Genomic DNA, 72089 nt, shown 5'->3' on the forward strand with positions numbered 1-72089 from the left:
TTGATATATGTTCTATCTTGAATGACACAAGTAGAATATACATTAGGAAAACTTAACCTTCAAAGTTGTATGTGTAATTTTAAAGGTATGATTTTGTTTTTGCTAAAGTTAGGTTTACCACCTTCTGGTTTGGGAATTTCATTTGTTTTCCTTGTGAGAATACACACCTCCACCAATGTCTATATATAGTGTGCAGTTGCAGAAAGATGAGTGTGCGGGTGCAAAGCCAAGAGCTTGTGCCTACCAACATAGCACCAAAGAATGCATGACATGCAGAGAGAAGCTCTCCTATCCGATCAAGCCATGACCAACACACACACAGTTGTCAAATAAGTAAGGATATTCCTAAGAGAAGTCACCTATCTTTACATTTCTTAAAAAAATTATGCATCCTCAACATGGTGTTTGGATGTGCTTTGTTAAGATCCTTCGATTTACAAAATTTTCAAAGAAAAAGAAATATTGGCAAATTTGTTACAGGGTGAATCATTCGGAAGTACAAAAAATCAGAGAGAAATTTTTCGTAGTTCTGGTTTCATACTTCTGAGGGATTCACCTTATAAAAGTCATAGGAAAAAAATTTGTTGCTTTAAATATTCTTTACACTATGATCTTGGCAAATTCAATCCAAACATTATCTTGAGGATGCATAGTTTTTAGAAAATATAATGATACAAGTCTTTGATTCCTCAATTGCTTTTAGAAGCTTTGACGGTGATCTCTCTGCTCTTTTTGGAAGCTCATTATCATCTATAAAGGTTTTAATCCCCTTCCGAACCAAATTGCTATACAAATGGTATGTAAAGTTGTACTGTGTATCTTCACCTTAAAGCTCAAAAATGCATTATATCGCCATGGATAGGTAACATACTCCATATTCTTTGGTGTTGTGGTGATAACATACTGCAGGCTGAAAGAGTTGGGAATGGCATGCGTACTCAACTCATCAACGACTCTCTTCTTGTACGAACATGTTGAGGCTCTTCCTTAACTGGAGTCCAATATTCCTGCTACCTTTGACGGGAATGCAAACTCAAAGGACATGGTGAAAAAACAATTGCTAGTTCAGTGTCAGTTCGAAGGAACGAAAGGTGATTTTGCCTTACCTTGTAATAAAGTTGAAAAGAGTTGAAGGGTGGATTGGTTGTTCCCTTACTTTTTCTTCTGTGGACTTACCTTCATGTATAAGCTGTATGTTCATTGATACGCACATTTATAATTGTAATCTATTTGTTCACATGTTTAGACCTGGTTTGGTACTGAGGTGATTCTGAAAAAAGCTGCTATAAAAAAAAGCTGGGAGCTGTTTTTGTGTTCGGTAAACACTCAGCTTTAGTTTTTTTTCACAGTTTTAGGTGAAAAAAAGCTAAAAACAAGAAGCTGCAAAACTCAGCTTTGAAAAATTGGTTTTTTTTCACATCTGTTTTACATAAAAGTTTACCAAACATTAATACTGTTTTTTTTTTTTTCAAAAGCATTTTAAAAAAAAAGTTTACCAAACACTCTGCTGCTTTATTTCATAGCTGCTTATTTTCACAGCACAGCAGAAGCAGCTATTTTTTAAAAGCACAATAATACCAAACCAGCCCTTAGTTCGAGCATCGAAAACAGGATTTGAAAACATGTATGGCTCAGGTATGTTACATTCTTGACATTCAAGTTACAGATGAAAATAAGAGGGTTGTCCCTTACATGTGTGTGCCGTGCTAGTTTTGAGCGTATTAGCAAGATTTTGCATTTAGTTTTGTTTTATTTCCAGGTGTGATGCTTGAAGCTTGCTGTTTGGTTCTGCTTTTGTGTCTCTGTGTTGGTTAGCGCTTTGTGTGTTGCCTCATGTAGAAGAGAAGGAAAGAGTACAATAACAATCTTACACATGAATGGGAAAGTTGTAATTGAGTTGCATTTGTTTGTTGTTTTGGTGGAAAATATGAGTTTCTTTGCTAAAAAAACTTTCGGTATTTCATTAGACGAGATTAGCTCCTCAATAATGGCAAAAAGATACGCGGTTACATTATCCATAAACAAATATACTTTCAACAAGCGAGAAAGATGAACTGCGTCTTCAACAAGGTTTCAGGTCACATTTTCATGATTACAAACAATACGACATGCACGCAAAATACAACGAAAGCACGAATTACATGAAATAACGACACAAAAAGGAACTCGAGAAAATGTAGAAACTCAAAAACACTCCAAATGAATCATGATGGTAAAGCATGGCAGTGAAAGTTTCTACAAGATATAAAGAACAATCGCCCAAACAGGGTAGACGAACAGAATGATTATGCCAATAGTGTTCGATATTCCACCAGCTTTGGTGAAAGCGTCTCTGAACCCACCAGCTGCCCGGATGTGTTCTTGCAGCAAATAACCGGCGATGAGAAGACATATTACCACACCAATCCAGTCGCCTCTCACGGTGTCCGCCAATAAACTAGGAGCAACCACTATAAGAAGAATTAACGCTGCGGGCAACTCCAGCCAGTCTGGAGGTTATAATCATAGTTAGTGACCACAAGCAGTAAACAGAACGTGATTAGGTTAAAGCAAGCAACAAATTCTAGGTCATAGACCAATCTTATTTAGTGACCACAAGAATTACCACCATATCAACTGCCGTTGGATGAGTTTAATTTTCTAGACTTGTGTAGAAGACTGATTCATTCAAAGTCATCCGACAGCGATTAATGCTCGCTGCCATTTGCATGGCATAAACTTGGAAGCATAGACATGTTCGATCAGCAGTGGGAATAAATACTATATTTTACCTGGGAAACGTTTAGGGAAGAAAAGCCGTAAGACAACAGCAACGAGAGCAATCCATTTTCCAATCTCTCCCCTGGAAAAATAAAGATTTTTAGGGAATACAACGAACCAAAAACACCGACAACACGAAATATATAACTTGTACGGTACGTATGTGTAGAAAATAACCTGAAGATGTTGAACAATATTGAAGGAAGGGTAAAGAAAATGTAGGGGATCAATAGCCCTGTAAGAATGTTCGATTTCCAGTTTGTTCGATCCAAGATCAACAGATAGCTACAGTAAACACAGAAACAAATAGGTGAGGTTCGTATATTTTCTCAAATCAGTACAAGTGAAATTAATACGTCACACAAAGCACAACTAAGAACATAAAAACTAAACAAAACTAATATAATTTACATTAAAAACTTGAAAATTTGAATCATAAAATAACAAAAAACAGTGATCTAAACCATTGAAAACCAACGAAAAAAGTCCAATACAGGATCTGAAAAACTGCATCTCCAAAAAATAACAATAACCCAGAAAAATATCAGTTACCATGGATTTAATACCTCCAAGATCATCCAAAAATCTTAACATTCAATCCAAAACAAGGAGAGAGAAGACATACATTGCAGCAAACGAAGCAACCCATTTGAGAAAAGCAGTTCCGAATCCCAAGCTGCCGAGGCGGACGGCGTGGCCGGCGAGCTTCTTAGCAGCAGCGCCGAGCTCTTTGAAATCGCTGCTGATCAAATCGGCGGCATCCGATTCAGTCATCATCTTCAAGTAGCTCTGTTTTTTTGCCATCTGGAGGAACAGAGACAAGGGAAGACAGGAACGGAGTTTACTAGAAAGTGCAGAGACAGTGGGAGGGATAATTGGATTTGACCTTCAATTGCTGTATTTGTAAGGATCTACATAAAAGATATAAAATTATTGCCGCCGCGTGGCAGAGCAGCTGCACCACTAATTTAAAGCAAGTGGTGAATTTGTATTTAATTTGGGAAAATATTCTCGTCGGATTTTTTTCTATGGATTTTAGAAATCTTGTGATCATAATTGTTTATTTTGTATCCTACGGTCAGAAATCGTTAGATATTATTTATATTTAATTTTAAATTTTAAATTTTAAAATAATTTCTGATCGTATGATATATGATGAACGGTCACGATCATTAAAAAAAGAATATGACGATGATCCTTTTCCCTTAATTTGTACTTGCACCAGGTCGGTCGATATGACACCATGTGGTTTGTCGCATAGTTGGGACCTACATACTCCTTATCTCCTTCTGATTTATTTAAATTACCTATTAATAATTTTTTTTGTCAATAAAAAAATTAAATTAATCCTGACTACAAAATTAAAATAAAATAGCTAAAATAAAAGTTATGGATAATAAAGTAAACAAAGTACAAAATAATTTTACTTTTTTTCCAAAGCATAAATCATATCATTTGCCTTTATTTTTATTTTTGTATTTTTTCTCAAATAAAGTAAATTTTTAGTGATAAAATAATTATTTAAAAAAGTCCTTAAAGAACTATCTCTTCAACGAAGAAAAATTGTTTAGAAGGTCGTCACTAAATTTTTTAAAGAGTATTTTTTATTCTCTCTTTACAAATTTTATGTTTAACTTTTTAATATATACACGCATTATATGTATACATTTCTGGTTACATTTGATTGTTTTGTGCTTTCTGTAAGTTATTGAGGCTGACTAAACATATTTATACGGTGTCCATTGAGAAGAGGGCTTTTCTCTCCTTCCGTGAGAGAGCTTCTCTCCCTGCATGAGGGTTCTTCCCTTGTGATCTACTTTGAATTTAATTATATATTTGGAAAAATTGTATACGTTGACACCTTTATCATGAATGGTATTTGAAAATGACCGTTTCAATTTAGTTTTTATTTGTAAGTGAGAAATCTTAAGTTAATGAGTTTGAGACTAATTATTATTAAGAGTTAAATTCGGATAACTGCCTAACCTTTAAGGGTGATTCCAAATTAGTTCTAACCTTTCAAAAACATTCCAAATAACTACTTTAAGGTCTTAAAGTTTCAAAAATGAACATTTATTAGGTTCATTCAGTGATGACATGGATAAACATTAAGTGTGTTTAAACTCTCAAGTTATTTATTAAGAGAATATCCAAATTGGCCTCATTTAGCCAACCAAATGTATGGTTTAACTTAGTTAAAATGAGTCAAATTGGGAGATTAGAATCCCAAAGACGTCGATTAGTGAAAACCAACTTTAGTGTTTATCCACCTCATTATTTAATGCTAGCAAAGTCATCACTTCATGCTGCTAAAATCTATGGTGACCTACCAAATGCCTAATTTTTATTTTATTTTAAATTTAGGTAGTTATTTAGAATGTTTTAAAAAGTTGATACTAATTTAGGAGGGTGTATTCAATTAGGAATCTGAGAGAGTTTAATGTATTTATTAACTCCCATGAATTTCATGAATTTTAATTGATTCACATAGAATACGGGGAATTATAAAAGGATTTGATATGAAATTTGTTATGAAGTTCAATAGAGTTTTATGAAGTCTAATAGATTCAGTGGGCAATTTTTTTTTGGTAAGAGTAAATCTTTATTTAACTCATTAGAATGCAAGCCACAAATTCAATTCTTGCACATATTATATGGTTAGCTAAACTTTTGCCTCTCAAATTATTCATTTTTTTTGCCACTTAGTACTACGATCTAGTGGTATTTCTCCTTACTTGTAAGTGAGAAGTCTTAGGTTCGATTTTCACCAAAGACGAATTTAAATCATATTATTGCTAACCAATCATTTGTTAAAAAAAAAAAAAAAAAAAAAAAAAATCTTTTTGATCTTTATCCAATCCAGGCAAAAAAAAAGCACAATATACCTTGAGACTTTATCATCTGGGTTTGCTAAAAACCAATAACTATAAGCAATACACAAGAAGTCTAGGTTCGCCAACAACCAAAACCAATAAACTTTATAGAATAAGAAGTGATGAAGAATATGTAGTTTGCAATATATCACAGTAGATAAATCATCATCATTTCTCATCTTGGACTCCCGTTATTCATAGCATCTATCCACATATTTGAAGCTATATCAAGTCTCCATGCATTAGCGTTTTCTCATGCCTGCTCTTAGGTTTCAAAAAGTTCATCTTCTGGCAGCGATGACGAGGATGAGGGTTCTTCATCTTCAACAGGAAACTCATCGGAACGACACTCTTTACAAGAAAGTTGTGTAATCATGCACAAGCTAACACTACTTGCTTGTGTCTTGTATGGAAACGAAGGTGTAGACTTAAAAATTGTGAATCGTGATTTGAATATATATACAAAATATTTTCTCGACCACATTTCTTGAAGAAGCATGGCGAAGATTGAACAATTCTAGTGAATTTTCGGGGCCACGACCTTGACCGGAAAAATCTTGGAGGTGATAGCGAACACTTCAAAATTGAGCTAAAAACTGACAACGATTTGCAAATCCACAATCGACCAAGAAAAGTTTACCTAGATGAACACGGAACCTATCAATAAAATCTAATAGTATAACAATAGAGGCTTAAGAAATAAAAATATGTACCTTGCGGCACTTTAAGTCCGTTCCTCCTTGATAAAGCATCAAACGACACTTTTGAATCATGTGTCGAACCTTCCCATCTACTAAAAATGTATATGCATTCCAAATCAAGGTTACACGCAGCCAATACATTTTGTGATATTATCTATGACGATCACGATGGCTACTAACTTTAAATCCTTTTACCATTGTTGGTATATATGAGTTTATATGGTGTATCTTTTTACAATGATAACAACAAAATTAACAATAACAATACATATACATATATATATGTATACACACACATATATATATATATATATATATATGGGATAGGATCAAGGGACAAATATTTTTACATTTCTTTATATCCTTTAGATTTTATAACATCCAAGGGTTCTTATTAATTCATTTAATACTATGAATGCTTTCGTGGATTTTAACTAATATTAAAGTTAAAAAGAAAAGAAAAAGAAATCTTAGCTGTAATCGTGAAAATGAGGAATGTGGTCTGCAACCTCCCTCTCCCCCAGGTCTACAACTTCCATACTCGAAATATTCATTAGGCAAGCAAAACAAAATACTAATTCTATATTATTGTTCATATAAGTAGGGTGATCAAATTAGGTTTTGGAATTTTTTTTTAGTTTTGTCAATTCATGTATTTGATGAGTTCTTTTCAAATCTAACAAACAAAAATCTCAATACGCTATCCATGTGTTTCGATTGAAAAATTGTTGAAACATGGAAACGAAGCGAGGGAAGAAAATCAATATCTAACTAATCTAGAACCAAAAGTATACATACTCATAGGTACCGACATCAAAATCCCTACAGAAACATTACATAAGCCACCCTTTCGAGTTTAATTGAGATTCGAAACATATGACAGCGTATTGAGATAGTTGTTTGTTTGATTTGAAAAACTAAAAGGGTAGAAAAATCTTCAAATACATGAACATAGGGCTGGGTTCGGTTCTCAGCGGTTCGATTTTTTCCCAAAACCGAAACCGAACCGAAATTTCGTTTCGGTTTGGTTTGGTTCAATTTTTTTCGGGTTTTTCTCGGTTCGGTTTTTTTTCGGTTCGGTTTTTCTGGTTTGGTTTCGGTTTGGTTTCAATTTTTTTTTCTTCCTCCAAAAAAAAAAAAAAAAAATTGGAAATATGAAAGTTCACATTCAAAGTCACTTCAGAGTCATCCACATGAAAACCTACAAGTATGAAATCAATTTTACACATCTACATTTGACATAAAAGGAAATATATGCCATTTGAGAAGTGATACTACTATCATAACCTTAGACCATATTCAACAACAAAACCATGATGAGAATCCAAAGTTTAAGTCTTCCAAGTTCCAACTAGAATCATCAATCAAGTCTTCCAATTTCAAAAGTCCAAACTTAAATAAACATCAAAGTTTAAGTCTTCAAAAAATCCAAATTTAAAATAAACATCACACAAGTCAAATAAACCTTCAAGGTTTCATCATTTCATGTCTTGCACAAATAAAATCTTCCAAGTCCTCAAGCTCAAGCTCAATGCTTAGGCGGCCTAGGAGGCAACATAACACCTTTGTTTGAGTTTCCACTTGCCATTTCTACATACAAATAAAAAATGAAACAATATGATGTAAAGCAAGCATGCAACTTAGCATGTAATTAAAATAGTCTAACAAAACCAAATGCAATAAGTAAAATTACATTTCTCAACTTCTTCACAAAATTCAATCTCCCTAATGGTTGGCTCATGATGTAATGCTACATGAATTGACCTAAGCCAATTTTGTGTACATATCAAAGCTTCCACCATTTTTGGACTCAAAGAACTACGATATGGATCAATTATTTGTCCACTTGTACTAAAGGAGGATTCCGAAGCAATGGTTGATACGGGAATAGCTAAAATCTCTTTTGCAACTCGTGCCAAAATAGGATACTTAGAAAGTCCATTCACCCTCCACCAATTCAAGATATCAAAGTTTGCCTCTTCTTCCCCTTCATTAGGATCCGAAAGATACCTATCCAAATCATTGTGCACAATAAGGGCTCTCTTTGCTTTTCTTATTTCACTTTTCTCTTTCAACTTTCTTTCAATCTCTGTCATGCTTGATAAAGGATCTCCACTTGTAGTTGCTGATTGAGAACTACCACCACTACTTGTGCTTTGTTGTGTATCAAAAGACAACTCTTCATTAATCTTGTAAAGATCAAACAACAAATCTTTCACCGCATTGGTTGCAATTTCAACTTTTTCCTCGTCCTCGCCATATAGTATCTCATAATAATCAACCACTTTCTCCAATTTATGGCGAGGATCAAGCACAAGTGCAAGAAAAACATATTGATTCATATCATCATTTGAACCCCAATATTTGTCATATTTTTCTTGCATCAGCATGAAGATCATAGACAAGAATTCATTACCTTTGTTTTCTAGGAGGAGACTTTTGATCTTAAACAAATCACCAAAAGTAGTATGAATTGTTGGAGTATTAGAACAACACACTTTTAAAGTGACTTCAAAGAAAGGTCTCAAAAAGGATGCAAATATTCCCGCCTCACTCCAATCATGAGTCGAAGGTGGCCCTTCCCTTATATTATCATGATTTTCTTTAGTAAAGTAAGGAAGGTAATGACCATCATCTACTTTCAACCTATCAAAAGCCATCTTGAACTTCAAAGCCGATTCCAACATTAAAAATGTGGAATTCCACCTAGTAGGGACATCTAAAATCACAAACCCCTTGCTTTCTATTCTCACTTTCTCAACACACCTTTTAAAGCTCTCCAACCTTTGAGGGGAAGATCTTACATACCTAACCACATTACGAATGCTTTGTATGGCGGTATTCAACATCTTTATCCTATCATTCACCACCAAATTGAGGATATGAGCAACACACCTCATGTGCAAATATTTTCCATCATGCAAAAGTGCATTAGGAATCCCCGACCCACTTTTTCGGTGTACAAAATCCCTTAAGCTGGAATCATTTGCTAAAGCATTGTCAACCGTAATAGTTAACACCTTCTTTATGTCCCACTCCACCAAACACTCCTCCAAAAGTTGAGGAATGGATTCTCCTTTATGATTTGGAATGACACAAAAGTTCAAATCTTTTTATGTAACATCCAATCATCATCAATAAAATGAGCGGTGAGAACCATGTAATTTATTTGTTGAATAGAAGTCCATGTATCCGTTGTTAGACACGCCCTAAATGTCTTCAACTGACTTTTCAATTTCTCATTTTCGGAGTAAAACAAGCCAAGTACATCTTTAGCTATTGTCTTACGACTAGGTACTCTCCACAAAGGACATGCATGCATGCAAAAATGACGAAAACCATTTCCCTCGACGAAAGAAAAAGGTAACTTGTCTATAATTATCATCTCAACACAAGCCTTAGTAACTTCTACTTGAGAAAAACCAATAGCTTCCAACTTATCTTTTGTGCCAGCAAAGGTTAATATCTTTTGCCTATTTGTGGCAAATATTTCCTTATTAGGACCATAGCTTCTACATCTAGCTAAGTGATTTCTTATGCTAGTTGTACCATTTTTATCCGTGTCGGCCCTATACGATTTGTTGCAATACTTGCACACCCCTTTAACTCTACCTCCCTCAATTATCTTATCAAAATGCTCCCAAATTGTAGATCTTGAATGACTTTTTATTGAATCCAAGAGAGTGTCTTCTTTATTTACTTGATCACTTGAGCCACCTTGTTTTGGAGTTGGATCGGATAAATTTGTAGATCCACCAAGAGTAAGAGGAGTTTGTTGAGTTGCCACTATGGAGGGTTGAGGTGGAGTTGATTCACCAACAATGTCCTTAAAAAAGAAGAGTAAGAATCATTACAATTAATTATTAAATAAATTGAGACATAAGAACCATAGGGAAAGTATAGAGATGACAACTTGCGATGGAGCAGAAGTAGATGAGTTTATTTTTTTCACAGGAGCTATTTGATGATCTCATTGAGTTTGAGCTTGAGCTCGAGGCCTTTGATGCACTTGACTTCATCTAATTAAGATACAAAAAATATAATAAGCAAAGGTACGATGCACATGCAAAAGCTACGAATGCACATAATAAACCGAACCCAAAAAACAGCTTTACAATATTGAGTATATATGAACTTTGGTAAAGATATCAGCATCAAAATATAAGGATTACAGATAGCATATAACAGATAAAAGACTACGGATACAAAAGATATATATATTGTCATGAAACTATTAGCTACCAACCATAAGGACTCCATATGGTCCTCACAATATTATAAGAACATATTTATAATTAAGTTTTCTGATGCCATTAACATGAATTATAAAACAATCTGTGTCCATGATGCCATCAACAATAGACGACTGACTATAGCATAAAGACATCAGATCATCAGGCATCAACAAACCGAGGCACAAAGACATTGCAATGCAAAACCAATATCAGATCATCAGGCATATTAACAGAAATATCAGATACTGGCACCTGGCGGGATTTTTCTTTCTTATTAACAAAAATATCAGATCATCAGGCATCAACAAATCGAGGCACAAAGCCATTGCAGTGCAGAACCAATGAATACCGGAAACAAATTGCAGTGCAAAACCAAAATTGTAGTGTAGAACCAATGAATACCTCAACGAATAGTCTAATAGTGTTGTTTAGAAATGAAATTACCCAATGTTTGTAGCATACCCAATAGAAATGTCTAAAAAATGTCTACAGATCAGAACCAATGTTTATAACCAAAATTAGAAATGTCTGAATAAGGTTACACAATGTCTATTGTAGTGCATGCATACCCAATGTTTATAAACTAAAATTAAAACAATGGTTATAGCAATATAGCATAGCCAATAGAAATGTCTACAGATTAGAACCAATGAAATCGAAAAAAAAAAAAAATCTGCACAACGCATCACAGTTCACAACAGGGTGATTGGGTGAGAGACTAACCTTGCAAAGGAGGGAATTTGTGGGTTGAGACTGGAGACTCGAAATGGCGAGAGGAAGTCGTGGGTCGCACGTGGGTCATGGGGGTGAGAGACTGAGAGTAAAACGGTGTCGCGTTGACGAGATGTGTGAGACAGGTTGCAGGTCACAGGTCGCTGGGAAGGAAGAAGACGAAGCGGAAGAGTGGCGGAGCTAGGAAAGAGATGGTCCAGAGTGAGGGTGCAGAGGAGAGAGATAAGGGAAAGGGAAGGCCGGAAGGGAATGAATCGATCGATCTGTTTAGTGTTTAGGGTTTCAGACTGAAGACTGAAGACGAGAGTGACTAGAGGACGCCATTCAAGATAAAAAAAATTATTAATTTATAATTAAATATAAAACGACGTCGTTTTGCCTTACTTCGGTTCGGTTTGGTTCGGTCCGGTTTCTGAACCCCAAAAACTGAATCGAACTGAACCAGATTCGGTTCGGTTCAATTTTACACTTTCAGTTTATTTTTCAGTACAATTTTTTTCGGTTTTCGGTTTTTCGAGCCCACCCCTACATGCACATACAACTAAATTTTTTTTCCAAATCCGAATTTGATCATCATACATATACGAATATCGAATTTAGGTTTTTGTTTTGCTTACCTAATGAGATTCAAGCATGGAAGTTGTAGACCTGGGGGAGATAGGAGGTTACAGATCGGGGGATGGAGGTTGTAGAGGACCTCCTTTAGGGTTTCTTCCTTTTTATTTTATTTTTAATTTTCTTTCCAAATTTTTTTTTTTTAAGTTTTATTTTTAAGTTTTATTTTTATCTTTAATATTAGTTAAAATCTACATAAGTATTCATGACATTTAATGAATAAATAAGAACCCTTTGGATGTTATAAAATCTAAAGGCTACAAAAAAGTGTAAAAATGTTTGTAAAAATATTTGTGCTTTGATCCTATCCCTATATCCAGTAGCGGAGCCAAGGTGGGTGCAATGAGATTCATTCACCCCAATAAGTTTGTTGGGCCACTCTTTTTCTTTCGGTGCAAAGAAGAGAAAAAATGGGAAGAGGCATTGCTTTGGTTTTTTGAAGAATAAAGAAAAAGAAAGGTTGATGACTTTGGTTTTATAATAGGAGAGAAGACAGAGCCTTTTGTTTTGGCAGTAACTAATATATATTAAGGCATTTGTTATGCATTTTGGTTTTGAGCAGTAGCAGAAAAGAGAAGGAATGTCTGTCGACAGCTCCAATTTGTGACCAGAGGAGAGAGATGAAAGCCACACTAGGGAGAGCATTCGGCTCTCCCATTTGAAAAAGAGCGTAGTTGGGTCTACCATTTTGAGAGAGAAGCAGATGCAGTGAGTGAGAAAAACATGGGGCAATATTTAGAGAAGGTAGTAGTTGCTGCTTTAGTGTTCTCGTTGGATTGCTTCATTTTTTGCTCTCATTTGAGTAATCACTCATATTAATGCTAGAGAAATTTGTTATGTATTTTCCTTTTCTCTACTTGTTCTTTGTTTGAGTGAGAGATATGGGTGTATGTGGGATTTGAGATTTGAGTTTGAAATATATTTTTAAATGAAAGTACGATCGATTTTTTAAAGCTATTTTTTGACCCCATTGCTGTAAATTCCTGGCTCCGTCACTGCCTATACCTATATGTAGGGATATGATTAATGACAAAGATTTTGACAAATATTTTTATATTCCTTTTAAGCCGTTGGATTACATATATAACATCAAAGGGTCTTTAATGAATCATTCAATAATTTGGATGCTTACATGGATTATAATTAACATTGAAAATGAATAAAAAGTTGATAAAGAATAAAAACTAGAAAAATAATTAAAAATTGAAAAGAGGAAGAAAATTTTGCGCACAAAGGCCTCCATTGATTTGTGCAAAAAACCTTCAAGTCTTTTGAGTCTTCGTTCTCATTTTTCGGTAAGAACCCCAAAAACCTCTTTGATTCTACTTCAAATCCACACTCAGATTTAATTGTATTAAAATTTTTTTTGAGGGAGGTAGTGAGAGTTGTTGATTTAGAGTTTAGTTTTGTCAAATTATTGAAAGAGTGAGGAACGAATACTTGAAGCAAATTGATACTTGATATGCTTTTATATCGTAATTTTGTATCGATCAATTGAAGGAATGATACTAAGTTTGGCAGTGTGAGTGATAGGAATTCGAGGTGTTGGAGTTGGATGAAGCAATTCGGATCATGCTTTTACATTTTCATCCAAGACGGCCATTTTTGCTTTTTCCTTATGTTTGCAGGATTATTCCCTTAGCTTTTATTCTTTTCTTAGTTTTAACTTATATTAATTTCTTAATTATAAATTTATACCTCATTTAATGTTTTAAATCCTCTGCATAACTCTTAATCAAGACTGTTGAATGTTACAAGATCTAAAGGTTGTACAGGACTGTAAAAATGTTTGTCAAAATCTTTATCCCTTGACCATATCTCATATATATACCACTTACCTTAAAGTAAGGATAAAACCTTGTACTTTATCTTGTTTTGGCTGGCATTGTAGGTGCTGCTTTGACCATCATATCAAGTGTTATTGTGTTCCAAGGCTTTTCAAACCTTGTGAAAATTTTTGCTTGTTACAAAATGTGATATCACAAATGTCTCGCGAGTTAGAGGATATCGAGCATTTTGACCGACGATGATTAAGAACTTTGCAAGCATTTCTTCAACACAAATGAATCTAGTATCTTGCAATTGCGTCTTCACTCTTATAATACTACATAGCTTTAGAAAAAACATTTGGATATATTCTATATAACATTCGAAATTCCTCATGATCCTTATTTAGTACCTTATGTATGTAATTGTATTCGCTTTTATAAATTGGTGGAAATTCCTTAGGATCCTTATTTAGTACCTTATGTATGCAATTGTATCTGCTTCTATTAATTGGTTGTTGAGTTACTGGGCGTTCAACATTTTACCATTTATGAGAAATGAGAACCGATAATGTATTTAGCACTTGAAGTACAGCTTGGATTGCCATAAACATTAACTTAATGGTCTCGTAGTATTCTTGCACTATTTCATCACCTTCCATTTCACTTTCTTGTTCATCTTCCTCAATTTCTTTATCCCCTATTTTTCATCAATGTCTTCCTCCTCCAACATGTCTTCCTAAACTATGTCATTACCCTAGCTCATTCATATTTTGGGACACTGTATGTAGAGAATCACCTAAGAAAAGTACATGAATAGAATTCTAGTTGGTAACAATCAACATGTCTTCAAATTAAAGCCATGCATTGATTCAAAATTACAATACTCATAAAATGTTCAAGCCTAACATTCTAAAAAATATTGAACGTATTAACAAATAAGCCTAAATCATGTTGTACTGTATCCACTCAAGGTGCTCTTCTGGTGACATTTTTAAGAATGAATTTTTTACACCCAACTTACGAATCGAAATGACCGCTTTGTAAAGAGCAGAACTATCCAAGTTTGAAGTCTCCTTGATTGCATCCCACACATTGTTTTTCTTTTCTATCTCCCTCTCTCTTTCTCTTTTCTCCATTAGGCTATGCATTCCTCGAGCTCCATTAGCAATTGCCTTAATTGAGTTCATACCAACATAAAACTTTTTCAAGTAGAGTTGCTGGAGTGATGGTCTCACCCGAGGAACTATTTTCTTCATTGTCTATTCTAATTTTCCTTCTTTGAGGGAGTTTTGTGTTAGCATGCTCCAAATTGTGTACAAGAAAAGGGAAGTGTAGTCATCTTTCTCAGCTTGACTCTGCACATCTGTGTCATTATTGCCATCACTAACATCGTCTTCTATTTTGGCACTTGTATTTTCTCCCCCTCGATATGTTCTAGCATCAGTGTCTTCATCCAATTCAACCGAGTTGTTCTCAACAACAATTCCATTGCCAAATACAATTATCAAATCATAGTAGTTTAGAAATGTATCGGTCCAAAGGTACCTCTGGTTTGTGTGGGACTGGGAAAACATATAGTATGTTAGTAGCACAAAAAGTAGGAAAATGAAACTTTTCCAATATCCATTACTTCATTGCTAGCCGAAAATCTTTTTGAGACAGGATCCCACCCAAATCCAAAACTTTGACGCAAAAATTTAGAAATATGTTGATATCGTTGCTTCATCCATCTCAGCCAACTAGTACATTGACTATAATTTTTGCTGCACCCGAGTTTTTCATTAAGAACAGAAAGTATCCTCATTTCTACTAATTGCTTGCTAAACGAACCATTAGCATGGCGCCATCCTTGCTTGGGAACATCAACTATTAGTTCTAAGAGCAACTCCATCGGGACCAATAGCCCGATGGACCGGCGAGAAAATTGACCCAATAGCCCCAGCTCCTTGCTCTAGCCCATGTGGGCGATTGGGCAGGGGGGCCGAGTGAGAGGCCCGGCTCGAATTGATGGCTCGAGAGCCTGAGGCATGTGTGATGCATGGCTGACATCAGGGTAACGTAAGCCATGTTTAAAAAAAATTGCGTCAGGCGCGTGTCGTTCACGTGCTCGTGGGGGCGCATCATTGACAACTTTTCAGTAGGTGGGGCCCACGGTGCAGACGGCTAAAATGTTACCGTTGGTGGGCCACGTGGTACGACGTCATCCGTTGGATTTCAAACGTTAATTTTTCTGGATCGTTGGATTTCTAGCAGTAAAAAAAAATTCAAACCTTACCCAATATTAGCCGTTGGATTTGAGATTAACGGTTCACATTATTCACCTTTATAAATTAAAAAACAAAAGAATTCACATTAAAAAATTCTGAATGTTATCGTTGTGCCACGTGGCACAATCTGGAGGATTTCAAAATTTTTTTAATTCAACGGCAAAAATTAATTAAGTTAATAAAAAATGTTAAAAATTAATAAAAAAATCCGAATTTTTTTTTTAAAATTAAAAAAAAAAGATTTTACTTTTCTGTAAATACCTTCTCATTATCTTCCACCTTACACCACAATTTCATATTTTCTCAGATACTTTCAACCACATTCCAATCTTTCTCTGAAAGTTTCAATCCAATTGGTTTCCAACAAAATGACTAATAATGCAGGTACGAATTGGACGCGAAGATGTTACATTGTGTTCTTGCAGGGTTGAAATTACTCATGATCCGATTACGGGTAATGAGATGCAGTTCCGATAAATGTGGAGTCTTATTCACCATTTTCTTGAGAAAATTGGTGGGAAAAGAACCAAAGAATCGATGTCCAGTCATTGGAGAATATTCAGCCAATCGTTTAGTCTTCGGAGAGACGCCTTGGCACAAGTTTGTAGTAATCTTCAAAGTGGGGAAAATTTAGCAGATCAAGTAACAATATATTATTTATTTGTTTGTACTATACCCAAATGTACATTAGCTACTTTGATTATAATTATTTCTTTTCCCGCATTGTGTAGACACTTCAAGCACAAGCTTGGTATAATGCCAAAACCAAAAACAAAAACAAATCATTCACCTGGTGGGATTGTTGGAATATTGTCAAAGATTGTCCTAAATTCAAAGTTGTGCCTATTGGTCCAGAGGTTGTGATGAACAACACCCCTCTACACTTTACGCCTGATCATGCCTCGCATGTTCATGAAACCAACACATAAGAAGTGGCGGAAATGCCCCTTGAACAAGCGTCGGGGTCGACCTGTTATCCAATTCGGCCTTAAGGTAAGAAGGTTTCAAAGAGAAAAGGGAGTGCTTCCAAGAATGATTATGCAAAATATATGGAAGAACTTGCTCGCTAAGGTGAATCGACTTTGGCATGGGAAATGTCTAAATTTGAGGCTGATAAGGCTAGAGATGAGGCAAAAGCTGCAGCTGTTGAAAGATTATTTCAAGCTAATGAGAGAGAAAGAGAGCTACTTAGGCAAGAAAGGGAAGAACTTAAGGAAGAAAGAAGGGCTCAACAAGATCGTGACATTATGAAGGAGTCTGTAGAGGCTATGTCTCCGAATTCTATATATTTTTGGAATTCGGAGAAATCAGACGTGGTGCGAATGAGGCGTGCAAAAGAAGCGAGAGCAAGAGGAGATGGTCCTAGCACCACAAGAGGACATGATCCTAGTACCACAAATTGGTTAGGTGATGATTTTCCATTCACGAGGGACTAGGGAATTTGTTTTTAATCCGAGCCCATAATATTCCAATCACCTTGGGTTGTAATTTCTTATTTATTGAATAGAGTACTTTATACTGTTTCCAATTTATTGAATTTAGTACTTTATTTAAACTAAGAGTATATTTATTTAATTTGGTAATTTATTTAAACTAAGAGAATCTTTATTCAAAGGACATAAACACACCAAATAAAATTACAAAAACATACCAAATAAAATTTCAAACACACCAAATAAAAAAAAAAACTCACCAAATGAACTTAAAAAACACACCAAATTAAATTAAATAAACACACCAAATAAAAACAAACACACTAAATGAACTTAAGTTTCTTGAGTTTGTTTCAATTCCCACTAGTGCTCTATCAAGTCAATTTGCCGGGCATTGTGCATATATGGGTCTTAAAGTGAAGTATATCGTTGAATGAGCCTTTCATTGTAACGTTCATCCCTTTGTAATGGCTCGTGTTGCATGGGTTCTTCGGTGGTGTCATGAGCACAATAGATTTGTGTTCTGGAATTGTTCATCGTGTCTAGCTCATATTCATCAACGACATCATAATCGTACTCATCTTCCACAATCATGTTGTGAAGAATGATGCACATCATCATGATGGATCGAAGCAACTCTAAATCAAACATTTTGGCAGCACCCCTTACAATTGCCTAATGAGCTTGGAGGATACCAAAACAACGCTCCACATCCTTCCTATACCCCTCTTGACAGCTTGCAAAGTGTTTTGACAAATGATGACCACCTTGGGTAAATGCCATCTGCTAGGTAGTATGGCCTGTGGTACTTATGTCTGTTGACCCAATATGTGACTCTTAGTACTTTTCCTTGCAGGACATCGTTGAACACTGGGGATTGGGTAAGGACATTGAGGTCATTTTATGCTCATAGAACAATGAAAAAGCGTGTCAAATTCATGTATCAAATGATGCCACTGTCTCCAAAATGATACTTTTTGCTCATTTTCTGTGCCATAAGCTCTTTGCCATGCAGTTGGACATTTTTTCCAGGTCCATTGCATACAATCGATGTTTCCAATCATCCTAGGAAAACCTCGCATCTCGCCCTTCTTTAGAAGTCTTTGTAAGTCCATCTCATTAGGTACTCTGTGGTGTAGATAGATTTGATTACAGAGCAAAACCTCATCAGGAACTCAAAAATGGTTGATTTCCCCATCTTTGCTATCTCACCCACTTCGTCTGCAGATGCTCCATGTGCAAGCATTCGTAAGGCAACAATAATTTTTTGCTTAGGAAGGAGACCCATAACACCAAAAGCATCATTCTTTTGTACAAAGTAAGAATCATGGTTGCACATAGAAATCATGATTTTGTTGAACAAATGTTGTTCCATTCTAAAATGATGTCTAAAGTACGTATCAATGTTTACGGAATGGCTATGCCTGGAGATTTGAGCCACAACTTGGATGACTCGATGGGAATGTGAGGCTCTTTGGCTTCTTGCTTCGTCATCTCTCATTCTACGCTCCTCATCCTCATCCTCTTCCATCTCATTTTGCCCACCTAGAGATTGAACATTCCTTCCCCTTACTTAAACAATTCTTTCTCTTACTCATTGATTTCCCACAACATCCTTGAAGAAGACATTGTAAGAAGGAAGCATAAACTATGAATAATGATAGAGATTTTGATTTTGGTGTGTGATTTCGTAGGATGGATGGTGGGTTATATGAAGGAAAAAGAAAGGATTAGGTTGTAGATAATGCCACATGACATGCCGTCATTCGTTAAAAATCTGATTGAAATCTATCCTCAAAGATTGTAAACAGATTGTGACACATGGCGTGACGTGATTGGTTAAAACTCTTATCGGAAATCTATCCTTAAAGATTCTGAAAAGGTAACGACACATGGCACGACGGCATTGGATAAAAATTTTATCGAAATCTGTCACCAAAAATTGTCTTTTCGGATAATGACATGTGGCACAACGACAACGATTAAAAATCTTATCCGAAATTACAAATAAAATTATTTTATATTATTTTATAAAATAAAAAATACTAATATTTTATTACTTATTGCCATGGCTCTTTAGTTAGAGGTGGAGATATAAAAGATAGTTACTGTTCATTAAAGGCAGTTATTGTTCACTGGGGGAGATTCAATAGTAAGTTGCCCTATGGGGCCTTCCTCACGTTGGAGTTGCTCTAAGGAAGTATTGCTTTCTATGGAGGATCATTGGTTATACTGTTTACCTATTCTTTGAGGTAAATCTCCCCTTTCGAAATTAGAGGAAGCTAGCACTAACTTTAATTTTTTTAGCAAACACATATTATTCCAAAAGGGTTATGAATCATTTTTACCATATAACAAACTAGATGAAAAATCACGTAAAACCTGTATTCCGAGACATGGTTGATAAAATCGATGAGTCCTTGTCTTGCAAACTATAAAATCGCAGAATAAAAAGAAAAATTATGTAATCAAACTTTTCATTCATAATGAATCATTGAGAAAAACACATAGCATATAGATTGGTTTTTGAAGAAGTTGTTCGCATTCTGCAATCGGCTTTGAATGAGGAATCTGGTTGACATATGGAGGAGGGGTGCCTGATTTGTGAGGGCATTCGATATTTATACTTCACACTCTAGAAGACATCAAAATCAATAAATTTATTGAATCTAACTAATTCCCTGACTTTTTCTTTTTAATTTTTTTTAATTTTAATTTTTTTTTAAATTTTAAATAAGGTACGATATTCATTAAGACGAATAAAACATACAAGTTGAGGATAAAGTGCATATATGGGCCTCGATAAAAACCTTATCGGGGATTTCAACTCGGTCTAAGGAAAAAAGAGTGTCCCGCACAAATAACTATCCTTAAGATGTAAAGGAAACATTACAATTGATTATCTTTTAATGAAACATCTAAAATCAAATCTGGAGGGTCTCCTTCCCAGGGTGCTTTGACGGAAACACAGTCCCATACGAGCCAATTTATGGGCAACGTTGTTTGCTTCCCGATGCACAAACTGCAGCATAACACCATTTATACCATGCAGAGCTCCTCTGATGTCATTGCTTATGGGTCCCAATAATGAATTATCTTCCTCTTGCCGACTCACGGCTACAATGGCCACACTCGAGTCCCCTTCCAATACCACATTCGAGGTAAAGTTTTGACGTTCAAGTAAAAAGTCCACAGCTCTTTTAGCCGCATCCAACTCAACATGAAGAGGAGATGATACTTGGCACATATGCCCTGACTTTTTGAATACACTCAGATTTGGAAAGCCATTTTAAAAATATGGATTGAATACCACCAAACTTTGAATGACTCTTTATAACTCTAAATTGAATACAACCTGTTTTAGAAACTGAAAGCTTTACTTTTCTGTAGAAATATTTCTCTTTATTGATTAAATAATTATTACACTAAGTTTGATACATAGAGCAAAGGCTATGTACAAAACAGATCATAACAAACTAGCTAATTACATACTCATTTCACAACATGATTGGTTGACTATATTAGAAGACTAACTAATTGTCATGACTTGACATCTTCATCTTTACACCCCTTAAGATGAGCTTGGAAGAACTAAGAGTTCCAAGAGAGAGATTGAGTTGCTGAATAAAAACCTATTTTTGGACAATGACTTGGTGTCATGCCTTGGACTTGGGATCGGTAAAAAATAACCTCGCATCCAAAACATGAGGTAAAAACTAAATAAATAAAAGAAAACTGAAACGGGATGGAAAATTAAATTCCACTTATAAAAATAAACTCAAGAATTCTTAACAAGGCCAAAATAAATAAATAGATATTCTAGCCTTACATCTAATCTGATCTCATCTCATTTATCCTCTTGACGGTCTAGTTCGTAAACCTACGTAACAATAGAGGGGTGAGCTTTAATAGCTCAGTAGGGACATAACCTTACCACAGTAAATTGACAATATTAAATTAAGTATCATGACATCGTATAATGAAGTATCAAATCATTACTAATAACAATGCATAGTGCAATGCTTCTTCATCTATACCAGTTAATCCGTATAACTTATCACCCAGACCTCGTACGTCCCATTCCATACTTATACCACTTGATCCCTGTGAATGCAAATTTCTTCCTCCTTGGTCTTGGGGAAAATTGCACCTACAAAACAAATAACACCTTAGGTCAAGGCCAAGAGCCTCACGCGCCCGTAATGAATGGTTGGGGGGGGGGGAGGGCTTTGGCCGAAGAACCTCCGATGCCAAAGTTAGAATTTTGAGGGAAAAATGTTTGTAGAATTTAGATAATTTAGCAAGAGAATTGGAATTGGGTTTTGGAGAGAATGAGAGGGCTTTTATAGGGGTGTGGCCGACCTCCTTGGGTGAGAGAGAACCGGCCACTTGACTCTCTTTGTGGGCTAGGTTCTTGATTTGTGTTTAATTGGGTATAATTGAATAATTAACTAATTAATTAGCCAATTAATAGAATAATTTCCTAATTGATTAGCCAATTAATATAATAAAAAGGGAAAGATTTGGGAGTTACCTTGTGGAGAGGATTTGATGAGGATGATGAAATAAGTTTTGAATTGTTACCTATTTTGGGCACTTTTGACTTGGTTGCGGGATGATTGCCCGTTGCTTGTGCGTAGAAATCCTGATATGCCTCAAGGGTATTTTTGTCATTTTTATCCAAAAATTCATGTGTCGCCTCTTGATTATTTTTGCCTCCACAAATGCCCCTACACCTGTTGGGTTGCTCGCAGGAGGGCAGTAGGTGTAGAGATCTTCTTGCTTTAGGAAACGTACGATTGCTTCCTATTTTGATGTTAATTCCCTCTTTAATTCGAAATTAGATCCTTTTAGGAAAGGGAAATAAATTTCTCTGAAAGCTTATTTAAGTCCACCTTAAGTGGATTATTAAATCAACTTTGGAAAGTGATTTATTATACCTTACAAGAGAGAGAAAACTAGAGGATATTTGTTCCCCCTAGCAATCTTCTACACTTGCCCATGCAAATGACCGTCTTTAGTTGTTTTTTTTGTCTTCTTCGCGCAGCACTGAGGTAAGAAAAAAAAATTAATTTTCCTTATTTTGTTCTTGGATAGTGCTGATGTGGGGCAGCTGTCGGGGTGGTGCGACACATCGGCTGGCAGGGGCCAGAAGTCGGCTTGGCATGGGTTGAGGAAATGTTGTGGTAGGGACCACTGCTTGGGTTGCTTGGTTTGGCTAAAGCTAAGGGCAGCTGTGCGGTTGGGGCCACAGATTGAGGTGTTGGGGCGAGGTGCTAGGCGAGCCACATGACTTATGTCTTTTGGGCTCTTGGACCTGATTCGGGTCAAGTCGGTGATTGAGAGAAACAAGGAGGTCATGGGCTTCATGGGCTGCTGAAATGCTGGGCATGCAGGCTTCATGCCTACTGGTCTGAGAGAAAAATGAAGGAAAAATCGATATGGATTGAGCTCTCTTACTGAGTACTGTGAATGGCGTTGGTTGCTTAATCCTCTTCGCCAGGAGAAATGTGGATTGCTCCTGAGAGATGAGGTAAAAAGGATCAAGGCGGATGCATTGGCTCATCTGAACGTTATTGTGGAGCCTACTATGAATGAAGGTAGAAATAAGAGATCTTCCCCGTCTACTTAAGAAATGCTGGTTGAGAAAAAATGAAGATTTCCTCAGCTGCTTGTGAGGGTCCGCCTGCTATCGAAAGGCCTGTGATTGACATGACTTCTTCCAATGGGAAGAAAAATGAGGCTGCTAGATTTAAGCATGTGGCGCCTGCTACGTCGAGAATGGCTAGTATGATTGCTGATAGGATTGCTCAGCATAAAGGTCATGTCATGCGTCCAATGTCGAAATTTGTACCAAGATGTCTGTTGGGAGTTAAGTCCGGTTCACCTTTGGAGAGGCTTGCTATTATGAAGAACAATAAGGTGGACACTACTGCTAAAGTGGCGCTAAGGCCTACTCCCTCTGTTGTTGAGATTGATTCGCCTGTTGGGAAGGAGGAGACTGCTCGCGTGGGCAACTTTGAGAAATCCACTAAGCCTGCTTCTGGGGAGGCTGTTGAGATTTGTGTGCTTTTGAAACTAGATATGCTTGAAGACATGGACGCTTGTACCAAGTTTGTTGATGGCGTTAGAAAGGTTGTTTGCCCAAGTTCCTTTGCGAAGCATACAACCTAATATAGAAGGAGATTCAAAAGCACACAAATCTCTCATGTAGAAAGGGCGTTAGAAAGGTTGTTTGCCCAACTTATCTCTCATGTAGATATAACAAAGTTGCCAAGAAGGTGGCGAAGACTATGGTAGTTGAAGCTTGTTCCTAGGCCGAGGAGATCAAGAGGCTGGATTCTGAGCTTGTTGCTTTGAAGGGGTATAATATTTCTGCCTCAATTTCTCTGCGGCTCAAGACCACTCGCCAAGAGATCGTTAACTTGAAGACTAAGCTTGACGCGATCCAAGTTCAGTATGAAAGTGCAGAAAAGGAGATTCGATGGTACATACCTGAAATTCAAGGATGAAGAATTGATTGCTGCTTATAATCAAGTGATCCACTTCAAGAGAATCGTCGATAGGCTTGAACCCCAAGTGTTGGAACTTCAAGGTGTACTAAAGATCAACGAAAGTCTGAAGAAGGGAGTGGATGAGTTGCAGTGCGTCCATGTTGGTCTACTCAAGGTTGAGGTTTCGAGACCTTCTCTATTTCTCTGGAAGACATGCTTGCTTTTACTTTTGAGGCTTTCATTGGTGAAATAGTTGGAAAGGTTGGTGCCCTGTCTGGGGCATCGGGGGGTGAAGCGCTGGATGATGCTGCTGCTGAAGGTGTGGCGACCGGGTAGTCGTGGGATATCTAAGTTGCTGAAGTGTAGTCTTATAGGTAGCCTTTAAGATTTTCTTTGTTTTTCCTTGTAGCTCTTGTTTTGCTTGAACTCATTCGGCCTTTGCTAGTTGTTTATAAACATGCTTCCTTTAGCTTTCTTCATCTTTGCTTTTTTTTTGTTCATGACCTAACCTTTAGACTTTATAGACCAGTGATAGGTGTGCTACTTTTCTATAAGTAGACAGGCCTGCATAGCCGATGCAGTTGTAGGTGTCGGTGTAGAACTTTGCAAAGTTGTTAGCCATAGGGTTGGCAGCTGGATCCCTTACTTACAGAAGCAGACAAGTCCGTGTCACCACTAGGCTGTTAACCTTGGCTTTCTCCAATTCCGGGTTGCGTAGCAAGTATCACAACACTTTAGGACTTGGTGTAGCTTGTTTTGCGCTTGGCAGAGGTGAAGCTTATCGACAACGTAGCATGTCAACAGTGGATAAAGCTTCGCATATGCACACTAGCTTGTTTAACCTTTCATAAGAATGTGTGGTTGTATAAGTCTAGCACGACTTTACTGCTCGAAGGGCAAGCCGTAGGCAGTCTTCCAAAAACCATAGGTTACCTTAGTGTACTCGGTAGTAGCTTTAGGTTTCCAGGGCAGCCATTCATAAATCGTATTACGTAATGTACCCCTTATGTCTCTAGGGCTCGGTTCTCCACGGATTAGGCCAAGAGACCCAAAATCCATCAATTAGCTAAGCCTTGAAAAAGACCATTGGCTACTTCTAGGAATCTCGGCGCAAGTTATCATGCATCTAGTTATACTAGGGTAGCTCGGCTTATCCACGTCTGGATATTCGGAGTGTAGAGTTTATCCTCCCACTTTGGAGAGTAGACCCATGTGGGTGTCGGGGAATTAGTTTACCTTCTCGCACTGAAGAGCATGGTTGGTCCCTTGGGGGGTGCAATTCCTACGATGAGTCTCTAGGAAGGGCGCGATCTTCTTTTGAAGTGCATGAGAGATAAGTTGTTGTAGACATGTAGTCGAACCAAGTTGTAAATCACTTCTAAATTCCTCATTGAAAAACGAGTGAAACGAATGAATAACTTAACTGTAAAGGCAACATAACAACTGGATAGTCCTCGGCTTGCGAGGTGGTGCTCGTTGAGCTGCTTGAGTCTTCGGGTCTTGACATAGTGGGAGGTCACACATGGTACTTTCTCATGTTGTAGGTGTTCCATTGCTTCTCGATCTCTTTGTCATTCATGGTGGCGAGGGTTTAATTACCCTTGCCGCCTACTATGTTGATCTTGTACGGACTTTCCCAGATGGGATCCATCTTTTCGGAGCCTTCTTTACGAGCAATGATGAAGGCCTTTCTTAAGACTAGATCTCCAGGTTGGAACTACCGGATCTTGGCCCTTTTATTGTAGCTTGAGAGGAGCTGTTGCTGGTAGGCTGCTATGCACGTGATGGTCTGCTCGCACTTCTCTTCTGCCAGATCTAAGCTTGTGGTCATCTCCTTACTGTTCTGCTTAATGCATGGCAGTATAGTGCTGATACTTACCATAATGATGTTGGGCGAAATGATTGCTTCCGAACCAAATGCCAAAGAGAAGGGAGTCTTACCAGGTGCTTGTCTTTTGGTGCTGAAAATATACCCATAGACATCCAGGGAGTTTGTCTGGCCATTTTCCCTTCTTATCGGTGAAGGATTTCTTGAGGCAGTCAAGGATCGTCTTGTTGGATGCTTTAGCTAGCCCAATGCCTTGAGGATATCTTGACGTGGACATGTGATGCTTGATGCCATACTTTTGGAAGAACTTCACCAAATCTTTACCCAAAAATTGTGGGCCGTTGTTAGTGACGATGGACTGTGGGATGCCAAATCGGCAAATGATGTTCCTCCATATGAAGCGCTCTATGTCATTCTGAGTCATGGTCATCATTAGCTCTGCTTCTACCCATTTGGTGAAGTAGTCGGTTGCCATAATCATCATGCCTCTGCCCCTAATAGCAGGCAGCATAGGTTCTACTAAGTTGATTGCCCATTGCATGAACGACCAAGGATTCGTCTGCAGGTGTAGCTCGCTGGTAGGCAGTACTGATATTGGTTTGTTGCGTTGGCAACGTTCGTACTTTTTGTACTAACTCCTTAGCATCTTGGTGCATGATAGGCTAATAGTAGCCTGCGTTAAGAGCTTTATGTGCTAATGATCAACCTCTGGAGTGATTTCCATAAACGTCTTCGTGCATTGAGCTTAGAACCTTTAGGTTATCGAGAGGCGCTAGGCAGCGAAGATGTATTTTGATGTAGAATCTGAAGGGAAATCTATGAGATTCATGTGGGATTTCTAGTGACTAGCATGCATATACAATTCAAAATTTATATACGAAAGCAACGGAAGCATGTCATACATTTTATCAAAGCTATAGTCATGCAAATCCCCTTCAAGATGCATAGGTTTATATAAGATGCATCAAAACAAAATTTATAAGAAGAACAAACTAGAGGTTTAGTTTTATACCTCTTGATCTAGATCTTAGACCAAGGATGGACCACCTCCAAGATCTTTGCTCCTCAAACTCCTTGAGCCTAGCCTCCCTCCTTGCTTCCTCCACTTTGTAAAGTAAGTGCTCCTAGGTTCTCTTCAAGTTTCCAAAGATATGAAAACCTCTAAAGATCCTCACCCACTTTGTAATGAGAAAGATGAAGGAATTAACCAAAAGGGTGTATAGATGATTAGTTAAATCACCCCCTTGGTGGCCGGCCCTTTGTGTTCAAGAGAGAGAGCTTTTCTTTTCTCTTTTGTTGTTTTTAGAACACATAAAACCTTTATGAATCTTTCACTATAATGTTCCTTTTATTACATAAAGAAACAAGTCAACAATTGACCTTCTCTCTCCCTCTCTTTGGCCGGCCATATGTGTTTGGTTTGGGCTTTGGGCTTTTAATTATTTCAAGTCATCCAATGCTTGAATAAAAGCCCAATGGGTTTTGGCCCAATGGGCCTAATTAAACCCGAACGTTTCTATAAGCCCAAAACGATCTTTATCGCTTTTATGATTTCTTTAGACTTTCTAAATTAATCAAAACACTTAATTAATCCAATTAATTATTTCCTTCATCCATTAGTTACTTACTACAAGAGTGTATTGGTGAACAATCTTTTAGGTTCTAATTAGCAAGGCAGTGAGGTGATTGGCACCAATCCAATTGATTATCCAATCACTTAGTGAATTAAAACTTACTTTTAATTCACCTTCCTTTTGATGACTACATTTAATCATCTAGAAGAACTCACAAGCCATGAGTGACATCTAACCATATATCATGGCTACCCAAGCTAATGTAGAAGTTATTCGGAGAACCTATTCAGTTGGAATTACAATGTAATTCGATCCTTCTCTAAAACAATACTCTCAATCACATTACTAGGGTATGGATTTATAATGTCAAACCCCTAATGTGATTATTCCTTCTTATATGATTCATTTGAGACGTATAGGAACGCTTTCCTTTATTACGCTCGATACTTCGGCCGAAGATTCCCGAATCATATCTTAGAGTATTCATCCTCTCTTATCGAGGATCAGAGATTCCTTGTTGCGCATTCACTTGCCTTCATGGCTAAGTGGCTTAACCCCAACGATGCCTTGGACACTTGCGAACGGAATGACTTTAACATAATCAAAGATTAAGTACTTAACCACAAGACAACGACGATGCCTCGGGTCAAAGGATTACTTACATTATCCCAACCATTAGAGTTACTTGCTTGACATGTGAGTAGACCTCCATGCAAGTACTCTCGTTCGATTGTGTTCAGTGAACTCATTCCCTTAATGAGCACCTACATACTTGTCTTAGTGTCGCTACACGAATGGGATGAGACTTTCCATCCTTCCAATTGAAGCGGACATAGTATGTACCGGTCTATGGATTGTCAGTATCCCTCCGACAATCTTATGACCAGGAACCTTTTTGGACATGATGGTTATGAGAAGAAGGTCTCTGTAATCTAACATCATTAGGTTACTTCTTCCATCGATCCATTGTCCATGGATTCACTATTTAGGACATATTTTTGTTCATTGAGATAGTCCTAATTAGTATCTTTGCCTTCAGATGTATAAGAGTCATATATACATCAATTCATTGTCCTGAAAGGTTTCTTCCAAAGATTGACTTTCAGGGCATATTTCCAACAGAATCTTTGGATGAGAATGTCGTTCCCCATGTAGTAACGTGCTGCCTTGATTTGGAGCTTCCTAGACTCCAATCTTTTCGGGGGGAGTGTGTCATTGACCAGGTAGTCTATAATAGAACTTTGCTAGTTGGGAGTTATACTAACCTGTGACACTTCGACTGCCGGCTTCGTCTTTATGCTTGGATTGTCTAGTTATTCCATCGGAGTAGAGTATCTGCGTAGGCGTTGTCTTCCTGTGGAACTTCAATGAAAATATAAGTCTGAAATGCCTTAAGCTGCTTATGTACCTTCTCTAGGTATTGCGCCATCCTTGGATGTTTTACCATGTATTCCCCAATAGTTTGGCTGGTGATTAGCTGGGAATCAGAATTAATTGCAAGCTTCTTCACCCCCAAGTCTTTTGGCATTCAAAGGTATGCCAGTAGGACCTCGTACTTTGCTTTATTGTTGGATGCTTTGAAGCCTGCAGTGATTGCCTGCTTGAGCAATGAGCTATCTGGGGTAACAAGGACCACGCATGCTCTTGAGACTTTGTAGTTGGATGCGCTATCAACATGCAAATGCCAGAAATCTTCGTTAGAGGGAATATGCGCGGCTAAGGTGTGCTCGGCTGCTTTTGGGGTGTTGATGGGCTGCTATGTTGCGTCGCCTAGGCTAGGCATGAATGCTGCTATTAAGTCCGCTAAGGCTTGGGCCTTTATCGTCGTGCAGAGTCAGAAAACTAAATTGTATTGGCCAAGTTCCAACACCCACTTCATCACTCGTTGAGAAGCGTCCGGACCATGTAAGATTGATCGTAGAGGATACTGAGTCATGACGATGACTGTATGAGCTTGAAAGTATGGTTTGATCTTCTAAGTCTCAACAACTAACGCTAAAATTAATTTTTCGATTTTCGGATATCTTGTTTCCACATTGAGAGCTTTAAAAGTGTAGAATACCGGTAATTGGGCCCCCAACTCTTATCGTATGAGGGTAGATCTCACTACTACTTCAAAGACTGCTAAGTAGATGCATAAATCCTCTGCTGCTTCCGGCTTGGATAATAAGGGAGGTGATGTGAGATACTTTTTCATCCCATTTGTCTCATTGTGCCATTTTGATAGCCTTGAAAAAAGGCTTGCATCAATCGGTGGACTACGAAAGAAAGCGGTTGAGGGCAGCTGTTCGTCCAGTCAAGCTTTGGATCTCCTTCAAGGTAGTTGGAGACTTCATCTCTAGGATCGCTCGGATTTGCTTGGGATGTGCTTCAATTCCTCGTTGGGTTACTAAGTACCCTACGAATTAGCCTGAAGATACTCCAAATGTGTATTTGGTGGGGTTAAGCTTTATCTTATACTTTTTGAGGATGTTGAAAGTTTCCTCCAAGTTGTGGATGTGGTCTGGCCTCTGCTTACCCTTTACCATGATGTCGTCGACATAGACCTCTATGGTTACCCCAATTTTCTTTTTGAACATTATGTTTACTAACATTTAGTAAGTGCTTCCCACGTTCTTAAGGCCAAAGGGCATGACCTTGTAGCAGTATGTGCCTTGCTCGATCACAAACGCAATTTTCTTCTTGTTGGGCTCATACATGGTTATTTGGTTGTAGCCAGAGTATGCGTCCAAGAAGCTGATCAGCTAGTTTCCAGAAGTTAAATATACCAATAGATCGATTCGAGGGACATGATAAGGATGTTTTGGGCATGCTTTGTTGAGGTTGGTGTAGTCTACGCAAACCCTCCATTTGCCCTTCTCTTTCTTCATGACTAGTACGACTTTGGCAAGCCATGCTGAGTGTGCTACCTTTTCTATGAATTTGGCTTCCAATAACTTGTCATTTTTCGCCTTGATGATTGCTACTCGCTCAGGTGCGAAATGTCTTCTCTTTTGGATCACCGGTTTGGCAGCGAGGTCAACGTGCAGCTTGTGGCAGGCTACCTTGGGGTTGATGCCGGGCATGTCGGACGGTGACCATGCAAAAACGTCTTGGTTTTCCCTAAGGAAAGCCATAAGTAATTTTTTCTCGGCTGGGCTTAGACGTGAGCCGATTATAGCCGTCTTTTTTGGCTGCTGGGGATCAAGAACTATGTCTTCGGTGTCCTCTTCGGGTTTCCATCCTATCTCGTCTGCTCGGGAGCCATTTCCTTGATCCGCTTACTGTAATTGCTATTTGGTAGACTCTTCGTCCCTTTGAACTTCGGTAGCCTCCACGATAGTAAATGTCTTCTTCTTTGACTATTTCAACACTTGCATAGTGCATCGTTGGGATGCGGCCTGGTCAAACTTAATATCTCCGACTCCTCCTTCAGGGATGCAGAATCAGATTTTTTTGATACTTGACGGAAGTGACGACATCCAGCTTGATCAACCAAGGTCTCCCAAGAATCCCATTATATGGAGATGGGTCGCTTAAGATCGTGAACATCTGCTTTGAGACAACTGGCGGTGTTTTCACGTCAAGTGTTATGTGGTTGATGGCAGTTGAGGTGTGCCCGTTGAATTTGGTGAGTATCTCTACTCAGCGTATGATTGTGCTTTCCAGGCTCATCTTCTAAATGGCTAAGAGTTGAAGTAGGTTGACTGCATTTCCATTGTCAATCATGATCCTGTCGACTATAACATAGGCTAGTTGGACATATATTATTAATGCATCGTCATGTGGGAAACGACGTCTTTTGGATCCTGCTCGGTGAAGCCAATGATGGGTCCAGGTTGTATATTGACTACTTGAACCTATGAAACTAGTAGAGCCTGCTAGATCTTCCTCTTTTTGGAGTTGTTAGTGGCCCCCAAGTGCTCGGATTCGGCAAAGATGTCGTTGATTCGAATCGTCTTGGTTGGTGGCTCCTCGTCATTGTCTGCATTCCTTCTAGGCTGCACAGTTAGCTTGTCTAAGTATCTATCGACCTTGCCTTTTTTCACGAGCTTTTCTAGGTAGTTCTTGGAAGTGTAGCAGTCGTCGGTTGTGTGACCGAGACCTCGATGGAATGCGTAGTACTTGGTGTGGTCCAACTTGGAAGTATATCCTTTTGATTGTTTCGGCAGCTTGAACCATGGCTCGTTCTTGATGTCACGAAAGATTTGATGGATCGAAATTGAGAATTTAGAATAGTTTTTGGTTATCGGGCTTTCTTTAGTCGTGGGTTGGTCCCTATACTTGGCCTCCTGCCTGCCCTTGATGGACTGATTCCTGTCCTCTTTCCTTTGAACCATTGCCGACTCTTTTCGAGGCTGCTCGGGCGCTTTTTCTACTCGTCGAGCCTCGTCCTAAAGTGCATGCTTCTCTGCTAGAGCAAAGAAACCTGCTAGAGTTAGATCTTCTTTCATGATCATTTTTCCGAACATTAGGTGGTCTATTGGGAGTCTTTTTTGGAAGGTTATAATTGCTATCCAGTTGTCGTATCCGACGATCTTTTCCTTTTTTGCTTTGAACCTCTTCTTGTAGTCGCGAAACGACTCCATTGGGTTTTTCTTCACGTTGAACAAGTGTTCGAACTTTTTCTTGATCGAGCGGTATGATGAGTATTCTTTGGTGAAAACCAAGGAAAGATCATCAAAATTATGGATGGATCGTGGTGGCAAGGTGTGAAACCAATCTTGTGCCTCGCCTTGTAGAGTGGTGGCAAATATTTTGCACATAACGACATCGTTGTTCTGATAAAGGAACATCGCGCTTTAGTAGTGATTTAAGTACATCTCTGGATCTCCATCTCCTTTGAAAGATATGAAGTGCAGCATGCTAAACTTATGTGGAGGCTCTGCTTGTTTGATCTCATCCGTGAAGGATGACTTGCTCATGTTGGTCATATCCCGCCGTAGTGCTTGATCGACCACTTTGTTGCGTTGGAAATCACGCAATCGTTCGTTGGTGAGTCTCTCTACCTCTTATTAGATTTGCCTTTGTTGGGGGTAGCAGAGCTCTCGGCTGCCCTTGGTCTTGATCTTCTGGTCTAGGCTGCTTTTTTATGCTGTCGGCTTGTCCATGCTGCCGCGGTGGTGCATGTGGTTCATTCCTAGCAGGCAAGGGAATTCTTTGCAGGCTGCTGGCTGAACTTGAGCCAGATTAAGTGACTGCTTCTTTCCATCTGTTGTGTTGCCTACTCCGATAAGATGTGGAAGTTGTTCCTTGTGGGCCTAGCCGCAAATGAATGTTTTGCCTGGAAGGCTACTCATGTTGATCATTGGTGTGGTCCCAACCATGAGTGTATACTTGCCCGTGGGCCTAGTCGATAGTGCATGCTCTTCTGTGCGCTAAGACGGGAGTATACGCTATCTCGGGAGCCCAATCGGGAATGTACGCTGCCCAAATGGTTGGTTCGTGGCTGGTTGAATGGCTGTTTGCCGGAACGCTACTAGAGAGATTCCTTATCTGCCCTTGTCTTACTTTGGGACACCTCGTCTGGGGGGTGTTGGATCTCGGTGCGTTGCAAAAGCTAATTTACCAAGGTTATCTGTTGTGCAAGGGCACTCGTCAACCCTATGACTTGTTGGGACAAGTGTTGTTCACCATTCAGATTGGAAGAGCTTGGAAGGAATGTGCCTCATTGAGTAGTGGAAGGGTGATAGACTCCGGGTGCTAGATTTGAGTTAGGAAATGTCAAATTTGCGGAGAAATGTGTGTGAGAATGCCCCCGGCTCGATGGTTGAGATATTCTTGAGCCGACTTGGGTTGCTTGGGAAACCACGGGAACAGGTTGGGTTACGGGAGCAGATTGGGCCACAAGAGTGGTCTGCTCGGCATGTGATGCACACGGGTACGAGGCTTAGGCTTGGCTTAGCAACTTGTTAGGCTCGCGTTGGGCGTGGACTGACATGGCTTAGGTCGTGGCCTTAGTGCCGTGAGCCTTGGATGGCACGGCTTGGGCTTACTTAGATGGCACGGCTCGGGCCGTGGTGGTGACACCATGGACCTCGCCACGAGTGGCTACCGTGGTGGCCATCGTGGTGGTTCCCGTGGTGAAAGCTCGTGGTTGTGGTGCCGCTGCACTTATTGTCACATTTAGCCTCGTGGATTGCCACGGTCTTATCTCTTGAATATTGGAATTTTCACTTGTTGAATTTTCTAAATTTCTAGCCATTGCAGTTCTCTTTTACGTTTTGTCAAAGAATTTTCGCAAATAAAAATTCTAATAATAAAAACGTATGAAAAATCTACAAATGGACAAGAATATAGAAAAACCTTGGATGCGAGAGTTTTCTACGAGTGTGGAACTGAACTCTTAATGAAAGCACCAATTTGTGGATGCAAATTTCTTCCTCCTTGATCTTGGAAAAAAATTGCACCTACAAAACAAACAACACCTTAGGTCAAGGCCAAGAGCCTCACATGCCCACGATGAATTGGGAGGGGGGCCTTTGGCCAAAGAACCTCCGATGCCAAAGTTAGAATGTTGAGGGAAAATTGTTTGGAGAATTTAGAGAATTTAGAAATAGAATTGGAATTGGGTTTTGGACAAAATGAGAGGGCTTTTGTAGGGGTATGGCCTGCCTCCTTGGGTGAGAGAGGACCGGCCACTTGGCTCTCTTTGTGGGCTAGGTTCTTGATTTATGTTTAATTGGGTATAATTGAATAATTAAGTAATTAATTAGCCAATTAGTAGAATAATTGCCTAATTGATTAGCTAATTTATATAATAAAAAGGGAAAGATTTGGGAGTTACCTTGTGGAGAGGATTTGATGAGGATGGATGAAATAAGTTTTGAATAGTTATCTATTTTGGGGCACTTTTGACTTGGTTGAGGGATGATTGCCAGCTACTCGTGCGTAGGAATCCTGATATGCCTCAAGGGTATTTTTGTCCTTTTCTTATCCAAAAATCCATTTGTCGCCTCTTGATTATTTTTGGCTCCACAATCCCGAGTGACTAATTATATGAACTAACCCCTGTAACCCAATCATCCCAGTTTCCCCATTTCTTAGTCGTCTTGCCAAAACCCTTCGTCACCAATCCCAAATTACCCTAAAAGAGATTGTGCACTATGGGCTCGCCCGAGACTTGATACCTACTAAGAGTTTGGCTCAACTACACAAAAGCTCTTTTCCAACTACCCTTGTTTCCAGATTTCCAATCTCAACACTGAAGTTCCAACCACATCTTAGAACATGAGTGATGCACGAATATGTCATTTCATCTTTCACGTGTATCATGGCATATCATCAACGAATAGCATTTCATCAATAATTCCACAACTAATAAAAAGTAACCACTCAAAAGAAGCATTTATCCAGTTAGCATCATATCACATTAATCAACCAATGGGATGAATAATAATATAGCATTCCATGAAATTTAATATAATCAATCTCCGTAAAAATCTGTCGTATTTCTCGTACCTGAATTCCAAAGCAAGCAAGCAAGCAATGCCCCTTACCAATACCTCGATTAAACACAAGCACCACTATAACTGGAGTCCCTGATCCAACAATTAAAACATATTACGATATAATCCCTACATATTGTAACCAATACATAATCCTTTAATTTGGGTTCCCATTTTAGGCTTAATATCACTTTATCTCAGTTGGACCCTTAAACATTTTTCTTTCTTTTTTAGGTCCTCAAACATTTCTCAATTATGCTGCCTTGCTGGAAAAGCAGTAAGTTTCTGCCCTTAAACAATTTCTTAAATCACAGTTTTGCCCCAAACTTTCAGAGGACTGTAAAATGGCCCCAAATCTGAAAATTATATTTCAGTTTGGTCCCTGTGATGTATATTTAAACTAACCTAAATAATAAATTAATTTAAACCAAATTAAACTCGCAAGCGCACGAATCAATTGTAGTAATATATGCAAATACGAGGTCAATCCCACGGGGATTGCTTTAACTCCAATATTTAACCGATTAATCACGCTAGACTTAATTAAACAAACAAAGGATAGATTGAATTGAATAATTGAGTAATTGATTAAAACTAAAATTAACAAGAAAAAGAAAAGACAATTAACTAAAACAAACACACGACGCAAGAAAGTCTAAGGTTATGAATCCACCAATAACAATCCTATTTACTTTTCCTAGAGCCAATTACTATCCAATTACCATGCCAATGTTCAAGGTTGTTCTTTCTAAGGTATGAATTAATCCGTTGTCAGGCATCAACTCTTGTATCTCTACATGATAACTATATCCTATTGGTTAGGCATACAATTAAACACATAAAAACCCATTAAGCGTAGAAGAATCATGTCAACCAAGTAGGACTAGCTTCATATTGGTCATCCTCACTAGTTTGTCTACTCTTCTTAATCTTAGTTCCAATAAACCTAATTGATATTGGTCATCCTCATAGATTTATCTAAATCTCTAGATGCAAAATTCCTAACGGTGATTAGTCATTAGAAACCCGAATCTAGAATAAAATACCCACAAAGATTAAGAATCTAACATGGCATATAATCGGATAATAATTAACAAAGTACTTTGCAAATATTCATGTCATGACTTCATCATAAACCTTAGAAAATAACTTAGTTACACATAGATATAAAAATAAAAGAAGATAGAACCCGGAATCCATGGCAAAGCACATCCCTAAGCTCTTCTTCACAAATGGCGGAGATGGTGAATGGTAGTATGGTGCGGTGGTATGGGTTATGCGGGGGTGGATGGATGGATGGATGGATCCCATAGAGAGAGCTTAAGGCACTTATTTATACTAGAAAAACCCCAAAAGGTCTGGGAGAAACTCTCCTAAAACAAAACAAACTCCTAAACAATTAATGACACAAACTAGGAAAGAATCCTTCTTGACTTGGGAAACACATCATCTGTCTTGCACACCAGTTTTGGGGTCGATTTATCTTCTATAAAATTCTGTAAAAATATGAGAAACGTAGCTTTATCTCTTATCTTTCTAGGAATATATCGTACGCCACTAGGCAAAATCGGGAAAGCCTTCAAATCTTCATTCTCCTACAGCTGCGCAATTTTGACGAGAAAACAACTTCTGCGGGATTCATTTGTGAAACTGGAATGAATGGCTCCATGGAAAATTATGAAATTTGGATACAATGATCTTCAACCTCTTAGCTTCCTTCTCCAATTGTCCTTGCATCAAAATTCCTCCGGAAAGTCGAATTATCACCAAAAACGTTGTAAGTGCACAGAATGGCTGAAATTGAGAAAAGGAAAGTAATAAGGCTCTTTTATAATCAATTCCTTAACAAAACTTAGGAATAATTAATAATTAATATGATAAATAATGCACTTATCACCCTGCAGCGTGAATGGTAATATTCATAGCTATTTTCCAGGTTGGTTCCTTCTGTCTTTCAATCCAAACCATGTCCAAATCCATTTATCATGATCTCTAAGTACCAAATCACCATTCAAGTTCACCAAATTCCCTAAGAGCAATTCCACTCCTAAAGACTTTGCGCCAGCACACAACACATTTATCCATTCAAGTGAACAGTAATAGACCTTAATGAATAGTAATAGGCCAAAGCATCTCCACCCCTAAAACAAAAAATAGGCTGGTCAATTTTATTAAAATATTATTATTTTTTATTATAAAATAATAAAAATTAATTTTTTCATTTTTAATTTCTGAGTTAAAAATTTTTTTTGGGGAAAAAAACGTGGACCGTTGATCTGTGATCAGACGGTCCAGTTTAAAAGTGAAATTCAAATTCTTTTTACCGTTGGAAATCCAACGGTCTAGAATAACTAGTCGTTGGAAATCCAACAGGAGAAATTGGGCCACGTCGCCCACCCGGGGGAGATGTTAGTGCACCAGCGCCGCTGGGCCCCACCTTTGATTTTTTTGTTTGCTACTTGCGCCCACGCGCCACGCACCACGCGCCAGGCGCAACAACAAAAATGGCCCTGTCCCAAGGTCTGTCAAAAATGGGCTGGTCTGGAGACCAGCTTGGGCTGGGTGCCAAGCAAACACATGGGCTAGAGTGAATTGACAGGGTGCTAGCCTGATTTTTGATTGGGTGCTGCGCTATTCCACCTCCGATGGAACTGCTCTAAATATCGTAACAGCCACAAAATACCAAGGTTTAATAACCATGAAATAATTCCAGGGTTTGCAGCAGCTAGCCCATGTAGAAATTAATCCCAATTCATTCAGTTAAGCTTCCAATAAGCTTAATCTACCATAATCAACATTTAAATTTGAAGATTAAAGCTTATCTAGGAATAAATTCCAAAGATGACAAATATCAATATCTTCAATAAACCCGGAGAATTATTGTGGATGCAAATTTCTGCTGTCTTCTCCTTTGACAAAAATGCATTTGCAAAATAATAATACCTAAGATTAAGGCCAAGGGCCTCATGCGCCCATGATGAATAATTGCAAGATATTATGTGAAATAATATATATGCAATTAACATAGAAATTAATTCTAATTTAAATAGGAAAATTGGGAGTTACATTTTGAATAAGGATTTGATAAGGAGTGATGAGAGGGGTTTGAATAAATACCATTTTTATCACCTTTGACTCTTCCTTGATTGAGCCATTTTTGTTTGTTGTATGCGTGTGAGAATCCTAGTATGCCTCAAGGGTAATTTTGTCATTTTAACCTAAAAATTCATATGTCACCTCTATAATTTTCTTGATTAATTTTTACTCTACAATTACTGCATTTGATTGTAGTATTCTTCACCACAAATTCGTAGGCGAAAACAGAATTGAATTCCAAGTTGTCAAGAGAAAGTTTGGAACTTTTCTTTATTTTTCTTTCTCTGATATAAATAGGTGCAAAATGCACCTCTTCCTTCCAATCCCCACTCGGCAAGTGTCAAGCAAGAGGGAGACTTGATCTTCCTTGTCAAATTTTCTTTTCTTTTATGCTTGTGTCCAATCCAAGCATAAAATTTTATATTATGAAAACTTGGTGCAATAAGATGAGAAGGAGAACCAGCGTCCCTTCTGCTGAAATAGCTGGCTGCTGCCACATGTTAAGGCCAACCACTCCTCATCTGCCATGTGACACTCTCTCATCTGTTATATTCAAAGTTCCACCAAAAGATCGTTCGAGCCTCGAAAATTAATCTAAAAGATGCTACGAACTTGTAATGACGTTCACTACCTTCATATGAAAATCTTTATCTTTTCAATAAATAAGCACAACATATCCATGTGACACTCTCTCATCTGTTAAATTCAAAGTTTCATCGAAAGATTGTTCGAGCCTCGAAAATTAATCTGAAAGATGCTACGAACTAGTAATGACGTTCACTACCTTCATATGAAAATCTTTATCTTTTCAATAAATAAGCACAACATATTTTTCCAAATATGTCTCTTCTTCGATAATAAATTCTTGGAATGTCACACTTGGTATGTATATCAGCAATTTGATTTGCAAACATATTGAACTTTAACAAGAACCAACTCTCTTATATAGTGGTAAGTGGTAGTCAATTCCCACATGTTTTGTCTTAGCATGGAAGAGTGGGTTCGAAGTATGAAAAATGGCAGATATGTTGTCACACCAAATAGTGGGTTTAAGAGACAGAGGAAAACCAAAATCACAAAACACTTTGCAAATCCATGTGACTTCAGTTGCAGTAAGAGCCAAAAGCTTGTACTTAACCTCAGTAGAAGAACGAGCTGTTGTGGGATGCTTTTTAGCACTCAACTAATTAGATTTGATCCTAGAAACATACAGAAGCCACTAGCAGATCTTTTGTCAAATGTGCAGCCAGCTCAATCTGCATCAGAAAATTCACAGAAATTGAGATGACTCTTTTTGAACCAAATTCCATGAGAAAGGGTACCCGTTAGAAATCTTAGTATTCTCTTTGCAGCTTGCATATGAATTTCTTTAGGCGTATGCATGAATTGGCATACGTGGTTTATTGTAAAAGAAATATCAGGCTTTGTGCTTGTGAGATATTGTAAACCAACCGCAATTGATCTGTACTCAGTTGTGTTTGCCAGAGATGGACCCCTGTGATCTAGTTTGGTTGTACCAAGAGGTGTACAACAAGGCTTTGCACCCTCCATGTTTGTCTTTTGCAGCAGATCAAGTATTTTTCCTGATGAAGAAAGAGACTATCTTTGGATTTGTGAACTTCTAAGCCTAAGAAGTAGTGTAATGGGTCCAAATCTTTGACTAAAAATAAAGTACTTTAACTTTTGGATGAAATGCTTAGAGGTAGAAGGATTGGGACCACTAATCAGAATGTCATCCATATATGCTAATAGAGTGACCAAAACTAGGGCTTTGAGGATAAGGAGGCATCAAAAGATGATTGTGTAAGTCTAAATGATTTGAGAGCTTGAAACACTTGTCAAACTGAGCCCTTGGAGCTTGTTTAAGATCATACAAGGATTTGTGAAGCCTGCAGACATGATTTGGAAAGTTAGGATCACAGCAGCCAAGGGGTTGATGCATGACGACTTTTTCTTTTAAGTCAACATGCATATAAGAAGGCATTACTAATAACAAGTTGATTTAAAAACCAATTGAACTGCAATTACCTCAAAAGCTAGCAGAATTCTGCTAGGCTCTTGCCTAAGGGCTTTCATTAACAAGAAGGCCTTGACTATCAAGAAAAATATAGCCCTACAACTAAATGACTTGGCATGTTAGGATCACAAAAGGTAGAAGGTTATTGCATGAATACTTCTTCCTTTAAATCACCATATAAAAGGCATTACTGATATGATCAAGTTGATTTAAAAACCAATTGAACTGGACAACAAAAATTAGCAGAATTCTGATAGTTCCAACGTAGCTACATGGCTAAATGTTTCCTAATAGTCAAGGCCTTCTTGCTGATGAAAGTCCTTAGCCACGAGCCTAACATAATTCTTTTTTCTTTTAAAAGAGGGACCAAAGAGACTAAAAAATTAGGTCCTTAAATTATTTTCACTTCAAATAGATATTCATAATGATATGCCAATGTAGCTAATGTAGATGGAAAATTTGGATGATCTTCGAACTTACTTTATAATATTTTTGTGCAACGGAGAATTCTGTCATTTTTGTTCAAATGGTATGTGTGCCCTAATCACTTAGACCTGTATATTTGGTTATCTTCAAATACAATTAAGAGCATCTTTATATTTTGATACAATTTAAATGAATTTAATATATTTCATATGTTTAACACAATTTTAAAAGCGGCGGCATCATGTGCGGACTCAATTACTAGGAACTACTAATAAATAAATAAAGTAATGATTTTACTTGAAGTTCTTTCAACACACACATAGTTGAATTGTCCTACTAGCTAGCCAGGGTTACACGAACCCTCTACATGTCAAGTGACTAGGCATGCACTCAACGTGTCAGCAATGCAGCTTCTCTTCGAATTCACACAAAATTAGGATAATCTACATAATGTGTGCAGAAATAGGGCAAGGATTGTCTGGCCTCCCACGTCAACATTTTATATTGTTTTTTCTATAGAGATAATAAGACAAAAATGAATAGTAATATAAAATGTTGATGTGGGTTAACCGTGACCACACAAATAGGAAGGCACGGGAGGGCACCGGAAGTGGGAGGGTAGACAATCCTTGTCCGTAGAAATAATCTATAAAAGCAATCCATTTTTCAGTCTCTCTGTTTGATAGAAAACGTAGATCATTTAAAAGAAATCCATTTTGGGTTTCAAATAGCTAGGTTGAAACCAAATTTACGCACCGTTGTAGAAAGTGGAGATGCACAAATCCAAGTAACCTATAATAGAGCAAACACTGTTGGCCAAGCGAATAAGTATGTGATAATTGAGTTACTAAAGATGAACCCTAGAAGGGTGTATTCATACTAGCCGAGGAGACGACCTTTTAGGATAGTAGAATCCTTTTTAAACTAGGAAAATCCCAAAGATAGCTAGGAAGTAATATTGATCCTCTTAGGAGTGTAATTACTTGTAGCGCATGCCAACCCTTAGATTGTAAGGACTCCAAGATTATAGAAAACTTACTGATTCCTTACTAGATTAGGTTCTGTATCTTGTCGAAGAAGCATGGTCAATCTCAGAGCAATCGTCGATCTTAACTCACTAATTCTGGAACATAGTGATGGTGGCATCGCTATTTCATTTATTTAGTTCCTCAGCAAAGGTTGTTGAGACCTTGAATGGACTTCTGATGTATGCGTATTTTGATTGGCCTTACTCTGGCTCTGGAAATCATAGTCCCACAATCGCTCGTAACTATGTATCTGAAAGGACTTGCTCCCTTTGAGGATGGATAGTTATCAAAGACCATGCCTTTCGGAGTAAGTCGGAATACATATTGTTTTAATTCTTCTAACGCATGGTATCTTGGTTTCGAACATTGTGAACTTTGTAAATGTGGCAGCATACTTCGAGTCGTTCTGTATTCGAGCACATTACCTTGTGAATCATACCATCAATATCACAATGATGAGGACTGTCTCAATTACGTATGCACAAAAGCAAGGCTCTGTTCTTACTTTCTCAGCTAAGTTCAGCGGTTAGATTCGTTAATCCTGATGCGTGGCGATCCGTATTCAATTGTGAGATGATCTCGAGCCATCGGATTCGTTGAAGATAAAAGTAAATTTATTTATTTATGTATTACAAGCGATAATATAGGCCTAGATGAGAGTTTGAACCCGATTAAGGAGAAATACCGTAATTACCAGAGCAATCTACTACTTGTGAACATAAAATGATTTGTCTACATGATCATTTCTCTTATGGCAATCTTCATAGGCACCATTCTTGTCATGCTTCTAGCTCAACTTGCACGGCTCCGGTAGGAAATATTTTCCGATAACATTCACTACACCTTTTTCTCACTTGAATATCTTGGAATAAGTCGAACCACTCAAATCAACATGGCCACTAAAAGCTACAGTAGAATTGTGTTGTGTGAAAGAAATTATCTATATACTAAAACTCAATTCCCACGACACTATCTTTCTCTTTTCGTGAATGGTGTCCGAACGGAAATGCCCTTGGTTTTTTCTTGGCTCAAAGCGTTGATTAAAAAATAATCACAAAAATCTAGAATGCCATATGTGGATTTTTCTACAAAGAAAGGCAAAATTGCCTTCATTAAATGGGCAAGGCTATCAAATAGCATTCTTCAGCTTGACATGAAAAAGTCAAGGGCATTAAAAGATATGATGAATTACTAAATTTTATCTTTAATATAATCCCAATTGATCCAACCATATCAAGTAAGGAATTCTTAGCACGATCAATTACGGATATACTCATCATTATCTCAAGATATTATCTCCCATTACAATCAATTATGGATGATATGCTTTGGACAATAGGATGGCGCCTCGTGGGAGAATTTATCATATATGGTCAAAATTTAGTCTCTAATTTCACAAATGTTGGTTTAAAAAAAAAAAAAAAAACCTATCAATTATAGCCAAAAACACATTTTGATAGACTTAAATGCCCTAAAAATTAACTCCGGATTACAATATGCCTGAATTCTTTACACATTAGAGTCCATTTTCAATCTAACTCATATAATCCACATATAGAAGGACTAGCTACTTGGACTATCGAAAGGTGGACTTCACCAGGAAAGTCTCAACACCATGAAAATATTTTATAACACTAAACAACATCAGTCAGCGTCTAAAATACTTTTCATGGAGGATGAAAAAATTAGGTTAGTAATCCCCCAACCTGGAATGGGCACGTACTTTAACCAAATTAGGGTATACATTCGGTCATAGGAATTGAATGGAGCTCTTTGGCTTACTTTCACAAGTGATTTCTTTTCATGTAGAAATTGTAAATGGATTTTCTTAATTTTCTTTTCCACCCCTGAATCAACTTCATGAAATTTAATTTCTGACAATCACTAGAATTCAGTTGTTCTGTATGTGGTATTGACAAGTTAGATCAAACGGAGCTTTACTTTTTCGCTAAGATCACATAAAAGATTTTTCTGATTTGAAGTGCCCTTTTATTAATGGCAGAAATAAATTAATAGGTTGATATAGTCGCATACAACAAATGATTGGCAGTGAATCTAGAATTATTTACAAGCTTATGAAATTTCCATTCTTTTATTACCTAGTAGGGGTTTTTTTTTTTTTTTTATTTGAGGAATTATCTAGTAGGGTTTAGATTTTAGGTTTATGTTTTTTTTTTTTTAATTTTGAGGGTATTTGAGTCTATTCACTTGTGTTTTCGGCTATGTTTGATTTTTTTTTTTTTTAATAAACAATGACATTTATGAAATTGAGCTTAAATTTTGGTCATATATGATAAAAACTTGCCTCGTGGCCAGCCACCTCCTATAAATACCTCCATCACCTTTGGTAAGCTTTTGATGCCCATACAAACCCCAAACACATTTCTGACTTAGGCATCAGAGATCCATTGGCCAACCCCTCTCCTCATGGGTGTGTGAAGCTTTGATCTTTGATCATTTGTTGATTGTTTTATAATTACATTTTCGTCAAGACTGAAGATGACAGAAATTTGATGCTACACAATCAAATCTATGAAATGTTATCAGGGCCTCCAGCACATTAAGACTCAATCGACCAAAAAAGAAGAGAAAAGTATGAAATCAAAACAACAATTGAACACTTATCATTATATGATTATTTGTTGAGTATAAATAGTGAAACACGTACGTATATGATATGTGTTCAGTTATCCTTATTCCACTGAATGCATTCAGAAAATGACTCCCCGTCCCATGTCGTCCTGCATGCGCCTTCAGGAAGTATACTCCACTCAACCTTACTGTCAAGATTTTTGTCTCTTTTATCTCTATACACGTCGAACCACTTCAATTGACCCCGCCAAGAAAAACTGCAGTAGTATAGTGTCGTGCCCCAGATGTTAGGTTTAAAACTGAATTCAAAGGAGCCATGAGGGGCGAGCACTTTCACACCAAAATCATGATTTTTGGATTTGCAGTGAACGGTAAGTGACAAATCTCCGTTGGCTTGCAACTCATTTTTAACTCTAATGTATCTTCTTTTCCGTGCATCGCACAGGGTTAGTGTGAACAAAAGGAGCACCGTTAATAGCACTGCCTTTCTGATGAACAAAGCCATGCTATTGCTTGTTTTTGGTTGAAGAAAATTTGTTTCGGTGGAAGTTGAAGCACTAAGAATGCATCATATATATACTCGGCGGGTTCCATATGCTATCACATTTGGTGGTGCCTGAATTGCAGGATTATGTAAAGGGATACCTCATAGTTAATAGCGTGTACAACTGTCTTATACAGTTGTATTTTTTGTTATAACAGCTTTGTAACTAATCTCTGTGTTAAGAGATTAAATTAAGTATAATTAGTTACTGAGCCTAATTAGACAAATGTATATATACTCTGAGTTGTATTCCTTTCTCATTAAGAAAGAAATAATAATAGAACTTCTTTCTTTACATTATGGAATTTTTCACAAATATTTGGAAAATTATTTACTTTAAAGATTTTATTAAATTTGTGTAAATTATAGTAGATTGTATTTAGGACTCTTGCGTATTCTAGAAGATCATAGGCTTTCATACTTATAAGGCAAGTAAGCATGTTATGTTTACTATAAATAAAAGCCAGAGAAAAAAGTGCATACAGAATTTCCCTACACCTCTCTTTTCTTTTTCTCTATTTCACCCTCTCTCTTTTTTAGTTAAATTCAGTGTTTAAAATATCGGTATCAGTGCAAATATCAATTGGCAAACTTGTGGAGATATCAATGGATATATCGAATAGCGATATCGATATCCATTGCCTTCGATGGAAATGATGGAAATTTGCTCAAAAACATGAAAACTTAAAATTATTTTTTAGGGAATGTCATATAAAGCTACAACACACGTATGAATAAAAAAATTAATAATTAGATACTGTGTAAACAATAAGTATGTGATATGTGATAAGAAAAACATCTTTCTAATGACAAGTAATAAAGTAAAGCATTTCACTAGAATGAATAAATTATACATAACTGAAATTTTCGTCACGAGAGCAGCACAAGTTTTATTGAAGTAAACTAATACCATAATGAAAGAAATTAAATAATAAAGAATGCATAGGCTATGGATATTTCCTGCAAATTTTCTGCAAATACTAGATATTTCCTGAAAATATCTAGGAAATTGACTAATTTCCAGAAATATCATGGATATGGGGTGAGGTCTAAACTTCACCTTCCATTTCCATATCGATCCCTGAATTTTTGGATATTTCCATAGAAATATCGAGCATATCCAAGATATTTCAAACACTGATTAAATTTAGACCACGATAGTGGAAAGTTTTAATTATTCAATACTTACATTTTAATTTCTAAAAATATATAATAACATGTAAAAATAAAATAAAAATTGAAAAATGCTGACGTGACTATTCATCAAATCCCCTTAATCAAATCTTGACAATGGCACAAATGTTTTATTGTTATTATTGTGATTTAAGTTAAATTAATCATTATTCTTTTGTTTATTATTTTATTTATTTGGTGGTTACACACCCAAATTAAAGTCTTAATTTAATTATATTATTTATTTGGGGGTTTTACTATGATTTACCTTTTGTTTTAAATATTTGAGCGTTCAAAGATGAATGAGGTTAATGATGGTTAAGGTAAGTTATGCCTATATAAAAGAGAGATGAGGCCCACTGAGGTATAAATTGGAAGGGATGGAACTATGGAGGTACATGCATTCTCCGATAGATTCACCCTACTAATATCTCTTAACCATTATATTAAGATTGGGAGACAAATTGTTTAACACATTTTGTATGGTATATTTTATGATATATTTCAATCATCTAACTGTCTATCTTTTAATACTCTACTAACCTGTCAACCCATATTCAGTGTGGTTAAACATCATTGGGTTAACAAATTGACATAAAATCAGGTTGGCTATACATCACTGGAGTCGTAGAATTAGCTTAGTCTATGAGTTTCTCCAGTTTGGTTAAACACTTACTTATCTTTAGACTGGTTATCTTTTCCAAGTCTTAGCTAGTGAAGATTCTTTGATTCTTTCGCTGAACGAGGTCACTTCATCAGCTGTCTCAACGAAGTGGAGTAGTTTATGATTGGTTACTCACAAGTATCATTTAGAGTTCGGCATTTAGATGACCTAACAACATTCACCATAAAGACGCTCAGTTCCCCTTTTAGCATCGTTGTCTCTATAGTTGAAGCCGTCGAACGTATTGCAGAAGATTGAACTTCATAGTATAAAGTATAACCTTGTCTTCAGGTTTTAGAAGCCATGGCCAAGATTGTTCATTTCACCGCCTAAGTCGCTTAGTGTAGAAGATAGCAGCATGTTTCATCATCACACCACCCATCCGTCTTATTCGCTTATTGAGCTCGATAAAGAATTAGCACGCCCGCTGATGTATATTTAAACTAACCTACATAATAGATTAATTTAAACCAAATTAAACTCGCAAACACACGGATCAATTGTAGTAATATATGCAAATACGAGGTCGATCCCACATGGATTGCTTTAACACCAATTTAACCGATTAATCACGCTAGACTTAATTAAACAAACAAAGGATATATTGAATTGAATAATTGATTAAAACTATAATTAACAAGAAAAAGAAAAAACAGTTAACTAAATCAAACACACGACACAAGAAAACCAAAGGTTATGAATCCACCAATAACAATCCTATTTACTTTTCCTTGAGCCAATTACTATCCAATTACCATGCCAATGTTAAAGGTTGTTCTTTCTCTTTCTAAGGTATGAATTAACTCATGGTCAGACATCAACTCTTGTATCTCTACATGATAACTATATCCTATTGGTTAGGCATACAATTAAACACATAAAAACCCATTAAGCGTAGAAGAATCATGTCAACTAAGTAGGACTAGCTTCATATTGGTCATCCTCACTAATTTGTCTACTCTTCTTAATCTTAGTTCCAATAAACCTAATTGATTGGTCATCCTCATAGATTTATCTAAATATCTAGATGCAAAATTCCTAAGGGTGATCAGTCATTAGAAACTTGAACCTAGAATAAAATACCCACAAAGATTAAGAATATAACATGGCATATAATCGGATAATAATTAACAAAGTACTTCGCAAATATTCATGTCATGGCTTCATCATAAACCTTGGAAAATAACTTAGTTACACATAGAAATAAAAATAAAAGAAAGATAGAACCCGGAATCCATGGCAAAGCACGTCCCTAAGCTCTTCTTCACAAATTGTGGAGATGGTGAATGGTAGTATGGTGCGGTGGTGGATGGATGGATGATGGATCTTTTAGAGAGATCTTAGGGACCTTATTTATACTAGAAAAACCCTAAAAATTCTGGGAGAAAGTCTCCTAAAATAAAACAAACTCCTAAACAATTAATGACACAAACTAGCAAAGAATCCTTCTTGGCTTGATAAGCACATCATCTGTTTTGCACGCCAGTTTTGGGGTTTATTTATCTGCTGGAAAATTCTGTAAAAATATGAGAAACGTACCTTTATCTCTTATATTTCCAGGCATATATCGCACGTCACTAGGAAAAATTGGGAAAGCCTCCAAATCTTCATTCTCCCACAGCCGCACGATTCTGACGGGAAAACAATTTCTGCGGGATTCATTTGTGAAACTGGAATGAATGGCTCCATGAAAAATTATGAAATTTGGAAACAACAATCTTCAGCCTCTTAGCTTCCTTCTCCAATTGGCCTTGCATCAAAACTCCTCCGGAAAATTGAATTATCACCAAAAACGTCCTAAGTGCACAGAATGGCTGAAACTGAGAAAAAGAAAGTAATAAGGCTCTTTTAAGATCAATTCCTTAACACAACTTAGGGATAATTAATAATTAATATGATAAATAATGCACCTATCACCCACTTCAGCAATCATCCACAGAAGTGCTAATTAGAGCTTATCTTTGGGGCTTAATTTTCTGATATCATTCTTCTCACCAAGGAGGAAATATATAATGTACAAGAGTCATTTACAAGGAAAGAAATAAACATCAAATAACCTAATTATAATCTGATTATAAGGACTCAAAAAAAGGTAACTAAACTAATTACAAAAAGTCAACTCTCCAACACTCCCCCTCAAGTTGATGCATAAATGTTGTTCATACCCAACTTGACAAGAGAGTTGTAGAACGCTTGACTTGCAATAGCTTTAGTTAAGATATCCGCTAATTGATCCTCTGACTTTACGAACGGGAATTGAATAATATTCCCATCCAACTTCTCCTTAATGAAGTGTCTGTCAACTTCCACGTGTTTTGTGTGATCATGTTGAATTGGGTTGTGTGAGATATCGATAGCTGCTTTATTATCACAAAATAAATCTGAGGCTGAATTCGAAGGATACCCAAGTTCACCAAGTAACCTCTAAAGACATAATAGTTTACATACTCCTTTTGCCATACCCCTGTATTCCGCCTCTGCACTTGATAAAGTAACCACTTTCTGTTTCTTACTTTGCCAAGTCACTAAGTTTCCTCCCACAAATGTAAAGTAACCAGATGTGAACCGACGATTAGTAACATTGCCTGCCCAATCTACATCGGTGTAACCCTCTATTCGGTAATGGTCATTCTTGGAAAACATGATACCTCTACCTGGTGAGGACTTCAGGTATCGTAGGATGCGTTCAACTGCACCCATATGTGCCTCACTCGGAGAATGCATAAATTGACTAACAACACTTACTGCGTACGCAATATCAGGCTTGGTGTGAGATAAATAAATTAACCTCCCAACTAACCTTTGATAACGATATCTGTTAGTGGGAACTTGATCAGGGTGCACGGCAAGATGGTGATTTTGGACTATAGGGGTGTTAGCCAGTTTACAATCAAGCATTCCGGTTTCAGCTAACAAGTAAATAACATATTTTCTTTGAGATAGAAATATACCCTGTTTAGATCGAGCTACTTCTATACCCAAGAAATATTTCAATCCACCAAGATCTTTCATCTCGAACTCAGTTGCTAAGTAATCTTTCAGCCTTGAGATTTTCTCTTTATCATCACTGATTAGTATATTTTATATTATATATTTTACCCTATTCTTATATTAGGGTTTGTGCGCTGGTTTTAGGGGATATTAAAAAAGGCTTAGCCGTTCTTAATCAGGAGAAGGCTTACTTTGATGCAACTTTGGAGACAGAGAGTAATTGTTAGGGTTCTTAGAGATTTTCTACTTTAAGGTGTTTTCGTTCCTTTTATTCTTAATAATATTTTCTATGATTTCAATTATGAATATGCGCAACTAACTCCTTTTGCTAGGGTGAAGCCGTAAGCCTTAGAATGAATATGTGATTTTTATTTAATTGCTTATGATTGATTGCATGCATACTTTGAATTATTGATCACCGTGATTAAAACTATCTAATTGTCTTAATGTTTGATCACCATTAGGATCTTTAGAAATGTAATTTGATGCAATTTTGGTCGGAAGGTTCCCTGAAATTGATGTTGGCTTCTTGTTATTAATAATTGTAATTTCACTTAAGATGAACACCACATCTTAAGGGTTGCATGGTTTTTCAAAGGGTTTTCATAAAGCATAATGAGTCTCTCATGTTCAGATTTGATCCGAACGTCCGGACGAGTTGCATGTTAGATATACGTTCTATGTTGGAGGTTCCAAGTAGAATATAAATTAGGAAAACCTAACCTTCAAAGTGGCATGTGTAGATCATAAGTAATTGGTAAAAATACATAGGATTGCTAGGTGATGGTGAAACCCTAGTGTTTTCTTAATTTGATTTTTTCAAAACAGTTTTCTTTTCCCTTCATCTTTAATATTGCAAATTCGTTTATTTTTATTAATTAAATTCGTTTTAATTTAAGTAGGTTATAAAACCAATCATCTCAACTTTCTGCTTTACAATAATTAATTGGAATTTGGTTTGTTTTGAATTATTTAATAATCCCTATGGAGAACGACCTTGCGAGAACCGTTTATACTACAACAACCTTGTCATTCTTGCATGTAATATAGGAGTTTTTAACCCGTTTGCATGTGTGGTAAAATCTCTATCAATCACCTGTAACAATCATACCATCCACATAAATAATAAGTGCTGTCAATTTACCCATTCGACGTTTCAAGAAAAGTGTATGATCGGAATTGCTCTGCCTGAACCCATACTTCCTCATAGCTGTCCGGAACCTATCAAACCATGCCCGAGGAGATTGTTTCAATCCATACAATGCCTTATTCAACTTACACACTAGTCTGGGTTGTGAAACCGATGCATAACCAGGTGGAATATCCATATACACTTCTTCTTTAAGATTACCATGTAAGAAAGCATTTTCCACATCAAATTGTTGTAATGGCCAATCCAAGTTAGCCGCCAATGAACATAACACTCTTACCGTATTAATCTTTGCTACCGGAGCAAATGTTTCTGTATAATCAACACCATGCGTCTGAGTGTATCCTTTAGCCACCAATCGTGCTTTGTATCATTCAATCGACCCATTAGCTTTGTACTTAATGGTGTACACCCATCGACATCCCACTCTCTTCTTTCCTCGAGGTAGTAGAACTAAATCCCATGCTTGATTTTTCTGAAGTGCATCCATTTCTTCCTCCATTGCCTTGGTCCATCAATCATCAGATAGTGCATCATTCAATGAACTTGGTTTGCTATCATTGGATATTTGTTGTACAAAAGCTTTGCTAGGTTCTGATAATTTATGTGATGACACATAGTTGGCAATGAGATATTTAGAGCCTTTCGTTGTTTCCGGTGAATATCGATTGGGTGGCTTTCCCCGGTTGTGCCTGAAAGGTAACTGATAATTCGGAACATCGGATACATCAATAAGGATAGTAGATCTTACCTTAGGAATATTCTCTAGAGTATGGTCATCTGGTGGTACTATATTTGAGATAAGGGGGAATAGTATCAATAGAAGTTTCAAGATCGGCAAGTGGCAACACTGTTGTCGTGGGTGAGGACGGCACTGCAGCGCTTGCAGCTAGTTCTGTGGGAATCGATGTTGCTTCTGTTTGCTGGGCTGGCAGTGCGACCACTGTGGGCTCGACTAATAATGGCAACGAAAGATCATTGGTAGCAGCAGCCATGGTCCAAACCTGCTCGTCATGCAGTGTCTCCCCCTAAAGAGGAGGGTTGGAAGAAGCAGAAAAGTAATACATCTCAGACTCGGAAAAAGTAACATCCATGGTGGTATACATCCGACATGAAGGAGGGTGGTAGCAACGATACCCTTTCTGATGTAATTCATACCCCATGAAAACACACCGGAGAACACATCGGTCAAGTTTTGTCCGTTGATTTTTATGTAGATGAACAAAGGCAACACATCCAAAAACTCACGGTGGCAGCACCAAAACGGACGGTAGAGGCACGAATGTAGCAAGAACTTGCAAAGGTGTAAGAAAATTCAATACTTTGGATGGCATACGGTTGATAAGGTAAGTGACAGTCTGAAGAGCAACATCCCAAGAGGAGTGGGGAACATCCACCCCAATCAATAGCGATCGAGCTGTTTCTAATAGATGGCGCTTTTTTCGATCAGCCACCCCATTCTGTTAAGGAGTCTGAGGACAAGTAGTCTCATGGAGGATTCCGTGATTAGTTAAATAATGTGTAAAATCATTATTAACATATTCATCACCATTATCAGAACGCAAAATCCGGGTTTTAGTAGAAAACTGTGTCTGAACCATGGTGTGGAATGTCTTAAATGCTAGCAACACATCACTTTTATGCTTAAGAAGGTATAACCATGTCATCCATGTGCAATCATCTATGAGCGTTACAAACCACCTAATACCAGATGAAGTAGTAATCGAAGATGGTCCCTAAACGTCCGAATGAACAAGACCAAAAGGAATATCACTTTTATTAGAATTCAACAGATAAGAGACACGGTGACTCTTGGCAAGTACGCAAGTGTCACATTTAAAGTCTGAAACTGAACAACCAACAAATAAATCCGGAAACATATGCTATAAATAACTGAAAGACGGATGACCCAAACGGTGATGCCATAATCATATCTGACACCGTTTGTGATCAATGGCTCTTTGGACGAGATTAACCCCTCCTGTACTGACATCGTCCACAAAATAGAGATCCCCCCTTTTAGTACCATGACCAATTATCTCCTTCGTGAGAATATCCTGAATAAGACAAAACTTTGGATACAATAGTACACAACAATTCAAATGCTCAGTAGCTTGGCCAGGAGACATTAATTTATGCTTTAGTGAAGGTACAAGTATTGTATGTGGCAAAGAAAGGGTATGCGTGAGGCATACAGTGCCGCGTGAGGCATACAGTGCCAGCACCAGTTACCGGTGAGGTGACACAATTAGTAATATTTCGTCGAAGTGGAACGATATCACAAGATAAATCAATGGGGTCATAGGTCATATGATATGTGGCACCGGAGTCAATAATCCAATTGGACTGAGTATCACAATTATTCATATTAAAAGCATAACCATTGTTACCTAAGGACTCCGGAGGCATGTCGGAAGAACTCAAAACATGAGGATTCATGGTAGGGTCAGTTAGGGTAGTAGTGTTTAGTATAGGGGTAGGATCGGTTAGGATGAAATTGTTTCCACCGTGAAGTGGTGGTAGGTATTTCATGGGAGGGCCGAGTTTGATTGAGGGAATGGGCAGAGCAGAAATCCTAGGATCTCTGTTCTGATACCATGCTAATTAGAGCTTATCTTTGGGGCTTAATTTTCTGATATCATTCTTCTCACCAAGGAGGAAAATATATAATGTACAAGAGTCATTTACAAGGAAAGAAATAAACATCAAATACCCTAATTACAATCTGATTATAAGGACTCAAAAAAAGGTAACTAAATTAATTACAAAAAGTCAACTCTCCAATAGAACATAGTTAGCTAGTAGATTACTTAGATTATGTTTATATTGATTACTTAGATTATGTTTATATAACTTGTTTAACTAATTTTTAGCTTTCATTAAGGCAAGTCAAATTTTACTTCGAGCTTGGTAAAAAAATGAGCTGTGTTGAACTAACCATAAGCTCCATCCAATTTTCAGTAGGACTACTCTCTTTTTTTTTTTTTTTTTTTTTTTTTTTTTTTCATTTATTTAAGCCCATTCCTTATCTGAAAGGGAATGAAAAACTCAAATTTAAAAGTGTAGTGGAGATAGAAATGGCTGAACTCATATAAGAATTATGGTTAAAAAGAGGACTTTTTTTGTATTGTTTGTAATTGGCAGTAATTTAATTGGTAGTTTGAGCCATACATGGCCTAGGGCCTAGGAAATTCTAGTTTCTTTTCTTTCTTTCTTGGTAATTTGAAAAAAAATTTCTTCTGAACAAACGATAGTATCTACATTAAGGAGGTGGGGAGTGAACTAAGCCTCACACTGAGTTAGCCATAATAATGTAGTTCAAATTCGCATTTGGCGAGAATCGAACCTAAGATCTCTCACTTACAAGTGAAGAAGAATAATACTAAACTGTAGTACTAAGTGATAATTTGAAACATTTTTAAACATTTTTTAGACCAAAACAACAAAACACTACAAAAGAAAATGGAGAAAATGGCATACAAAAATAACGAAACATGAAATTGACCACTTTACATTCAATTCTTCAAATACAAATATACATTATCACTAATCACATTTTGAGATCTACAAATCAAACAATTTAAAGCATATAAATTATTAAGACGTGCAAGGTTATTACTTATTTATAGGTATATCGACTAAATCACCAAAATATCTTATATACGTTGAGAACAAATAAGTAATATATTTGACCATGACCAAATTCATGAGGCTTTGGTCAACGTTTTGAACGTCACTGATGAACCCAACAACACCGTGCCCGAATCAACGGTAAATGTGTCGTATCGAAGGAAAAATTCCACCAACATTAACCTAGACATGAGTACCACTAGATCTTTGCCCGCGCATTGCTTGTTCTCAGCCGTTGGATGATCATCCGCCTGACGACCGTTGGACCAGTAAACATACTTCAACAGCTTCTCACCCTCCCCCACAAACCTATTGCCCACAAACTCCTCCGGATTCTCAAAAACCTTTGGATCCTTCCCCACAAAATTCTGATTTCCAAAAATCATCTCCCCTTTCTTGATCTCAAATGTCGCATCGTGGCTATGTACCACGATGTCCTCCTTGGCCTTCCCGTACTGGTACGGAACTGGAGGCTCGATCCTCAAGGCCTCAAAAACCACGGATTTGGTCAAAGTCATCTTATCCAATGCGGAGAAAGTAATCGTACCTTCACTTTCTTTAACAACGGTCCGGATTTCATTTCGGAGCTGGCGGTGCAAATTCCCTCCTCCTGATGCAACCCACTTGATCAAAGCAGGAAACAAAACCTTCATGCCACCAAATGCATTGAAGCCAGCCAAAAACAAAAGATTGTGACAAGTTTCTTCTCTTGAAATTCCGAAATTACCCTCGGCCAGGTCCAAAGCCGAACCCGCGGACTCGTAAACCGCATCGTAAAGCTTCTGATAAGCGGGCTTGACGAGAAAGGCAGGGTAGGAAAACGTGTGCAGTAAGAAATCTTCAGCAAACATTAGAAACTTGGGTAACCCAAATGTGATCTGAGGGGCAAGTTGGGGAAAGAGCCAAAGTGTGACCAAGCTAGGCCCCTTGGATCCCAACGTTGTCTTTGACGGGCTTTGACCACAAAACAGCTCGAACACGAAATTAAATGACATGTCGTCGCTCAAACTGTTGAAGTCTGCCTTGCCATCTTTGGAGATTTGTTCTTCCAATTTCGGAAAGAGGTCGGAGAGAGAGCTTTGGAAAAGGGGTATGAATTGGTTATGTTTAGAAGCGAGTAGGGATGCGAAGTAGCGCTTGAGAGTGGCGTGATTCGGCTCGGAGGGGTCTAAATAAGCACACATACGGTAGCCACCGGTGTAGGCAGTGGAGGGCATGTAAGTGCCATCCAAAACGTCGCGTTTTGCAACTTTGGTGGTGTCAAAGAGAATGGGGAAGCTTTCGGCGTCAAGAAGAGCTATGACTTTAGGGTTTGGGGCAATGAGAGCTCCGGGTGGCATGTTGGTACGAAAGACTGTGGATTGGTATTTTTCCATTCTGATTTTGAAGAAGTTGTCTCGGCCTTGGTTGTAGAAGTAGTCGTAGCGGTCTTTGATGGCTCCGAACAATGGCATGCCATAGTCACCGGGGATCGGCTTCAATGGAAGGTTGCTTGGTGATGAAGAAGAAGAAGAGGAAGAAGAAGACATGATTGGTGAGATTTTGATTTGGAGTTTGGAATTGGGTTTTAGAGGTAAAGTGGTGGGATGAGTTGTACAAGGTATTAAAACAATGTGCATGCTTTTGCGACTTAGTTTCAATTATTTGTATGTAGTAGGTTATAATGTTATCCGAATTAGGATTTATATAGGGAGGGGTCACTGTTAAAATGAAAATTGCAGAAATAGTCTATAAAAGTTGCAACAGAGACTAGAACATTTTAGACTCAGAGTTTGGTCCATAAAAGCAATTGAAAGTTAAAACTTGAAGGAGATGATGAAAACAAACGTGGATGGATTAATGAAATTGGAAGGAAGGTGATGGTATATATATGTGTGTATGTGTGTGTGTGTGTGTGTGTGTGTGTGTGTGTATTGGGGCAAATATGTGGCACCACATCTTTTACACAATTTTTGACACACTTTTTATAAGGTGCCTACTTTGTAATGTATTTTAGTGATCCGAATCGTCTATCTTTTTAAACATCATTCATAGCTTATCCTTACAAGAAATTAGACAAATTCAAAACCATTAAGACATTCATTTGTAAGGAAGAAAATAGACAAATACGATCCTTAAACCTTAATCCAACGGTCATATGGTTTCAAATTTGGGTAATTTTTGTTAGACATGATATTTGAGAGAAGGCATGAAGGTAAACGGTTCGGATCGTTAAAATATATTACAACGTGGCACAAAAACGTGTATAAGAAAATGGTGTCACATATCCGTTGCAATATATGTGTGTGTGTGTGTGTATTTATCCGAGTTAAGATTTATATATGGAGGGGTCACTGCTAAAATGAAAATTGCGGAAATGGTCTATAAAAGTTACAACAGAGACTAGAACGTTTTAGACTCAGAGTTTGGTCCGTAAAAGCAATTCAAAATTAAAACTTGAAGGAGATGATGAAAACAAACGTGGATGAATTAATGAAATAGGAAGGAAGGTGATGGTATATGGTATTAGTATTTTTCTGTCTCTGTTTATCTAATGTGTTGGTAATATATACATATATATATATATATATATATATGTATATATTGGGGTAAATATGTGGCACCACATCTTTTACACAATTTTTGACACACGTTTTTATAAGGTGCCTACTTTGTAATGTATTCTAGTGATCCGAACCGTTTATCTTTTTAAACATCATTCTTAGCTTATCCTTACAAGAAATTAGACAAATTCAAAACTATTAAGACATTCATTTGTAGGAAATAAAATAGACGAATACGATCCTTAAACCTTAATCCAACGGTCATATGGTTTCAGATTTGGGTGATTTTTGTTAAACATAATCTTTGAGAGAAGACATAAAGGTAAACGGTTCGGATCATTAAAATATATTACAGAGTGACGCAAAAACATGTATAAGAAAGTGGTGTCACATATCCATCGATATATATATATATATATATTTATTTATATATTATACTAGTATTTTTGTGACAGCCCATTCCGGATTTTCGAACCGTAGGGGTGAAATGACGATTTTGCCCCTATTATGGTTGTTTCGTTGTGTGGTTGTTTTTGGGTGTTGCTTGGCTGGTTTTGGACCACACACACACCACACTCATTCACCCTCTCTCCTTGCCCTGTCCCGAGCCCTTTCTCTCTCCCTTTCCTATTCTCTTTGTACGGACGACAACCAAAACCATTGAAACCTTCACAGATCGAGGAAACAAATTACATATTCATGCTCGTGAGGTCCGTAGGAGTTCAACCATACCCATTTCAGGTAAGGATACCTTCGTTTTCACGTCGAACTAGGGATACCTCAATTTGGTCACTGTTCATGCACACGTTAATTCTTGTGTTTTTGGGAATTTCAAGCTTGTAGGAAGCTTGGTGAGGTCCTTAGGAGGCTCGGGGTGGTTCGTTTGAAGGTTTTGGACGTCGGGATCGTGAGTTTCAAGCTTGGCCGGAGTTGGTGGTGTTTTCCCGGCGAGATTCCATGGGCTTTAGTGCTTGAAAGTGGTGAGACCTATCCCGAGGAAGAGTGCGGTCGCTCGAGGCAAGGGGGTTACAACCCTTCTACATACCAGTGAGTGGGCTTTTGGTTTTTCGTATATACCTATATACTTATGCTTTTCCCAGAAAGTGAAATGAAACGTTTATACATTTATATGCCATGCTTATTGTTTGCCATTTATTTACGCATTATTAGTCGCATATGTATATATATGTTTGGTGCTGCGGATGCACAGGTAAGTGCCAGGTGAGTTATGATTTACGTTTATGTTCAGTAGTGATTTGAGATGCATAGAGAGCTCATAACCTGCACCCCCGGTGTTAGTGCTCCCGCCCAGAGTTGGGCACAGTCCTTCACGTGATGTTCACCTCCTGCACCACACGCTCATCTTGGATCCAAGTTAGGTGCACAGTCCTGTCGTACAGACCACTTTAGGTGGTTCCGACTCGTAGGTGACCCGCGATTAGTCGCCCAGCCTTCACGTGATCGTAGCACTTGAGTGTACTTATTATACACCCAGTCCTGTCGTACAGACCACTCTAGGTGGTTCCAACTCGTGTGCAGGTACAGTTAGTGAGATGGAGATCTGAGCTCTAGATTCAGCCATACAAGTTATGTTAGGTGACTCCAGTTGACAGATTACATGGCATTGATTTGACATTACCTGAGCACTTGCATTTTATTTCGAGGCTTTTGGCATGGCATATTTCTGAGCATGACTTATATATATGTATATTCTATTTTTCTGGGAAGTATACAGGTTTTACGGCGAGGGGTTAGAACTTTGTTTATGAAATGGTTTTGAAAAGCTTTGTTTTTGCCCACTCACGCTTTCTGTTTTGCGCCCCTCCAGGTTCTAGTTGGCTAGCACTTTTGGTGGCTCCCCAGAGGATTTCCCCGGCATATCTGACAGATTATCACCAGTGTAGGACCACCTTTGAGTGTGTTTAAGTAGTGTTGTTTCTCCCAGACTACATTAGGTCTTCGTGCTCTGAACTTTGTTTTCACATTTACGCTTGCACATGTATGTTCTTACTTTGTGTAAAGCTGATTTTTATTTATTCGTACTTTTATTATTATTTTATTAGCTTCCGCACTGTGCACATGGTTACGTCACCCCCACGTGATGGCCAGCATGCCCTGATCTCGATCGGGGTGTGTCAATTTTGGGATAAAAACTCTTTTCAGAAAATAAAAGTGTCGCATAAGAATTTTGGTAAGACCAAAATAACGCAAAATTGGAATCATGCGATTTTGTCCCAGTTCAAGATTGTGAGGACATAACGGAACAGATGAAACACGTTTGGTTAAATTGATTAAAAGAACCTCGTGAGGCAGCGGACACACCAATGGTCTTAATTCTCAGGTCACTTTTCTTGTCCAAACCATAAAGAGATTTTTTTAGTGTGACTGGTACATAGGGTGGTATACCACATGTTATTATATAAATTATGAAATATATATGTTAAAAAGTTAATAACTTAAAAAAATAAAATTTCTTACCACTTCTATAAAATCACTTTGTGTATCATCCGTGTTTCTATCACAATGAAAAATTTCTCCAAACCATGGGCGCTGAAAAGTTTCTTCTATTCCATGCATGATGATTCTGAATATTAGGGCTGGAAAAAAATCCCAAAAATCCCAAACCAAACCGAAAAAATCCCGATCCCAAACCAAAAAAATCCCAAACCAAAATTCCCGAAAATTTCGGTATGTCATCCCGAACCAAACCGAAATTTTCGGTATGGGATTCGGGATTACATCTCCATTTTTTCGGTATTCCCATACCGAATAGAAATAAATATTATATATATTATTTTTTAATTATAAGAGAATTATTTTTTAATTAATGGTATTGGTAGCCACTAGTGTGATTAATCTTTGTCTCAACTAAATAACTAATGTTTGTTTGTTCAATTTGTTTGTTTCTATATTCCAGTTGTCTCAACTAATGTGATTAATCTTTGGATATTAGTTTCTTGCATACCTAGCCACTAGTGTGATTAATCTTTGGATATTAGTTTCCTGCATACCTAGCCACTAGTGTGATTAATATGTGGATATTAGTTTCCTGCATACCTAGGCAAATCAAGGAAACAAAGGAGCAAAGACCATTATGCATGCATGAACATATCAGTATACATATATTGTATATATATACACGGACAAGGTGGGTACAGGGCATGCAATTAGTTGAGCTCAAATTTTTTTTTTGTTTTGTTTTCGAGTACACAATATAGTTGTTCTTTCAGACATGGGCGCCGCCAAAATTTTCATTTAATTACAACTATGTGGAGGAGGAATCAAAGTTGGAATGTGGGGTGAGATGGCATTAGCCCAAAAACTTTGTGCACAAATGGGTAGTGGGTAGATTGAAACTTAATTTTAGCCCAAAAACATAATATGTCAAATTTTAGCCCAAAAACATAATATGTCAAATTTTAGTCCAAAAGCCCAAAAACATTTCGGGATTCCCGATTTGTCCCGAAATCCCGAAATTATTTCGGGATTCCCGAAAATTGGGATTCCCGAAAATTTGGTTTGGGATTGGTATTGAATTTGGGATTCCCAAAAATTTCGGTTTGGGAATCGGGATAAGGGTTTCGGTATGGGATCCCATACCGAACCACCCCTACTGAATATTAACACAATAATTTGGTTACACATTTTCAATATGAGTTAATTTTTTGTGCATGATTACATTGGAAGCAATAACACAATAATTGGGTTGCTTGAAAGTATTTTATTTTTTCTTTCCAAACGATAGTTAAATTAGATATTAGATTGGGGAGCTAATATAGTTCGAATCTACGCCGTAGTATAAAAGCAATACTCCTTTATATATTGTAATAAAAGGTCACTTGCATTGCTTTAATGTATACTAAGGACATGTTATATAACTTATTGTTTTTTTTATCATGTAAGCTAAAATTGTGTATATGGTTTGAATATAAATTGTAATTGTAATATGGCACTATGTGCCATTTAGGTTGAAATTAAAAGTTATTGAGGGACCGTTTACAGCTTCTCCTCCTCGTCACCTTCAATCCCCTCATTGGCTAGGTAGCTGCTAGGGCTCATCATTTCATTTCATGTCCTAGGTATATAAAACGTTTTACTTGTTTCTGCATTTTTGCATGTGTTTTAGTACTGCTCTTTGTTACGTAGGGGAAGGGGATCCTATTCGGATCTATTTTGTGGGGATCTCCACATAAGGGAAAGGGATTTTCTTTGGATCCATTTTGTGAAGATGCTAGGGATCCTCACATCCTAGTCGTTTATCATACATCGTGCGGTCAGTTTTTATCACGTACTATTTGTGTTTAATTTTAAATAAAAAAAGTCAAAATAATTTCTAACCGTATAATACACAATAAATAGTTAAGGATCTCCACAAAGTGGATCTGTATGGGATCCAATTCCTTATACAGGGTCAAATACAAAGAGACATATGAAGAGCATTACCGTAGCTAGATGCGTGAACAACTTGATCACATCGACCCTGGTGTATTTGAAGAAATTTCCTCATCTGGTTAACTTCATTCATATATGTCCTTGCTGTAATAAATATTTCGTTGAGAATTTTTCTACGTAAATTATATATATTATATATAGGTCAAATCAATACAGATTTGAAAAGCGTTGCCAGCGCCATGCGAGAAAATTTCCTGCCTCTGCTCTACGGTCTACCATCAAGCTCGGTTGGACTTGGCTATAATTTAACAGATAAACATTGAACAATTTCTTTATATTGCTCTCGCTTGGGATATTCGTCTGGGTTTCTCATACATTACCAGTACATTTTCTTTAATTTGCTTTCGAAAACAGACACTAGAAACAACTATATATAATCTCTAGTTGCTATATATATATAGGGTTAGGATCAAGGAACAAAGATTTTGAAAACACTTTTACACTTCTTTATAGCCTTTAGATCTTATAACATTCAATGATCTAAATTAAGAGTGATGTGAAGATTTTTAAACATTAAATGGCTTGGATGATTATGTGGATTATAACTATTAAGGAAAATACTAATTTAAATTAAATTGAAATATCTAATACAATAAAATTGAAAGAAAAAAAAATCAAAATTTGAACAAACAGAAAAAGAACGTAAAACCCACAGTGAAGAACACCCAAGAAAGGTGAGAAGACAGATCAATGTTCTCGCGTCTTCACTACTTGTGATAGTCTGATTTGATTGATACGAAATTTTGATGTACACACTACAATGAATCAAGCTATTAGTCTCTTAAATCTTCTCAGAACAAAACTCTAAATTCTAAATCTTCAATCTTGACTCCTGGATGTCACTTTTTTTAATACGATGCAAAGTGAATGGTTGATGAGTTTATGACTGCAGAAATCTCAAACATGCTTGGCTCAATAGAAGTTGCAAACCTGTTTGGCAAAGATGGTGTGAGATCAACAGATGGAAATGGAATTTTCATTTTTTTTTTTACACTAGATATTTCAAAGTTTGATTATTTCATTTTCAATCTTATTATTATTTGATATTTTTTTTAATTTAAATTAGTGTTTTCCTTATTGGTTATAATCTACATCATCTTCCAAGTCATTTGATTTTGAAAAGCTTCCAACTCACTTTTAATCAAGATCGTTGAATCTTATATGATCTAAAGGCTACCAAAGAGTGTAAAAATATTTGTCTCTTGATCCTATTCCATATATATATATATATCATGGTTATCCACCTCTTCAGCCTCCCCCTAGCCACAAGTCTGGTTTCCACACCGACAACGTGTAACGACCTGTCCCTAAAAATTATGATTTTTATAATTTTAATAAGTGAATTTACAAAAATGCCCTTCGAGGCAAAGTGTTGACTCTTGTTGACTGCCATGTCATGCCACGTAAGATTAATTTTCTTAGCATATCCTCATAGGACTCATCGTTACGGACGCATGGGCGTAAACGGAACGCAATTTGGAGTTACAACGAAGGAGTTATTAACGTTTAAAGTTGGGGGCATTTTAGTAAATTAGTTAACATCTAGAAAATTCCAGATTTTTGGAGCAAAATCTGGGATGTCACGTGTGTGGCCTAGATTAAAAGGAACAATGGATGGTCGGTGCAAATGGAGTGTAAAGGAGAGAAATGAAAGAGGAACTGGACTAATCAGAAAAGGAGAGATGAGAGGGTGACCAATCAAAGAAGAGAGAAATGAGGGAAAGGAAGGAAGGGAGAAGGAGAAAACCAGCCAAACCTGGTTTCTCCACCCGCCCCGCCAAGTTGATCGGCTCATATCTCCTTTGTACGAGCTCTGTTTTGGGTGATCTTGGTGGCCATGGAAAGCCTTTAATGAGCCATACATCTCTGTAGTGTTAGATTTCCAAATTTCTTACCCAAATTCACAAATTGAAGCGACAAACCAACGGGGCGATCTGGCGATTTTCACCTTTTTTCGGTGACTCCGACGAGTTTCACCATCGATGATCACCACCAAAAGGCTCCTTTCAACCGCAGGAGCAAGGCCCAAGCTTTGGTGGAGGCATCGGACTTTGTTTTGGTGGCGAATCAACAACTACCCAATTTTAAGGGTTTCCGGCGGGTTTTCATGAAATTGAGGCTTTTCCCAGCAAAATTGGCCTTAGTCACAGGTATGAAACTGGTTCAACTTGTTGAGATCTTCATTCTTGTAAAATTTGAGAATTTTTAAAAATAGTTGAATTTCCTGGCACATCGGAACGGCCGACCGCCACCTGCGGCGGCTCATGGGCCGAGACGGTCCCTGACCTTCCTAGGCTAAATTTGAGTACCCTAATTCCACTGGTGAAGTCCAATTGATGAATTTCCGTCATTTGAACGTAGTTCCATTAAGGTTTGCCATTTGATTATTATAGCAATCAACGATCCGACCGTTGGATCGTCACCAAAATTTGATACATTATAATACATAATATTTGAGGATATTAGAAACTTACAGATTGGGAATCCGACGTACGGATCTTCCCAATTAGGACATATAAGTTATATATTGTATTGATAAGAATTCTAAGACATGATTTAATAATTGTTCTAGGCGCCGATCGTTCGTGACGCCTTCATGTTTGTGCTAGGAGTTGTAGCGTGGACTCTAGGTGAGTGAACTTTTGGTTTTCCATATATATACATATGTATACTTTTTTCCCATAAATTGTTTTAAATGAAATGTGATTGAAATGCCATGTCATACTTGTGTTATATTTTAGTATATGCATTAGTGTAGTCATGTATAATGTTGCATGATGCTGCGGAGCCCAGGTAAGCTATAGGTGAGTACATTATTATGTTAGTGGTTGTGATGTATATGGATATGCTTGGATGCATTTGGTATTCATTATCCTACATCCCGGTGTTGGTGCTCCGCCCGAGATCAGGGTCAGCCTTCACGTCATCATTCACCTCCCGCACTGTATGCTCACCTTGGATCCAAGGCAGATGCCAGCCTGTCATACATACCAGATTAGGTGGTTCCGACTCGTAGGTGACTTGTGATACTTTGCACAGCCTTCACGTGATCGTAGCACTTGAGCATATTTATTTACACCCAGCTTCTCATATAGACCGCATTAGGTGGTTCCGACTCGTGTGTAGGTTTAGAGCTGCACAAGTGACGTTAGGTGACTCCGGTTGGCATATCATTTTACATCGATTTATTTCACTTGGTTTACTTATTTCATTGCTGAAATACTTGACATGGCATGTACTTGGTTTTCACTACTCTTGAGCATGATTTCTATATATGTATGTATTATTATTTTCTGCGAAATTATACGGATTTTACAGCGAGAGGTTATAATGTTTTCAAAAGGTTTTTATTAAAAACTTAAGTTTCAGGCCCACTCACCCTTGTTTTTGCGCCCCTCCAGGTTGAAACTGTTGGATGTTCGTATCGACGAGGATTTGTGGTGAATCTTAGTATAGGTGGCTACCTCTGAGGGTATGATCCTTACCCACACTACTATACTTTACTTATGCTCTGACGTTGTGTGTGAAACGGGCTCGTTCTCGTTCGCAGTGCACTGTGGTCCTTAGGCACTTTTAGGTTTAAATTTATTCACATTGTCCACATCATTATACTTTATGGCTTTAGTCACCTTCCAAATGTTAGCCAACACAGCTCGATTTGGAGTCCCGATGGACATTTCGGGTCGGGGTGTGTCACAGCAGGTTTCGAACTCGAGACCTCCAGTTTTTAGTTTTAAAGAAGTCTCGTAATCCGCTATTTACCACTGAGCCACCAGCTCGTGGTTGTTCATTCTTATTAGGATACTATTATTATTTGGCTTAAGGAGGGTCACTCCTTTTAAAAGATATATAAATAATTAGAACTCATATGATTAGAAATTTAGAATTATTAAAATTATTGACAATCCAAACTCGATTTTAAAATCTCCAGTCCGTTTTAAAATCTCAAATCGAAACCCTAATTTGATTTCAAAATCCTTAACTTTATCATTCCAAAATAAACATGAAAATATTCAGGGTCAGGAAGATATTTCTTACCTTTTGGGCTAGTACGACGAGAGAGGGAGTCAGACGCGAGAGAAGAAACCCTAATTTTTTACCTTTTAGGGAGGTATGGTGTGGTCTGTGGTGCGGTGTCGAGAAAGAGAGAGAGAGAGAGAGAGAGAGAGAGAGAGAGAAATGGAGTCGTGGGAGGATTATAAGTGAGAGAGGTTTTTTATTTTTTTATGAGTATAGAGAGAGTTTTAGTTTGTTCGAACAATTGAGATCTAATTTCAATCAAGGTTCTAAAAAAGGTAGGCGCTAATCAGTCGGCAGACTTGTTCTAGCGCCTAGATGGATTTAAGTAAAAAAAATTGATTAGCATCTATTTACACTTAAAAAAAATTGTACTTGTCGGAAAAAAAGAAGAAGAAGAAATTCATTAAAGCTAATAATCTCGGTAACAAATTTCAAATATAAGAATGGATTTCACAACTAAATTAATTTAGCAAATTCCTTTCTGTAGGTTACACACGTTACCCACTTTAACTTAATTAGTTAATTAAAAAAAAATTGAAACCACCTAGTCTGCTGCCTAGACCGCCTAGCAACTGCTTAGTCTATCCCCACTAAATTTTAGTTACCTTTTTCAAAATCTTCACGAACACTAACTTCAATCATATCCAATGGCTAAAAATATTTCAAATATATAAAAATAACTAAATTAAAATATTAAAAAAAGTGGGTTGGTATTACTGAATAAATGTGCAGTGGCAAATCGAACCAGGGATGGCAACTGTTCGGATTGGGGACGAAAATGCTATATCCATCCCCATAACCACGAAAATTAACCATACCAATAACCGCAAGATAACCATCGGGGATTATCCATAATCATATCCATCGGGTAACGGATTTTCAATCAGTTATCGATTATATCTATTTTCGTCAAAAAAAAAAAATTATATTCATCCAATTGACGCACTATAAATTTTGGTAGATACTAATTCTGCCATTAAATAGCCACATCCAATTACAAAAAACATAACAATATATATTTGAAGTTGTTCATGATAAGCCAATATGATAAATTTGTAACATCCCGTCCCGGAAATATCGAAACGTACATTGAAATTACAAATTTACCCCCCTAGTTCGTTAAACGTACGTGTAGTTTTGTGTAGTGCGGTGTTGTAGGACCACACACACACTCACACACTCATATCTTCACTTTTCTCCCGGGATTCCCTCCCTCATTCCCTCACTCTGTCTTTCTCTTTCTTTCTCTCTCTCTTCCTCCCCGAGTCCTCTCTTCTTCTTCTCTTCTCAACATACGGACCACACACAAACCTAATCAAACCTTCACCAATCAAGAAACCAAGACCACCATCGTGTTCGTGGAGCTGAGAGGAGTCCAGTGGTGCCATTTTCAGGTAAGGATATAGATGTTTTCACGTCGTTTCGACGAGGTCCGATTATTGCAATGTTCATGCAAACCTAAACTAGTGTGTTTTTGGAATTTCTAAGCTTGTAGATGTGTTTGTGAGGTCCCAAGGAGCCTCGGAGTGGTTCGTTGGGTGAGTTTGGACGTCGGGATCGTCCTGTGCAAAGTTGGCCGAACTTGGATCGTTGTTGCAGGTAAGATTCCTTGATTTTTAGGCCTTAAAAGTAGTCCAACGTGATTCTACTAGTCCTAAGCTTCATTTTGGTATAAAGAACGTGAAATTTGGTTGAAAAACGAAGGAGAAAACTTAGTTTGAAAATTACCCAGTTTTCCCGCGCCGTCGCCGGCGCCGGAGGTTCGCCGGAGAAGAAAGGGGAATATTCCGTTAAGTTTAACGGAATATTCCTAACGGCAGTGACGGAATCTGGTTAGATTTAACGGAATATTCCGTTAGTTAACGGAATATTCCTGACGGCGTCTGTTGACACCGTCAGTGTGCCTGGCACGTGGCCGCGCGTGGGGGGCGCGTAGGTCCGTGCCTTGGCCGGGGCGTGGGGGCGCGTGCGGGGTCCAAAAATTATTCTAAAAATATGGGTGTGATCCTGAGATTGTGTAGATCACGTTGGTATATTCAATTGTCCAATTTGAGCAATGTATGAGAAGTTATTACGAGAAGTTGCTTAGGTGCTTTTAAATTAACGTTTTCGTAACTTTGTCGCATATAGGTGATTCGTATTCTGAGGACGAGCGTACACACTCGAGGCAGGGGGGCTACGACCCTTCTAATTACCAGTGAGTGGGCTTTTGTTTTCCGTATATACCTATATACCTCTAAATTCCCAGAAATAGAATAGAAAAGGTTATTTGTTTTATGCCATGCATCATATGAATGACGTTTACGCATTATCACGTGCATTGGTAGTTGGCATACATTTATAAATGTGTATTTGGTGCTGTGGACGCACAGGTAAGTGCCAGGTAAGCGGTATTCATGTGGTTATGCATTCCTGTTTATTATGCAATAGTAGTTTGAAATGCTTAGAGAGCTCATAATCTGCACCCCCGGTGTTAGTGCTCCCGCCCAGAGAGGGGCAGAGTCCTTCACGTGATGTTCACCCGCACCACACGCTCGCCTTGGATCCAAGTTAGGTGCAAGCCTTGTCGTGCAGACCACATTAGGTGGTTCCGACTCGTAGGTGACCCGCGATTATTCGCATAGTCTTCACGTGATCGTAGCACTAGAGCGTATATATTACACCCAGTCTTGTCGTACAGACCACGTTAGGTGGCTCCGACTTGTGTGCAGATTCAGATGTTGAGTTGAGATTGGAGCTCTATAGGCAGCGGTACATGTCACGTTAGGTGACTCCCGGCTGCCAGATTATATGTTATTGATGTGAATTTACGCTTGAGCATTCATATTTGATTATGAGATTCTTTTGTGGCATATTCTCAAGCATGAATGGCATATTGCAGAGCATGATTGGCATATCTATACATACGTATATATGTTCATTTTCTGGGAAGTATACAGGTTTTACGGCGAGGGGTTAGAATGTATTTTGCTAAAGAGTTTTTAAAAGAACTTTGTTTTTGCCCACTCACGCTTTTGTTTTTGCGCCCCTCCAGGTTCTAGTGGTCTAGCAAGTTCGGTGGTTTATCCCAGAGGGCGTCCTGGCATTTCTGACAGACATTCACCATTGTAGGGTCACCTTCGGGTGTACATATGTCGTATCTTTTCCTTTCGGACTGTTGTAGACTTGCTCTGAATTGTGTCTCACATACACTAGTACTTTGTATGCTATTAGGTTTTTAATTGTTAGTACTTTTATTTTACCTTCTCATTAGCTTCCGCACGCGCACATGGTTACGTCACCTTCGTGTGACGGCCAGCACGCCCTGATCTCGGTCGGGGTGTGTCAAATTGGTCCAATAAAAAAAATGAGGACAAAAACAAATACGAAAGTAAGACAAAACAAATTGTCTAATAATTTCAAAACTTGTGACAACAAAAGAACGAGATATTTGCACTTTGCATCTAGTTCCACCAAGCCAGCATCATATTTCATGGTGCTCCGCCTTCACACCCATCAATGGAGCAAGATTCCTACATTATTAAGCAAATGACAAATGATTAATATGAATCGTTGTACACATATAATCTACAAAGAAGATAGTTATATACATATAATATAATTGCCAATACTTAACTCATCCGTATCCATATCTTCAAAATAAGTGCAGCAACCAACGTGTGCATTAGAACAAGAAGCTAGTTGTGAAACATAAAGACTTAAATTAGTTCTAAAAACTGAATGCATACTAATTAATTAAGTTTGAAAAATAAGTTCGAAATTAAGATTAAAGAACATGCACAAATATAAGATGAAAATAAATTAATACTTTGGGGTACCTTGAACAAACAAGTCAAAGTTATCCTTAAAGGATTCATCTCTTCAAGGTCAAATTGATTCAAATGAGATGAAGTGAATGATGGTTGATGACCCATATTAGAAATACGATTAGATGCACACTCTTTTACCAAATCATAACAATATTTGCGAATCTTATCAATTTCATTCGAAGCATATTGCCCATACATAAGAGGAAAGAAATACTCAATCAGCCTCATCTTGAATCTTAGATCCAATACAGTAGCTACAACCATTATTCCATGAATCACACTCCAATATTTATCAAATTTCTCAATCATACTTCTTGCCATATTTTTTATTTCATCACGTCTAGAGGTAAGCCACCGGGTTAGTGACAACTTGATCTCACAAATCTTTGTAAAATAAAGATTGGTTGTAGGGTACTTAGTTCCAGAAAACAACTCGGAGACATTATAAAACAACTTTAACTTCTCACAAATCTCTCTTGCCATCTCCCAATCTCTATCATCAGGCAACCACTTATATTGCGACTCTCATTGTTTCAAATGAGGGAAAACATCCTTGTAAATCAAAGCAGATTGAATCATTAAAAAAGTGGAATTCCACCGAGTTTTACAATCAAGCACCATCTTCTTAGTGCTTGGAAGCTTCAACTGACGTGTTGCTTCCTCAAAATTTTCCTTTCTTTTTTGTGTTGCTGTCCAATAGACAACACTATCACAAATTTTCTCAACACCACCACCAATCACTTCCAGACCATCCTTCACAATTAAGTTTAATATATGTGCACAACAACGCATGTGAAAGAACCCTCCACCTGATGTGAGATTTACTTGACACTCAAATTAAACCCTCGTTTGACAATTGTAGTAGAATGGATAAGTGAGGGATCGTTCTAGACCGGGGATTAGGAGGGCTTGCTAAAACCTTCTAAATTGACTTAAAAACATAAAAACTAAATTAAAATACTCTTAACAAGACTACTATGACTCAGAATGGCTTTGAAAAACTCAAATTGTCTAAAACAATCAAATTGACTCAAATAGAAGCTAGAACTTGATTTAGACGAATTTGCAATTGTTTATCACTCCAAAAGCTTTAAAGATACACAAATAAAACAAATACGAATGATTAAGACTTTAACAAAATAGGGGGGGGAATTGTGGTTGGACGATATTAAATTAAAAAGACAGAATATAATTGAAGGCAAAATGTAAATATGAATGTGATAAAAATATGGATGATGGAATAGCTAAGGGGTTCTTCTCCACACATGTTACACTTGCAATACAAGATTGATTTTCGGTTGGTCTTTCGATAAATTATGAAACTCAATGCTCCAAGTTAATTAGGTCCGCTTAAATTAACTTTCAAATTTCCCTAAATTCATTGGATTGAATGGAATACGCATTACAACCAAATTATTCTTAATCAAAGTCCCTAACTATGGAATACGCATGATAGAGACATTCAACAAAGATCATTAAGTTCAATGAAAATTATAAGTGTTGACGAGGCACTCGTTACTATGGAATACGCATGAAACTTATGCCAAGAATTCGTTTAACGCGATTGTTTATAAGCAACCTCCACTACTTGTGAATATAAGTTCATAACGATTAGGTGAAACTCACTTATATTCTAGCGTCATATTCATGCATGAAAATTAAGCTTGCAATCTTAATGAACATACATAAATAATTTATCAATCAAACAGTTAAACGAATTGAATCCACAACTTATGAAATACCAACCAAAAGTAATCAATTCATATTGCAAATATAAACATAGTTTCGAATCACCCCCTAGCTAAAGGGGGTTTAGTTCCTCATAACTTTGAAATCAAAGAAACCCCTAAACATTCCAACAACTCAAACTTGAATTGTATGAACGTTTAGGCACTCTTCTCTTCCATTCTCATACGTACAAAACAAAGAGAATTAAATTTAAACTTTGAAATCAAAGAAACACCTAAAAATTCCAACAACTCAAACTTGAATTGTATGAACGTTTAGGCACTCTTTTCTTCCTCGTTGTTGTAGCACAAGGTCTAAGTGAGCTTTGGGGATTATGTGAAGTGTTTTGGAGGGATGGGAAGTGGTTGGATAGTGGCTGCAATGAAGGAGAAAAACTGCACAGAAAATGGAAGGGGAATTGCGGCAATGGATGTGTATTTGTGTTGTGTGAAGTGTTGTGAATGGAAATATGAGATATATGAATTAGTTTAAAGGGCTAGGGTTTAAGTACATAGAATGGGCCTAAAATAGGTTGGTTTGTATGGCATAATGTGTTTGATTGGGCTAGAGCCATTGTTTTGTGTCTTCAAGTGCATACAAGGCCTTCAAATTCGTCCATCCTCTTGGCTCCATGGATAAGCTATCCAATCCATGCCCAAAAATGCTCCAAATGGCCTCAAAATGCACTTTCTTGCTCCCTAGGCCCTTAGAACCTGAAAACACACAAAAGAAGCATAAAGGACTAAAATAACGAGAGAAACATAACGTAAATGCACGAGAACAAGCCATTTAAGTCGCATGAATATGCTCCTATCAAATACCCCCACACTTAGCTTTTGCTAGTCCTCGAGCAAAACAGAATAAAAACAAATAAACAAAACGACACTAAACACGTAAAACACAACCTAAACCTTCCAACAACCGTCTTAGGGATTTCCAATGCACATGACAAGTTAAAAATCATCATTCTCACAGATTTTAGTCATCTTCACATTTAAGTACATTCTTAATCATAGTCACCATATACTAGTTCACAATTAAGCATTTAAAACCATGTTTTGAATGTAGTAACATGCCTTAGAGAATTTGCTCAATTCCTTTCAAGATATGCACTCAATTTTCACACAGATTTTCTGACTACACTCCCTACACTAGGTATATGTGAGAAGATTGATGTAAACATGAAAGACTAGTATCTCACATATGTTATAACAAAGAAAGCATTTTCTGGATTTACGATAATGACATGAATATGATCTCATGAATGGAATGCTACTACTTAGAATGAGAACCAGTGATTCCATAAGCTCATATCAATTTCAAACTCCGCAAATTGAAACACATAACACTCAAGATAGAAGTTGAGGGATGTAACGGGGCTAAGGGTAATGGTTTAACAAAGAAAGGTAGAGTACACAAACGTTCTTAAAGCAATAGTGAGCAAAGTATTGAATTAGGCACTTAGAATTCCCTTTAGAACGCAGAAGTTAACTTTGAACACCCAAGGGGAAGTCACAA

At 37.5% G+C, this 72089-nt stretch overlaps 5 protein-coding genes and 2 pseudogenes across 5 annotated transcripts; 1 reads left to right on the forward strand and 6 right to left on the reverse strand.

Annotated features, from left to right (window-relative positions):
* Positions 1–2011: 2011 nt before the first annotated feature.
* Positions 2012–3696, reverse strand: LOC137728017 (cold-regulated 413 plasma membrane protein 1). The gene is made up of 4 exons (XM_068466895.2): positions 3386–3696; positions 2938–3045; positions 2772–2842; positions 2012–2489 (listed from the first exon to the last, which is right to left on the reverse strand). The coding sequence occupies exons 1-4, from the start codon at positions 3562–3564 to the stop codon at positions 2236–2238; spliced, it is 612 nt and encodes a 203-aa protein (XP_068322996.2). The 5' UTR covers positions 3565–3696; the 3' UTR covers positions 2012–2235.
* Positions 3697–5658: 1962 nt separating this feature from the next.
* On the reverse strand, positions 5659–14941 carry LOC148693461 (uncharacterized; annotated as a pseudogene).
* On the reverse strand, positions 7996–9183 carry LOC137728144 (zinc finger BED domain-containing protein RICESLEEPER 2-like). The gene has a single exon (XM_068467021.2). It carries the CDS (start codon positions 9181–9183, stop codon positions 7996–7998), a length of 1188 nt encoding a protein of 395 aa, XP_068323122.2.
* A 1548-nt stretch (positions 14942–16489) lies between the features above and the next one.
* LOC148693462 (uncharacterized) lies at positions 16490–17388 on the forward strand (annotated as a pseudogene).
* Positions 17389–25596: 8208 nt separating this feature from the next.
* Positions 25597–26131, reverse strand: LOC148693463 (uncharacterized). Its single transcript, XM_088678023.1, has 2 exons — positions 25853–26131; positions 25597–25722 (listed from the first exon to the last, which is right to left on the reverse strand). The coding sequence occupies exons 1-2, from the start codon at positions 26129–26131 to the stop codon at positions 25597–25599; spliced, it is 405 nt and encodes a 134-aa protein (XP_088534149.1).
* A 5523-nt stretch (positions 26132–31654) lies between these two features.
* On the reverse strand, positions 31655–32056 carry LOC148693464 (uncharacterized). Its single transcript, XM_088678024.1, has one exon. The coding sequence runs from the start codon at positions 32054–32056 to the stop codon at positions 31655–31657; it is 402 nt and encodes a 133-aa protein (XP_088534150.1).
* A 21828-nt stretch (positions 32057–53884) lies between these two features.
* On the reverse strand, positions 53885–55692 carry LOC137730308 (allene oxide synthase 3-like). Its single transcript, XM_068469377.2, has one exon. It carries the CDS (start codon positions 55636–55638, stop codon positions 54094–54096), a length of 1545 nt encoding a protein of 514 aa, XP_068325478.2. The 5' UTR covers positions 55639–55692; the 3' UTR covers positions 53885–54093.
* Positions 55693–72089: the final 16397 nt, after the last annotated feature.

This window comes from Pyrus communis, chromosome 10 (genome assembly GCF_041283825.1).
Source record: "Pyrus communis isolate YQ-2024b chromosome 10, ASM4128382v1, whole genome shotgun sequence".
Lineage (NCBI taxonomy): Eukaryota > Viridiplantae > Streptophyta > Magnoliopsida > Rosales > Rosaceae > Pyrus > Pyrus communis.

What these genes read in the sequence shown, in the direction of transcription:
- LOC137730308 (XM_068469377.2), bottom strand. Translation starts at nt 55,638, where the DNA reads ATGCACATTGTTTTAATACCTTGTACAACTCATCCCACCACTTTACCT.
- LOC137728144 (XM_068467021.2), bottom strand. Translation starts at nt 9,183, where the DNA reads ATGTTGAATACCGCCATACAAAGCATTCGTAATGTGGTTAGGTATGTA.
- LOC148693464 (XM_088678024.1), bottom strand. Translation starts at nt 32,056, where the DNA reads ATGTTCCTTTATCAGAACAACGATGTCGTTATGTGCAAAATATTTGCC.
- LOC137728017 (XM_068466895.2), bottom strand. Translation starts at nt 3,564, where the DNA reads ATGGCAAAAAAACAGAGCTACTTGAAGATGATGACTGAATCGGATGCC. An exon ending in GTTGCTTCGTTTGCTGCAAT is followed by an intron (nt 3,046 to 3,385) that starts GTATGTCTTCTC and finishes TGTTTACTGTAG; the next exon opens with CTATCTGTTGATCTTGGATC. An exon ending in ATATTGTTCAACATCTTCAG is followed by an intron (nt 2,843 to 2,937) that starts GTTATTTTCTAC and finishes TTATTTTTCCAG; the next exon opens with GGGAGAGATTGGAAAATGGA.
- LOC148693463 (XM_088678023.1), bottom strand. Translation starts at nt 26,131, where the DNA reads ATGACTCAGAATGACATAGAGCGCTTCATATGGAGGAACATCATTTGC. An exon ending in AACTCCCTGGATGTCTATGG is followed by an intron (nt 25,723 to 25,852) that starts GTATATTTTCAG and finishes TGCATTAAGCAG; the next exon opens with AACAGTAAGGAGATGACCAC.